The 72089-nt window shown below is 34.5% G+C and overlaps 5 protein-coding genes and 1 long non-coding RNA gene across 6 annotated transcripts; 4 read left to right on the plus strand and 2 right to left on the minus strand.

Moving 5' to 3' along the window:
• Window positions 1-3323: 3323 nt before the first annotated feature.
• LOC128984400 (uncharacterized) lies at window positions 3324-4723 on the minus strand. The gene is made up of 2 exons (XM_054403718.1): window positions 4709-4723; window positions 3324-4268 (listed from the first exon to the last, which is right to left on the minus strand). Exons 1-2 carry the CDS (start codon window positions 4721-4723, stop codon window positions 3324-3326), a joined length of 960 nt encoding a protein of 319 aa, XP_054259693.1.
• A 4119-nt stretch (window positions 4724-8842) lies between these two features.
• Window positions 8843-15872, plus strand: LOC128984402 (uncharacterized protein CG45076-like). Its single transcript, XM_054403719.1, has 2 exons — window positions 8843-8954; window positions 14371-15872. Exons 1-2 carry the CDS (start codon window positions 8843-8845, stop codon window positions 15870-15872), a joined length of 1614 nt encoding a protein of 537 aa, XP_054259694.1.
• A 3740-nt stretch (window positions 15873-19612) lies between these two features.
• On the plus strand, window positions 19613-21055 carry LOC128984403 (uncharacterized). Its single transcript, XM_054403720.1, has one exon. It carries the CDS (start codon window positions 19613-19615, stop codon window positions 21053-21055), a length of 1443 nt encoding a protein of 480 aa, XP_054259695.1.
• Window positions 21056-21127: 72 nt separating this feature from the next.
• Window positions 21128-23239, plus strand: LOC128984404 (ATP-dependent DNA helicase pif1-like). Its single transcript, XM_054403721.1, has one exon. The coding sequence runs from the start codon at window positions 21128-21130 to the stop codon at window positions 23237-23239; it is 2112 nt and encodes a 703-aa protein (XP_054259696.1).
• Window positions 23240-32160: 8921 nt separating this feature from the next.
• On the plus strand, window positions 32161-35507 carry LOC128984405 (uncharacterized). Its single transcript, XM_054403723.1, has 2 exons — window positions 32161-34768; window positions 35500-35507. The coding sequence occupies exons 1-2, from the start codon at window positions 32161-32163 to the stop codon at window positions 35505-35507; spliced, it is 2616 nt and encodes an 871-aa protein (XP_054259698.1).
• A 1496-nt stretch (window positions 35508-37003) lies between these two features.
• LOC128988062 (uncharacterized) lies at window positions 37004-42508 on the minus strand. Its single transcript, XR_008490330.1, has 4 exons — window positions 42397-42508; window positions 41735-41887; window positions 40070-40201; window positions 37004-37138 (listed from the first exon to the last, which is right to left on the minus strand). It is a non-coding gene; the product is annotated as an uncharacterized LOC128988062 (long non-coding RNA).
• Window positions 42509-72089: the final 29581 nt, after the last annotated feature.

The following is a 72089-nucleotide window of genomic DNA, read 5'->3' on the forward strand; positions in this document are numbered from 1 at the left end:
GATGGTGGAGAGGGGTAGCCATCTGAAACAAACAATAAATATAATTAGCTAACTATTTTTTGGTTTAGTAAGGTATCGGGAATTAACTGATTGAACCTAGGGATAAGGGTTTAAATTGTACCAGGGAGAATAATGTTCATACTAAATTAATTAGCTGTGACCCTCCCTATTAAGATCGTATTGAATCTATAACATAACCTCACTTTATGTATTGTGTAGGTCGCCATTTGCTTTCCTGCCAGCTGTATTGCCAAATTGATATCATCTCACTTTTTATAACTTTATAACTTCAAAGTTAAACAAGTTTATTAATTCACCACTGGAGCGCTAGTGTCGATGAAATATATTTTGAGCTATTTTATTGAATAAAATAAAAAGTCAGGTAAAAACGATTCTATAGTAAAGACAACCTTATTTAATCAATGATATTTACCAAAGAATTACCTGTGGATTACTATTAGACTGCAATTAGACTGTGGAATACTATTTGTATGAAACTAACTAATTTATACTGAGGATTTACTTAATGTTTTACTACAACAGACTACATTAATGTATTAAAAACACTGATCATACTTATTAATTGTGTTTTCACTACTACTTGTTACTAAAAAGATTACACTAATGTATTAAAATATGAGTACTGTATACATCTTTCACCATCATATTTGTTGAGTATATTCTACAATAAGTACATCTTACAACTGAGATCTGTGAGGTTTTTATCAGAGTGTGGTTTACTCTCTAAAGTATTATTTTATTGAATTATTTAACTTATAGTTACTTTTTAATGAATCAATAAACATTAGAACAATATATATTGAAAGCTGATTTTGTTCTTGAGTTAGTCCTATATGTAATCTAACCTGCTAATTAAACCTCTTAAAACCTAACACTATTGGGTTAATCTAAAATTCAATTGCTGTTAGGGCTATAAATGCTTAACCATGCCTCACTTAATGGGGGATAGTTTCAAACTCTATCCAATATAAAGCTAAAAGAGGTGTAAGAATATATCATTTCCACCATGGAAGGCATAGCTGAAGAACTACACAAACCCGCTAGAAAAAACTACACCAGACGTAATTTAACTCTTAAGGGGATAAATGACTTGTACCAGGCTGATATAGTAGAAATGCAGCCATATGCAAAGTTAAACAAGGGGTACCGCTATATTATGACAATCATCAACTGTTTTTCCAAGTTAGGTTTTGCTATACCTTTAAAGGATAAGTCAGGCCCTGTAGTTGCTAAAGCACTTGAACCTATATTAGCTAAATATAAAATGAAAAATGTTCAAACTGATCAAGGAAAAGAGTTTTTTAATATTCATATTAATAGGCTGATGAAAGGTTATAACATAAATTATTACCATACATTCTCAGAAATGAAGGCGTCAATATGTGAGAGATATAATAAATCTCTTAAGAATAAAATGTATTTGAGAATTTCTTAAACTTATTGAATGAATTAATGTACACTTACCACATACTTTCTGTACTTTTCATCTTTAAGTTTTTCCTCAAATTGTTGTAAGTCCTCCATACTTGCAAGAGGCAACAAATTTAAATCAAAATCATTATTTGGCGTAGCCTCCTCATCATCATCTTCAGTCACTGTTTGATTACGTTGTAGTTTACCCAGTGTCTGGAGTATGTTCTGCTGTGTATGAATCATGCCATGTTGTATGTGAAGAAATGCGTTCATTTTTATCTTTATGTCCATGAGTGATTTTTTCACATAGGCTTCAAACTCTAAAAAAGACCAAAAATATTAACAGTTTTTTAATTGTGAGATAAGAAAAAGAAGAGGCTGTGGGAAAAATTGGCATACATCACTAATAAGAATAAGAATAAGTATCTGTTGGCACAAACAACCGAATGAAAATAACGATCGATATATCCTTCACCTAACTAATCAAACGATAAGTTATATCGAATGAATCAATCGAATATTTTCATTCGGTTGTTTGTGCCAACAGATACGGAAGTCTACCCGCTAAGCCTAATGGAAACTTACAGAGGGTAGGCCTAGACCAAGCTAACTTAGTTCATATTTTTGTGTACCTTTAATATTTTCAATCAGTTATTAAATTGAACTAACTTAACTTAGCCTACTTGGGGTAGGTACGATCATCAGATTAACTTATAGGCTAAGTAGGCCTAGCCTAGGGATCGAAAGGAGAAAGTTTTTGTATATAGGCCTGATTGGTTATGAAATTTGAACCGTGAGAAAAGATGCTGTACTAGGCCTAGGCTACAATTCGTTTTAAATTGTAACCTAGTAAGTGAATTTTACAACGGAACATCTGGCCTAGGTTAAGTTATGCAGGTTTTTGAAAGATTTCTTCTAGTTTCTAATGTGTAAGTCATATTAGCCTAGTTGGAACTGATTGTATTAATTTCACACATAGGCCTAACTTATGTTTAAAAGTGTAACTTAAAAGCACGTACACACACATACTTTTAATGGGAAGGATTGAGAACCTACACAAATAAGTTAACTTGTAACGTAACCGATCAATTCCATTCTTGTGACATGGTCTATGCGATTTATTGTAATGTCGGCAATTTCTTTAGTGTGGTTTAGATTATGAGTAATAATTACTACCACCATAATTATAATTAAGTTAACTTATAATATGTTTAACTTTCCTAGTAATTGATACATAGCCTTACCTTACAGAACCTTCCGCCATTGCGCAGTCACTCCAGTCAGTACTTCAGGCTGAACAATCTGAGGCTCAGGGCTCAGGGCAGGGCAGGGATGCAGTCGCGAACCGCAGTGGCCATAGCCATAGCAAATTGTGCAGTACGCACGTACCCGCGGGACCGTTGTTATTTTTTGAACTTTTTAACACATGATTTACGAATAAAATAACGTTGTAGTTTGATCAAACAGACCGAGAAAAAATAAAAGTAGTCTAATGGGTCTAGCATAAAACATATTTTTAAAATTTAAAACCAATCAATATCCCTAGGACTTTTTCTGGATATCCACAATATAACATCGTGGATATCCTATAATGTGTATATGCGGAGGATAACGAATATATCCCGTGATATTTCAGGATATCCCAGTAATATCCTATATTTACCGGGATCTCCATAGGAGTTGTTGGACTAGTACAGGATATCCTGAGGATATTTTGTGCTGTGTGGGCTATATCATAAATGGTGGCCGGTTTCCCAACATTTCCAGGCGTAGTCATCCAGTTGTTCATGGATTCATGGAGTTGTTGAAATAAGCCTTAAAGGGTCCGAAAACCCCCCTATCAAGGGGCTGCATCTTGTGGCTGGTGTGTGGGTGGAACGTCATTAGTGTCACTTGTCCTTGGCTAACTGGATGATTGGTACAAAGATATGGCTCTCGTAGTTATCCATGAGAAGTATCGCCGGGTTTTCCTTGCTTGCACAGCTATGCTTGATGAAGTGCTTGAAAAATTCCATAAACAACTCTTCATTAGACCAACCAGAAGGGTTTGCTCCGCCTATTGTTCCAGGTGGTGCACCTTTTAACATGTAGTCTTTAAAATTTTTTCTAGGAAAAATAAGCATTGGAGGCATAAACTCTCCGCCAGCATTAACAGCAGCAATCATAGTAATATTAGTGTCTCTCTCTGCGTTAGTCATACCCCCAACTTGTTTTAATCCTTTCTTTGCTAACACCTTTGGTGGTACATGGACTGTGGAAATGCCCGTTTCGTCACAGTTCCATATAGTAAACGGGCCTATTCCAGGATTTTTATCAAGAGCTTTCTTGAAATTTTCAAAAACTAACATTACGTTGGCTTTGTTGAATGATGTGGAGCGAGCCAGACTTGTTGGTTCTGGTTTTCGTAAAGATAGATGGTTTCCATGTCTCTTACGGAAACCAATCAACCAGTCCTTCCCAGCCTTTTTATGGGTATCCCATGAGGAATCATACATTTTATTGTTTTGTTTTGCAAACTGATAGGCTAGAGATCTTACTTCACTTAAACTTAGTCCGTAGTGCAGGTGGGCTGCTTTGTCTATGTAATTTATTAGAAGGTTTTCTTCAGCATCAGTAAAAACCTTTTTAGTGTCATTGTTTTGCTTATATTCGTAACTTGGCAAACCTGATGCCCTGAAGCTTTTCAGTTGTTGAAGCAAGGTCGTCTTCAACAGTCCAAAATCTTTTGCAGCCTTGTAAACTGTAATTTCTTGTTTAAAAATCATGCCTATGGCCTTTTGGAGGTCCTCTTTGGAAGCTGGTTTTCGCTTCACCCCTGTTTTACTGCGAGGCATCTGGAAAAAACAAAACTGTTAAGAATTTAATTATGGGTGAAATTTTTATCAAATAATTGTGTAAAAACATAAAAATAACTTAGCCTTCTATAATGTTACACATTTATTTGTTACTCCACAATAATAATAATTAAAAACATAGTGTCATTAGTGGTTTATATCGACAGAGTAGGCTATCTTAAAATTTCAAATAAAGTAAACATAAGGCTAAGTTAACATAAGACATGTTTATGTTATTTAGCCATGGCAAATTTGTTTAGCAAAGGACAGCATTTGTTTCAAATTTGGCAAATTTGAAACAAGTTCCATGTAAAACCAACAACGATTCAACTTGACCATTTCAGACTTTGATGAAATTTAGCATAGATTTAACTTTTAAACAATGAACTTAACGTTTATGTAGACTAAGAAAAACCCCAGTTTTAATTCTTTATGTTCACCTGTTTTTGAACCATGGCCGTTTAAAGTTTTACAAAAAACACCCACAATCTTACGATGGGCTGTTACTAATACTGTAATTGCTGCGGCGGGGGTATTGTGTACATTAAAATAGATTGAGTTGACTAGTATGTATTTTGAGATGAATATAATTATTTAATATACAATAAATGGTGACGAGGAAGGGAAGTATTCTGTTTTTTTTTTCACTTTTTGATCAAGATCGTGAAGAAAAAGCTATGGGGTTTTCCCCGCCTTTAGGAAACTTATGGGAGATGGCTGCTCCCAATCTACAAGGAGATGGATGCTTCAGTTGATAGTATAAGAGGAATTGGATTATAGGTGTGTCATTTAGCTATGTACTTTTTAACATTGTTGAAGCTGTTATCACATTCTTGGGACTATTGAAACAGCAGCTGTCCTTAAAACCTTATTCATTGAATATATGAAATTTATACGGCCAGTCTTGGTATAAATTTGACGTAGTAATTTACCATGCTAATGAAAGATTGCAGTTGATTTCACATTTCTAGGGTTTTCTGCCTCGAGAATTGCTTTGACTTTTTTAAGTTTTCTCCGGCCCGTTTTCATCAAAAGTACAGCAGATGGTTCGGAACAAATAATACAGTAAATGGTAAAAAATTTATTAAATTAAATATTACAAAAACCTAAAACTATTATCATACTCTTTTGGGGTTAAAATTACAGGGATATGTTTCACTATTTTTTCTATTCTACCAAATACCTTTTCTAAAGGAAGGATTAAGTGCCCTGTAATAGGAAAAACTAGTTTAATCTTTTTTGACACCAGGTGGAGCGATGTTGTGGAGGAAATATGAACACATCTCAATCAGTAGCCACCTAGCCATTGGCGCATAGATGAATGGTATCACAACCTTCCAGGTCCAATAAACAAAGGAAGTAAAAAACAGATAATAATATTTCGTTAGATCCTTTATGGAATTAATTTTCGTTGTTGGTCTAAATGAACGTATTTTCTGCAGTAATTTAGTTTTTGGAAAGCCTAAAAAAACTGAAAAAATATGGAAGTATACAGTTGTCTGTTGTAATATGCTGTGCCATTTGATACTTTAGAAAGAATCATGGCAATCGAATGACAATATTCCTAACTCTTCCATTTTCTCTCTTTACTTATTGAAAAAGCCTAAGCTCTCAGCTCATGACTCTGTATTCAATCATACCTTGTGTTTGTTTTGTTGGACATGTCTGTCTCTGATTTCAACTACTGTTGATATTCCCTACATTTGGAACATGCATCTCAGGAGTTACAAATCTCGTGTTGCATTCCAGGTTGAATATATTCCTTAAATAAGAGTGTTTATCTTTCAAATGCTCAAGACTGTACTTTATATGCTCTAAAAAGTTTTGCTATGCTCAAGCTACCTGGCAAATATTGCCTTGTAATAGTTTTCCTCCCTACAGTAGTGTGTCTCGCTGCAGTTTTTCAGAGATTCGATGGAAAAGAAATTTATACAGCTTTTAAGTCCTAAGTGTGGGCAGAGGGAGATGTGACTGCACTCAAGGTCATTCAAATTGATTAAATGCAGTGACGTCACCGGGTGACATAGGGTGGAATCTAGTTGTCGTAGTTGTAGTTGAATAAGTCATAGTAGTAGCCGTGGTGAAATATTGACTTTCACACAAGCTTTTTAGGACATCAACTAAAAAACAGTTTATTGCCACCCTGGGCCCATAACCTATTTTGCAATGATGGCAGTAAAAAGCTACAACGGAGGACTTGAACAGAACATGAACCCTCCAAAATCTTTATATTTCGTCTTGATTGTCCTCGTTGCTGACATCCTCGCCTGCTCCGATAGTTTACGTTACAGCACAGTCATTCAAAAATACTATCTTTTCTCTTTTTCTTTTTGAACTCCTAACGTTCTCGAAGGAAATGTCAGAAAAATCTGTTTTTTCGTCCAGATGTTGGAAAATTCCGCTTAATTATCTTTTCTTTAAGTAAATTGATTGTAGCTTACCTGCGAAGCTCCTCCCAGTGTCCCTTCAGAGTTCTGGAGCTATTGGCTCGTAATGTGAGTAAGATAAAATAATAATACAATTTGAAAAGAGTGACATAATTCTTTTCTGGTTGTAGTCATAGATATCTTGTACTCTTTTGTAAAAAGTTGCTGCCCATGAAATAGTAACCAGGCTTTACCAAGGCTTTACGGTTCCGGAGTTTATTTGGAGGGTATCTTCAATCCGTAGTGTTTCAGAACTCTCTATAATCTTTTCAAGTTCCTACTTTTCCTTGACTTTTTCTTCCACAATTTTCGTATTACCTATTGCGAATTAGAATCAAAATAAAAATTATTTTTAAACTTTTCATCTTTAACAGATTGTATCGTTATTGTTAGTTGTAGTATTGTGCCCTTTCTTTTCTTTCCATTTCTTCATATAACTCCGGATTGTTTGGAATATTTATACGAATCCTCATAAAACATTTCATCCTTAATACTGCAAAAAATGTGTGCATTGAGTTTCCTTTTAACTCAGTAAAAATATCAAAAATATTGAAATATTAAATATTAAAAATATTGTTCTATAGAACCTCAGTCAACCAACTCATTGAGGAACTTGTGCCGAAAAGTCCTGTTTGAATATGAGCTAAGAAAAGCACAGGTTGAAAAAAACTGCACAAATATATGAACACACGTTTAGTGTTAAATATTACACAGGCTAGTGGATGCTAATTTAATTATGTTTTGAGCATTTAGTTGGTAGGTACCTACATAAATTGTTAAAGATAGAAAAACTGTGTAAAAAAAGATAAAAAAAGTGTAAACCACTTGGAAATGGTTTGGCTGTCGCCTTCCAAGTCATATCTGTAAAACCAAGCATGGTATTATTGCTGAAAGTTTCAATTGGAGGTTCATAAGGAACTTGCATTTTGATTGGACATGATTTTAGTTTTACTAGAGTTTATTACATCAGGGTTGAGTCCAACAGTTGTATAACCTCAACGACATAAATTGTTATTTCCCGCCAAACCTTGTATATAATTAGTTTGTTCGTTCGTCTGGGTGTTCATCCCACCATTCATTCTTTGTTTCCAAAACCCTCCTATACATAACAAGCCTGTCATATCAATGAATTGCTCGAAGGATCCAATTGGATCTTGGATTTTTCTCGTTTTTGGCATTTTCCTCCTGAGTTACAGTAGCTTCTTCGATCTTGCCCAGAGAGAAGGTTGTCAGTAGGTTGGTCCGCAAGTGGGTTTTCGACTCCACTAGGATGATTCCATTTTTTGAATACTTTTAAGTGTAACATGTAAGCGATAACCATGAACAAAAGATATTACTGGCATTATTACATGTTGTAATTTAAATATTGAATGAAACAGTTAGCATTGCACTCATAACAATCTTCACTATTCATCCACCCACTGCTTGATAGACCTATTCCATACTCCTCGGGTACAATATCGGCAATTGATCTTGGAAGTCTTTTGTAGGGATGGACAATAATAGGCGGGTTAGGTTAGGTTAATGTGCACATACCTCTAATATTCATTATTTGATGCAAGTATTTCTCTCTAATATTTCACAAATGACTTTCTCAGTTTTTGGACAAAGTCAGAATCCAGTCTCGTACCCATTAAAACTCGTTCTGCATCGTTGAATACAGTTACTAGTGTTTTTATGGTTTTTAGGATACCACTTTCTTACGCCCTCTCAGAAGAGCGATATCCTAAGTTTACAGTGAAAGAAGCTGTGTTTCTGACAAAGTCAAGAGCTAATGTTTCAGAAAACATTAGCTCTGGACTTTGTCAGAAACACAGCTTCTTTCACTGTAAACTTAGGATATCGCTTTATAAAAGCTCTAAATCTTCTAAGGAACGTACGCCCATTTGGAAACACATTTTCACGATTTGCTTTTTCCATAATTTTTCTACACACGCAAATGTTATCACTGTGCTCAGATAAACCTTTCCTGCAGCATGCACGGATGAACTCTTCTAAGAGAACCCCCTCAACTTTTGTAAGCACAGTTGGAGCTCCCATTTTTGTTTTGACAGGAACGTCTCCCTTTACATTTCTTACTAGAGATGTACGAGGTACATTAAATGTCTTAGGCTGCGTTTACATTGGAAGCACGCTTGGGCAAGTAAAATGGTAGCGCACGCTTGCGCAAGCGTGCCGTGCCCGACGTTGTGGTTATACTACGAGCAACCAAGCGCAAGTGCCCCTAGTCTCAACAGGACAGTACAGTCAAAATTGACATGTCAGACGATGAAAATATTGTGCTAGAGAATGGAGTTTTAAAGTTTTTATTATTATTAGACTCTGAACGAGTAAGGGGGGAATGGGTAAATTATTTTTTTATGGATCGAGAAGAAGGAAGGGAGTATGCCCGGGTTTTTGCTGATCTTCTGCAACAGTCAGATAAGTTTTATTAATATTTTAGAATGATGTCAGAAACATTTTACTACATTTTAGAGAGAATAACACCAAATATTGAAAAGCATTCCAACTTCAGGAAGTGTATCTCTCCCGAAGAAAAGCTGATGGTTACGTTAAGGTAATTGAAAGGGCATTATATGTACAGTATTATTGTAGTAGTTATTGCTAACAATTCAAATAAGCCTACGACTTGCGTAATTTAATCAAATATATTTACACTTGTGCTACCATTATTGTTAATGAATTATTTACCTTATCGGTAGGGTCTATTGTAGTACACAATGAAGGCAATTAAGTTTAGGAGAAAAGAATTTAATTTTGACAGATAATTGCATTGCAAGTCATAAAGTAATTGAAATTATTTTTCTTTATGATAAGAAAATGTGAAAAATACATACTTTATGTGAAAAATACATGAATTACAATCATTAATTAGGCGATGGGAACCCCTGGTTGTAGCCTGAAACTAATTAATCCTATATAATTGGTCTTCTTGCACGAACAGCATCAATCAACACCTCCGTATCCATGCTGAACAACTATAAACACTTTACCAACAGACACAAACGATGCTACTGTGTCGGTGAACCACAACAAACTGAGGCACGCTTGCTTGTAGAAACAAATATTTTTGTTTCGTGATTTGAGAAGCGCAAGCTTGTCCCAGCGTGCGCTTGCTAGTGGCGAGCACTGTAACCACCACTGGTCAAGTCACCACCGGTTTCCAGTAATCTGCTACAATTTTGTTTCAAAGGGCAAGCTTGGCCAAGCGTGCGCCACCATTTTACTTGCCCAAGCGTGCCTCCAATGTAAACGCAGCCTTAGCTGCTAGCTTCTTACTAATCTCCCCATCTGCCTCTACAGCTCTTTCCTTATCACTTTGATCATACTGCAGCAGTACGTGATTTCGTTTATTTAAGCATTTCAGAAAAGAATTTAGTTTTAAAATAAAAGACTAAAATAAACAATAGCCATATTTAAAAAGTGAATTTAATGGAAAAACCTCATTTACTGACATTTTATATGTTTTAAGGATTTTGAAGACTGAATTATCAATTTAACTCATACAAAAAATTGTAGTGTCCACTCTTTACATCCGTAGGCTGAACAACCTTGACAATTTGTGATATAATTACCTACATTTCATCATTAAGGAAACACAAAACCATTGCCAGCTGTCTTCATATTTTCCTTAAAATAATTGACACTTAGTTTAATCTCGGTGATGTACCCATTTATCACTTTTGCATAAAACTGCTTTACTGCTTGTTTTTTGGTCCCCTCATCAAATAACAATTCAACAATTGCAAATATATCTGGTTTACCATCTCTTTCACGTTCACTATGGTCCTCTTGGCCTTCTTGTAGACATTCTTAGGTTCGGGTTCTTCAAAATTGTCGTTAGGAAGTCACTTAAAACAAGTTCAGCATCTGAATCCAGCAGTGAGTATAATTCATCATTGTCAATAGAATCAGAACTGTCCTTTCTGGCTCTTTTTTAAACACGGACTTTATTTGAAGCTTGATTTGATACTCTTGCTTGGTGGTTTTACTTGGTGCTTGGCTGTTACTCTGCAGGGTCATTAATTGAGTTGTCTTCCATCATATAATCCGGTTGTACACCTACAACTACTTATCAAGTTTTTTGCAATGTTTTCTTCACCCATATCATCAATACACTTCTTCAATAGTCTTGGAAAACTATCCTTAGGTATTGCACTACGACTCTTCTTTCCATTCACTTAATGTTTGGCACCACTTTATTTTAAGTGGCCTAAAAACCACATCAAGAGGATGAGTAAAATGAGTACTATTTGGTGGCAGAGGCACATGCTTAATGTTGTTCATCTAGCATTCGTTAATAATATCTAGTGAATAATATGCTAGTTAATAATTACTAGCATTCGTTAATAATATCTAGTGAAACGTGGCTTGCTAGTTTGTCTCCTATTATTACCTTAACAGCATATTTTCATACTTTTTGAAGTATGGAATGGCTTTTTTGGAGCCAGTCCTCAAAAGTTTTAAGCGTGAACCACCCACTCTTTGACTTATTATAAACAGATCCCCTAGGACCATTCTTAATCCACTAGTCGTAGAGATTCACTGCCCTCCCTGAAAATATTACAGATGTACTTGCCTTTGAAGAATCAACGATTTGCTCAGGATGACGTGTACCTCTTCTAACTATAACTTTTTTCTTCTCGGACCATCTGTCATATTTTTCTCGTCATAGTGAACTATCTTAGAACCTGGTTCTTAAAGTATTTTGGAAAGTATTTTTCTAGGAAGGTTTTCACACTAATGTGTTTTCCCCTCATATTGCCAGCACCGTCCATACTTTGGCCCAACATGCCATCAGGATCAAGACCAACACTTTCCAAACACTTAACTACTTCCCTGGAATGACCTCCCGTAGTGTCTCCAGTTGTGAAAACTTGCACTACTGTAGACGTTTAATGGGTTTTACGTCATTCTTCTTGTTTCCGTGAATATCCACTTGCTCTACATGGCAAACCAAAAGTGTGAAGCATTGGGTCATAATGAACCAAGATGCGATCAGATACAATTTCTTCCTTTATATCTTGGAAGCTATTTTCACATTCTTTAGACCATTTAAAAGGGACGTTTTTTCTTGGTAGGTTGTATAATGGATTGGCTAGCGTAGATAAGTTTGGGAAAAACCTTCCGTAAAAAGATACCATGCCCAAGAAGGACTTAACTTCCTTAACTGTAGTGGGGGGTTGAAAGTTAAGCACGGCTTGAACCTTTTCTTGAGTTTTTGAAATACCAGAAGCATTGATTTTGTGGCCTAAGTATGTCACCTCCTCTTGAAAAAACTTGCACTTAATATTAAGATGTAACCCGCAAGATTTGAGCTTTTCTAGTACTTGACGTAAAACATTTAAATGTTCTTCATCCATCTTAGCCTTGAGAATTATGTCATCATGGACTACAGTACAATTTTGGATGCCGGCAAGCACACTCTCAATGTATTTTTGCCAAGTGGGTGGGGCCGCACTTACACCATACATATTCAATTCAAACTTCTTTATTCATTATTTTGTACAATATATTCATCGAATAGTGTCAGGTTGTACAACAACTCAAACTAGCCTAAGTGACAATCTCATCCACTCTATGCAGGAGACTGAAAAAGTGTTTATGTATTCATTATGACTGTGATGGGTGGAAAAAATCTTCAAAAGAATACGGAGCTATTTTAATAAGATATTCTTTTAATCTTTTTTTTAAATTTGTTGTTATTACTTTCTTTTTTAATTTCTTTTGGAATTGTATTTAAATATCTTTGACCGATGTAGGAAGGTTTCTTTTCAAAACATTTTGTTTGATGTTTATATGTTATTATTGAGTCTTTATGTCGAGTATTGTATTTATGAAGGGTTGAAATATAATCTGAAGGACGAGAATCAGCTTTCTTAATTCCCATTAAAATGCAGTCAAAAATATACTGTCCGTAGACTGTCAAAATATTGAGTTCAACGAAGTGTTTTTTCACAGAGGCATCACGCTGTAGTTTTAGCATTATTCTAATTGCATATTCTTGTTTTTTTAATATATTTTCAAGATTAATTTTTTAAGTTGCTCCAAATAAACAAATCCCAAAAGCAATATGGGAATGTATGTATGCAAAATAGATTTTACGCATTGTTTCAATATTACAATAAAAAGACATTTTCCTCAAAGCAAATATTCCAGAACTAATTTTTGGTAAAATTTTGTCCACATGGTTATTCCAATCTAGATGCTGATCAATAGTTAAGCCAAGAAACTGAGCATTTGGTTTTGTTATAATATGCTGATAATTCAAATATATCACTGGTTTTCTCTTATTTCTGTTTTGTTTTGTTTTAAAATTAATACAATTAGTTTTTCCTACATTCAAAAATAAATTATTATCCTTGAGAAATTTATTGATGTTTTCTAATTCTAGTTTACAATTTACTTCAGCTTCTTCCAAAGTCTCTGATGATAATTTCAAGTTTGAATCATCGGCATATAAATTAATTTTGAATTAGGTTGGAATAACAAGGCATTTTCCATGTTTTTCATATAACATAAAAATAACAGAGGACCTAATATTGAACCTTGTGGGACGGCTTTGTGGGTACATTATTTGAGTTATTAATTTTCTTCTCAAAATGTTCCCTTTTTGATTTTACTAACATATGCTTGAGGTTACATTTCAATTTTTTACATAATTTTGATAACTAATTCCTAGTTCTTCTAATTTCTCTTGTTAATTGAACAATTTGATTATTTGTACTTCTGATGTCTTTAGTAGCCCAATTTTTATTATTGTTTTAGCGAATTTCCCATATAGGGAATAAGCTATTACCGTAGTACTCATGGTAAGACCTGGACGATAAGATTAGAACCCCACCTTTATTTGTATTTTGCCTGGAGTGGAAAGCATTAATTTGATAGTTTTTTTATGTTTATTCTTGACATCTCATTGTTTTTAAAATCGTGTTCTGTTAAAATTATTATGTGTGGACAAATTTCATCAATTGTAATTTCTAAGATATCAATTCTAGAGCTCAAATGTTGAATGTTTTGGTGGAAGACTTTAATCTTATTTATTTTATTTTTTGTTGTTGAAACTACTTTTTTAATACTAAAAAAGGTGAGGCAGAAGGGTCACTAGCATGATTCAGATTTACACATATACTTTCAGTAACATTTAAGGGTGAATCTATACTATTATAAAAAAGAGGTGGTTGCTGTATGTGTGTATGGGAAAAGTAAACTCGAAAAATACTGAACCAACTGGGTTGAAATTTCACTCAGAGGTAGATCTTGAACCTGGGAAACATATAAGCCTATTCACTTCCTTAAAATCCCCTCGGGCTACGCCCCGTGTACGTCCTTAGCTTCCATGTTTACATTTTATAAGGATGTAAACAATCAAATACTGAATTGTAAAAATTTGTAAGCAGCTGTAGATATTGCAATTTGACAGTAGCCTAATAGCAGTCAGACTTAGGTATTTTTGGTCTATTTGTGTATCAGATGTTTTTTATTGTCTTACTTTATTTGTATTTACAAGCATTGATGAAACTGATGTTATAATTTCAAAACATTAAAAATATTCAATAGTGAGTGTTCATTCAGTTTGTATTTGAATAACTTTATTTGAGCTGAAATCAAATGTGCTTGAAAGTATTGATTAAATGCCAAATAGAAAAAGTAACCTCTCCCAAAAATAAAAAAAGCCAGAGTAAGTGCCCAGTTGCGTGATGAAGAAACCCCGGCTCAGCGCGAGGCTCGTCTAGCTGCAAATGCGGAGAGAGCGGCTGCTTCACGTGCTGAAGAAACACCGGCTCAGCGTGAGGCTCGTCTAGCTGCAAATGCGGAGAGAGCGGCTGCTTCACGTGCTGAAGAAACCCCGGCTCAGCGTGAGGCGCGTCTAGCTGCAAATACGGAGAGAGCGGCTGCTTCACGTGCTGAAGAAACCCCGGCTCAGCGTGAGGCGCGTCTAGCTGCAAATGTGGAGAGAGCGGCTGCTTCACGTGCTGAAGAAACACCGGCTCAGCGTGAGGCTCGTCTAGCTGCAAATGCGGAGAGAGCGGCTGCTTCACGTGCTGAAGAAACCCCGGCTCAGCGTGAGGCGCGTCTAGCTGCAAAGGCGGAGAGAGCGGCTGCTTCACGTGCTGAAGAAACACCGGCTCAGCGTGAGGCTCGTCTAGCTGCAAATGCGGAGAGAGCGGCTGCTTCACGTGCTGAAGAAACCCCGGCTCAGCGTGAGGCTCGTCTAGCTGCAAATGCGGAGAGAGCGGCTGCTTCACGTGCTGAAGAAACACCGGCTCAGCGTGAGGCTCGTCTAGCTGCAAATGCGGAGAGAGCGGCTGCTTCACGTGCTGAAGAAACCCCGGCTCAGCGTGAGGCGCGTCTAGCTGCAAATACGGAGAGAGCGGCTGCTTCACGTGCTGAAGAAACCCCGGCTCAGCGTGAGGCGCGTCTAGCTGCAAATACGGAGAGAGCGGCTGCTTCACGTGCTGAAGAAACCCCGGCTCAGCGTGAGGCGCGTCTAGCTGCAAATGTGGAGAGAGCGGCTGCTTCACGTACTGAAGAAACCCCGGCTCAGCGTGAGGCGCGTCTAGCTGCAAATGCGGAGAGAGCGACTGCTTCACGTGCTGAAGAAACCCCGGCTCAGCGTGAGGCGCGTCTAGCTGCAAAGGCGGAGAGAGCGACTGCTTCACGTGCTGAAGAAACCCCGGCTCAGCGTGAGGCGCGTCTAGCTGCAAATGCGGAGAGAGCGGCTGCTTCACGTGCTGAAGAAACCCCGGCTCAGCGTGAGGCGCGTCTAGCTGCAAATGTGGAGAGAGCGGCTGCTTCACGTGCTGAAGAAACCCCGGCTCAGCGTGAGGCGCGTCTAGCTGCAAATGTGGAGAGAGCGGCTGCTTCACGTGCTGAAGAAACCCCGGCTCAGCGTGAGGCGCGTCTAGCTGCAAATGCGGAGAGAGTGGCTGCTTCACGTGCTGAAGAAACCCCGGCTCAGCGTGAGGCGCGTCTATCTGCAAATACGGAGAGAGCGGCTGCTTCACGTGCTGAGGAAACTCCTGATCAGCGCGAGGCCCGTCTAACTAATGACAATGAAAGACGTTTTAACCAAAGATTAAGCCATACACCACAAGATCGTGAAAATCTTTTAAGACAAAGAAGGGATGAAAGAGCGAATTTCATGCGTATGACATGGGATCAGTTAGGGGTATAGCTTTTAACTACGATCCAATTATGCCTTATAACAATCATGGACTTTTAATGATTGGTGGCATGACCAACATTTGCAGGCATTGTGGTGCGTTTAGGTGGAAAAGTGAAAGCCCTGGGATCTGTTGCTCTATGGGAAAAGTAAAACTTCCAGTGCTTGAAGAGCCCCCTGAGCCACTAAAATCCCTTCTTGCTGGGGAATCCCCCACTTCTAGAGAGTTTTTAAAGAAAGTGCGTCAATACAACACATGTTATCAAATGACATCGTTTGGAACAAGTGGTCAGGTTATTTCCCATAATTATCCTACCACATTTACTGTGCAAGGACAAATATACCACCGTATTGGTTCAATTTTACCGACAGAAAATGTGAGCACAGTTTCCTTCAGGTATATTTTATGGGCGACAATAATCAAGAATTATCTACACCTTTTCCAGTTTTATTTGAGAAACAGTTATGTTTAATTGAGAACATATCAATTGTATTTGAGATTAGTTAAATGTATTTGAGAAAACATCAATTAAATTTGAGAACAGTCAGTTGTATTTGAGAAGACATCAAATGAATTTGAGAGCAGTGAATTCTATTTAAGAAATTGTTAAATGTATTTGAGAACTTGTGATTTGATAATGAGAAACTCAAAATTCAGCTGATGGATATTTCTCCTAAATACAATTGAAGAAGTTGCCAATTTCTACAATATTAAAATAATAAAATGTAATATTAATACCCTCGCTGCAGCAAACCTGCCTACTATGCAAATTTCCATTTGCCTGGTTTGATTTTCAATTAATCTATTAAATTAACATTTGTGTTTAACGAGTACCTAGGTTTACTGATATAGGGAAACTAATAAAGTGTGTTTTTTTTTATTAAAATATTAATAGCTTAGTAAAAAATAAAAAGAATCTGCTAAGTTTGGTCAAAATATATCCATAAACAAGCCAAATACAACATTTTACAATATTCTCCATAAGTACAATGCTAGAAAAACATTGGGGACAAAATGAAAAAGTAAATTGGTCCCGGGCCTAGGTCTTACCATGAGACCCACAGTAATAGCTACTTCCCTATAGGGAAATTCACTAAAAGCACTAAAAACAATGATTGTGATATGAAATTAACCATTTTCTGGTATTATAGGCTACAGGGACGAATCTTGCAAGGTCATGCATTCATAAAAGGATTCCAGATTTTGGACAGTGACTGTTTGTCATACAATGATTAAATGGTTTTTTCCACTAAACCAACCCCAAGCAATATTATTAATATATTTATTGATTTTTGAATACAGAATATATCATATCAAAGGTTTGAATCTCACAATAATAAATAAAAACATGGCATGTCATATTATAGATAATTTCAAAGCTCTCCTGTATTAAATACTTTTCAAAATAGGGGCAATTTCTTTGGAATATTTTGTACCTTTTAAATACCTGCATTTTTCTAAAAAAATACATATAATAATACTCTTTCACATTCCTCGTGAGATAAGCAGCTTTATTTTGATAAACCCAATAGGCCCCTAACTGTTTAATACTACAATAATTTCTGAAAAAAAAAAAATATTTTTTTTTTAATATTTATTTAGGCCTACTTAGAAAAAACTCAAATATTAAAAAAAAATTTAAATGTATTAATTTGAGAACTTATGATAGTGAGAAACAAAAATTCAACATAACACATCCTCAACATTATAAATACTCTCTGTACATTAACATAAATAAATAGTTCTTATAATTCGTCATATCACAGTATTTACAGTAGGCATGCATTAACAATTTATACACCCTAAATTATGTAGGTATACTTTAAGTATAAATTAGTACGCACTGAGGATAGGTCACAATTAAAAAAGGTCACTATTAAAAAAGGTCACTATTAAAAAAGGTCACAACAAACAAGCCATAAAACGGAGGCTCAATTTAAACTCTGCAAATCTTCTTTTAAATCAATTTAAGAAACCTCCCAACCTTTTTTACTTCCCTACTTCCATGTCTTCCATTGCTAAGGCTGCAGGATGAAAGGTCGTAGTGTGTTGGACAGCTAGTGCACAATCACCGTCAACAATAGTGTTTTTTGCTTGATCAATCACATTTTCTAAGTAGGCGAGCCTTTGCTCTCCAACGCCGGGTGGTTGAACTTGTGGAACTCTAAGGTTTGCTTTTACGAAAGCCTTCACCTTCGACCATATGGTTTCCACGGGATTCAGCATTGGTGAATAAGGAGCTAACCTCAAGTAGCGTTGCTGGAGTCCCGTCATGAACTGCTTCTAGCCGGCTGTGGCACGGAGCATTGTCGACAACAACTACCAGGTCCTCAAGCCGATTGCCAATGTCTTGCCATCTTTGCATTAAGGTTTCTTCAACCCATTCATTTGCTGATTCGTTAGTGAATGACCCTCTTCTTCGATCCATAGCAAATAAGCCTGCAGCCGAAATCGCACAAATTAAATGGACATTAGGTCCTTTGCTTGCTGGTAGCTTTTGAACTGCTCTGTTTCCAGCTTTAGCTCGTCCTCTTTTGCGTCTACAGAACATATTGAAATTGGTCTCATCGATCCAAACAATTTGCTTCCCTTGTTGAATAAGTTTGTTTAAAGTGCGAACATAGTCGGCTCGTCTAGCCTTGTTGTGGATTGAGTTCATTGTAACCGGTTCTTTATGGACCTGCTTAAAAGTCATTACCCTACCTTCAAGGTAGTTTCCAATTGTTAAAATGGAAACAATTTTTTGAAAATAATTCTAAACCTTACTTTGAATTTGTTTTAATGTAAGACCACAATCGTTCTCTGTCCAGGTTTAAATCTCATCTATTTCTTCATCTATTAACACTTTCGGCTTCTTTTCCCCCTTGGGTAGAGGTGCATTATCTCCCGACCTGACCCACCGGTATGCTGTTTTGTAGGGGACATTTAATTGAGAGCTTAACGCTACCCAATCTTCACCTCTGTTGGCAGTTGAGACAATTCTTAGCCGGTCTTGGTTTGAATGTTTTTGGTATAATTTTCTAACTATGTGTTCCACCATATCAATATCTTGACGGCAAATAGGACATTGTTCTGCATTGAACACCTGCAATTCACGCTGGTTTTCCAAACAAATCTGATGTAGCAAATGTCTACAGGGCAAAATTCTTATTACGGGTTTTCTCAACATGCTGGATTGGCAAATACCACAGTTGTTTTTGAGCTCCATGTCTAATATTTAACAAATTTACACTACACTTGTACTTCAGAAAATGTCAGTTGGTCACTTTCATTTCAAATTAAGAAAAGGTTATTTGCATTATCGAAAAGTATTAAAAAAGTATCATTTAAGTCTTCCAACACAACAACAAAACCTCACACTGCAAGTAAACAAATAACATTGTAGTAACCATAGCAATTAACAAAGCACAGCTGATTTTAATTTGGATAATTTTCTCAAATAATACAATTGACAACTTCTCAAATTCAAATCACCCTTTCTGAAATGAAATTAAACTTTTTTCTCAAATACAATTGATTATTCTCAACTACATTTGTTGTTTGATCAAATTCAACTGACTAATCTAATTTACATTTGATATTTTCTCAAATACAAGTAATTAATCTCAAATACAATTAATAACTTCTCAAATAAATGTGGAAAAGGTGTAGACGTTGTGACAACATCCAAGGTTTAAATCGGAATACAGTGAACACTTTACAACAGATGCTTCATGAAAACAACCAACTCATCCGTACATTTAAGTTAGCAATGGATCAGTGGCCAGCAGATGAACTAAAGGTGATCATTCGTGCCGACCGTCGGCCCCCTGGAGAGCATGAAAGACGCTTCAATGCACCCACAACTAATGAAATAGCTGCTGTCATTGTTGGCAATGAGTTTGAAACACGTGACATTGTTCTTCGACGGCGCGACGAGACTCTGGTTAGGGTGGCGGAAACACACAGGTTTTACGATGCTCTGCAGTATCCTTTGATATTCTGGAAAGGCCAAGAAGGATACCATTTTTGCATTCCACCAAATAATCCGGCCAACAATCAACCTGTTTACAACAAAAAGATAACTTCCCTCCAGTTTTATTGTTTTCATCTTATGGTTAGGAATGGTAGCTTCTCCATTCATCTGTACAAACAACTGTTGAATCAATTCGTTGTCGACATGTTCGTTAAAATTGAGTCAGAAAGACTTCATTTCATTAAAAAAAATCAAGGAAAACTTAGGGCAGAAAACTACATCCATCTCCAAGACGCAATTGCTGTTGACGGTACTACGAACCCTAACAACCTTGGTCAAGTAGTCATTCTGCCATCAACGTTTACCGGCAGTCCACGTTATATGCACGAACATGCTCAGGATGCGTTGGCCTATGTAAGACATTATGGGAGACCAGATTTGTTCATCACAATGACCTGCAATCCTAAATGGGAAGAGATTACCTCAGAATTGTTTCCAGGACAAAAAGCAACAGGCAGACACGATGTAGTTGCTCGAGTTTTTCGACAAAAAATCATAAAGTTTATTGCCGTTATCACCAAAGGTGAAATATTTGGTTCTGTAAGGTGCTGGATGTACACTGTGGAGTGGCAGAAACGCGGTTTACCTCACATTCACGTTCTGATTTGGCTGTCCGAACAAATCCAACCCAACAAAATTGATGACATCATAAAAGCAGAAATTCCTGACAACACTGTCGATCCCCTTCTATACGACATTGTTATAAAGAACATGGTGCATGGTCCATGTTGTAACCTCAATCCTAACTCCCCATGCATGAAACATGGAAAGTGTACAAAAGGGTATCCAAAATCTCCTATTAAAGAGACTCAGACTAACGAGAATGGTTATCCACTGTACAGAAGACGCAGCCCTGATGACGGTGGCAGAATTGCTCATATCAACATGACAGCCACTGGTAACAATCCTGTACAAATTGATAACACATGGATTGTTCCTTACAGCCCACTACTAAGCAAGTTATTTAATGCTCACATAAATGTCGAAATTTGTAGTTCAGTTAAATCGATAAAGTATATATGCAAATACATTAACAAAGGCAGTGATCAAGCAGTATTTGTACTTCAAGGCGAAGTGAACCAACATAACCGCCTTGACGAGGTTGAGATGTATCAGTCGGGTCGGTATGTCAGCAGTAATGAAGCTTTCTGGAGGATATTTAGTTTTCACCTTCACTAGAGGTACCCAACAGTGACACACTTAAGTGTTCATCTAGAAAATGGCCAACGTGTTTACTTCACTGACCGAAACATGCACGAAATAATCCAAAACCCTCCAAACTCTACTTTAACTGCTTTCTTCAAGCTATGTCAAAATGATCCATTTGCCAAAACACTCTTATATTGTGAAGTGCCTCACTACTACACATGGAATGCCACTAGAAAAGAGTTCCGGCGTCGACTATTGGGCGTTCCTGTTGAAAACAATCCAGGTATAAAGTACAGCGATGCTCTGGGTCGTGTTTACAACATCCACCCTAACAACCTTGAATGCTTTTGTTTGCGAATGCTTTTGCACAAGGTGCGTGGTCCGACATCCTTCCAAGACCTGAGGACCGTTGAAAATGTCATATATGCAACTTATAAGGAAGCCTGTCAATCTCTCGGTCTTTTAGAAGACGAAAATCACTGGGATTCCACAATGCAGGAAGCTGCCTTAGTTAAGTCAGCGCCACTCATACGCCAATTGTTTGCCATTCTCATTAGTTCATGTGGGCTTCTAAACCCTTTACATTTATGGGAAAAGTATAAGAGTGGCATGTCTGAAGACATACTCCACAGACACAGAGTTGCAGTTCCTCAATTGGAGGTAAATGACCTAATCATTAACGAAGCTCTCAAAGATCTTCAACAGAGAATTTTGTCTATTTGTGGAAAGGATCTTAGCGCTTTCGGTTTACCAAGACCTCATTTAAATTTGGAAGCCAACACAGAAGTACTCCGTGAAAGGTCTTATAACCCTGATGAGCTTGCACAGTATGTCCAAGAAATGACACCGAAGCTACTTCCTGAACAACGAAATGTCGTAGACATAGTTCTTACAAAAATAATCAACCAGGAAAGTGCAGTTTTTTTTCTGGACGCTCCTGGTGGTACTGGGAAGACGTTTGTTATGAAACTTTTGCTCGCACATATTCGGAAAGAAAACGATATTGCTATGGCGGTTGCATCTTCAGGTATTGCCGCCACTCTTTTACCGGGAGGTAGGACAGCACATTCCGTTTTTAAACTTCCCTTAAACTTGACAAGCACAGAAAGTGCCACATGCAATATCAGCAAGGACTCGGAGCGGGCAGCTTTACTTCGTCAGTGCAAACTTCTGGTCTGGGACGAGTGCACAATGTCCCACAAGCGAGCTCTAGAGGCTTTAAATCGATTATTGCAGGATGTCAGGGGGAACAGTCTATTGATGGGTGGCTTGGTAGTGCTCTTAGCCGGAGACTTCAGACAAACTTTACCAGTCGTACAAAAAGGGACTCCTGCAGATGAGATCAACGCATGCCTCAAAACTTTTATCCTTTGGAGTCATGTTACCAAACTACACCTAACCCAGAACATGAGAGTGCACCTATTTAACGACGTTGACTCAGGACAGTTTGCTCATGATCTTTTGACAATAGGCGAAGGAAGAGTACCTTCAGATGTTCATCAGATGATCAACCTACCTAACAAGTTTTGCAATTTTGTTTCTTCTACTGAGGACCTTATTTCATCAGTGTTTCCAAACATTGCAGTTAATTACAGTTCAAGTGACTGGCTATGCGAAAGAGCTATACTTTGTCCAAAAAATGACGCGGTTAACAGAATAAATAACAAAATCCTTACATCTCTACCTGGTGAAACCACCACTTTTAACTCAATAGACACAATTATGGATGAAGAACAAGCTGTAAATTATCCAAAGGAGTTCCTCAATTCTTTGGAACTTTCTGGAGTTCCACCCCATGAACTTTGTCTTAAAGTTGGTGTGCCTGTCATGCTAATGCGAAATTTAGATGCACCGAAGTTGTGCAATGGAACAAGGTTAGTTATAAAAAGCATCAGACGCAACATTGTTCAGGCCACAATAATTACAGGCTACGCTAAAGGCGAAGATGTCATTATTCCTAGAATCCCGATCATACCTACAGACCTACCATTCAATTTTAAAAGGCTTCAGTTCCCAATAAGAGTAGCTTTTGCTATGTCAATTAATAAATCTCAAGGGCAAACAATGAAGGTGGCGGGACTTCATTTGGAAAACCAGTGCTTTAGTCACGGTCAGTTGTATGTGGCGTGCTCCCGTGTCTCCAGTGGTAAAAACCTTTTCATTTTAACATCACTAGAAAAAGTCACAAACATTGTATACAAAAACGTGCTCTAAGATAAGCATTTGACTGAAAATATTATTTTAATAAAGATAAAACTATTGGTAAAGGTTTACTTTTTTGTTTATTATTTTATCTAAAAGTTGGTTTATATTTTTTTGTTTGTCTAAAATTTATGAGATAGTTTTAAGTATCAATGATGATTTTTTTATACTAAGGGTACAACGTTCTTCCACACTTAATTTTCACCCCGTTGCGAAGCACGGGTATAGCAGCTAGTTATTTATATTACTCACAGAGCTTGATGTAATCACATTATTGCCCTTATTCACATCACACACAAATTTCACTGGCAATGATTCAATCAGCTGAGGGTTGAGGGGAGCCGCTGAGATAGGTGATTCAGGTGGATGTGGTTGGCTACTCGTCTAAGACATAAGCCATAAGCCTAAGACAGCGGTACAATCCCTTGTGTGTATTGATAGTTAGGATTTTCGAAGTTTGCTCAGACAGAGGCATATGTAGAAAGGCGGAAAGAATATCCAGCGTAGCGAAATGTAAGCCCCCACTGAGTTTAGAAAAAACATCTTCGTATCTAGGTAGAGGATGTTGTGGTACTTCAATTTGTTTATTTACGGTACCAGAATAATCTGCGCAAATGCGGATAGTTTCGTTAGGTTTAACAACAGGGACAATCGGTGTAGCCCATTCTGAGGTGTCGACAGGTTGTATGATCCCTTCACGCTCCAAACGAGCAAGTTCTAACTCTACTTGGTTCTGTAAAGTTAAAGGTACTACACGAGCTTTGGAAAAGCATGGCACAGCATTTGGTTTCGATTTCAGATCGCACACAAAATTGTTTATGGTACCTACATTCTTGTCAGAGACTTCTTTATATTTGGTGAGTAGCTTGGTTAGGTTAGGTTTGATCCATACATTTAAATTCCTTGTAGAGACTTCAAGAGATTTTATAGGCCTACTAGGTTTGATGCTGCTCCAATCAAGATGGAATTGAAATAACCAATCTCTTGCCAAAGATGGATGAACGGTTTTCAGAAACTATGTATAGCTTAAGCAATTTCTTTTGATTATTAACTTCTACTTCTACTGTGGCCTCACCTATGGGCACTATAATATTATTGTTGTAACTATTAAATTGGACGTTGGTAGGTTGTATGCTGCGGGACGTCACAGACTGAAAATTGTCCAAACTAACTACTGAGGCTGCACTTCCGGTATCTAACTCAAAAGACAAGGGAACTCCATCGATAAGTACATCGAGTAAGATTGGAGGCCTTGCATCTGAGTGACTTGGTATAAAGGCAAAGTTTCTTCCACACAAAGGTGGTGGAGCTCTTGGGGCTTTTGTTTATTTTGAATAGGCTTACTTGGGCTTGACTTACTTGTAGTTAGTTGCATTTTCACACAAACACAAATCAAGTTTTTTGAAAAACATTCTGGAGCCTTGTTGCCCATTTTTGCACACCTCATGCATTTGACGTTAGACTGACCTGTATTAGGCACACAAGACCTCGGTTGATTGTTGTTCTGCTTCTGCCCGCTTCTATTTTAATTATAGCTGGGCTTACCTCCTCTCTTGTTGAAGTCCAGTTGTAACTTATCTACTTGCTTTGACAAAAAAACAGGTTTATGTAAAATTTCACTAGCCCCCAACGTAGCACGCTCCAGAGCTAAGGCTATTTCAACAGTTTTGGTAAAATCTGGATCATCCTCCTCAAATAACCTGTCTAGCATTCCCTTGGACTGTAATCCGCTAACAAACACATCTCTAAGCATAGTGCTTGAGTACTGGCATGGTACCACCAACTTTCTAAGTTCAGCTACGTACTGACTAATGGTTTCCCCTTCTAATTGTTTACTGTTAAGGAATTCATACCTACTTGGGATGATTTAAGGCTTCGGATTTAAGTGAGCCCTCAAAAGTTCAGTTAGCTCAGTAAACGATTTTTCTTTGTATGTAGTTGGGTGAAGCAAGTTTTTTTTAACAGAGAATTCAACTTAGGGCTAAGCACTGTAATTAGTGTATTAACCTTCTTGGAATCTGGAACATTTTGTAGATTAAGAAAACAAGTGAGCCTATCTAAGTAATCGTCAAAAGGCTCAGCCTCCTCATTGAGTTTTAGAAAGTATAGATGTCAGGTTTTTCTGAATTTCAGTGCTTTGTTTTAGCAATTCTTCAATATTAGTAGCCATTTTTTACCTGACTGTAGATATTTAGGCTTCTCATCAGCTATTTGTAAAGGCAAAACCCTTGAAAAACGAAAATCGAGCATGTGTGCCCCATACCAAAGTCAACGCTCTAACCTTCACAATATAACTCATCACGAAGGTCAAAACCTGTCTTTGGCAGTACCGGTACCTACCTAAAGTTAACTTCAGATAAATCACACTTTCAAATTGAAAAAAATTATTTTACATAGGCCTATACAAGTCCGGAAACCAGCATCCAGGGCACCCTATTAGCCTACAATAGCAAGGCAGCTGCAGCATTCTATGAAACAAGTTGGTTGCTGCAAAATCACTACCTAAACCAAATTTTTAAACATACACTATAAACCTGCATGGCCATTTATTATAAATGGAAGCCTTTTGTACAAAACACTACATAAGTTATGTAGATATATATTAGACCTTGGAACCAAGTAATCAATACTACAATCAAAATAATGTCAAAATTTAAAACCTAAAGTAAAAAATAAAAGCACCAAAAAATGTTGAATTTTATGCATTAGATTAAAGCTTACCGGTACACTTAAAATTCCACCCAATACCTAACTTTGGTTAAAAGAAATGAAAGCCCTATAGAGAGAAGAGGGAAGGGATATTATTAATTAGGTAAGGTACAAGTTAATTGGAGTTTGGGTTCACCAAGTTTGCTATTTGATGACACACTAATAAATTGTTGGTCAATAATTGCGTTGGAAAATTACATCGATAAAATGTAAATTTGTCCTATTTAAATGAACAATTTGCAAAGCCAACAACAGATTAGGTGTGTATGAAACAAGGATATAACCTCAATACATGATATTAAGGTAAAATGAAATCATTGGTTAAATTCATCAATGAAAATTTTAAGCAAAATTTACCTTCATCCAAAGTAGACAACTTATGTGTACGTTTCACTTGACTTGTTTCTTGTTTATGTGTTGTAGGCCTAGGACTACTTGAACAATCATTATGGTGGATTTTGGAATGATTTCTGGTGGAAACAAATGTTGGGGGTGGAAGTAGAGGACCGTTCGGCGAATCTAATTTTGAGATGTCTGAAATCTTTCTTTTTTTTGGTGAATTTGATGGAGAAAACGAGGTTTTTGGAAACCGTTTCCTTGTAGCTCTTTCCGCTTCACTTTCTCCACAACTATCAAGTTCTGACTCTTTTTGAGCTTTGATGCATTTTCGTCTTGCCTGAGCAAAGGTTTCTGAAATATATACAATGGCTAATTTATTATCGGTAGACGTATATAAAAGTTTAAATAGCTTTATATCACTTAATTAACCTTTTATTAAGATCCAAGCAACCTATATCTCCTGAACTACTGTAGTACAGTGAAAAAATCACATTTACCCCCCAATATTTCCTGAACCGTTCATAGTAGATAGGTATTGTATAATATCATTTTGTTCGAAATTTAATGTAGATTATTTTTGTAATTCATTGTATTTTAAGTAAAACTCACCGTTTTTTAGGTATTTGAAAAAAAAGTAAAAAAGTCCTATTTTCACCCCATTTTCATCCCCTCCCCCCCCAAATCCGACACTCAAATCAGTGTAACTTTTTTAAATATTGAGGGATGTGTATTCAACAATTTGGCTGGTTTGAAACTTTTTTTTTTGATGTCCCGGTTTAGGTCTAATTGCACCGCACTACTAGGTTAACAATATATACTAAGTTAACGGTATCTAAAAAACGTCTCCGTAGCAAGGTTTGTTTTCCAAAAAAATCCCTTAACACTTAGCTTGAGGTGGTTAACTTTAGTAGGCTAGGCTACCGTAGGCTAGCTCATAAACAAACATCCACCTTAAAAAGAATGGACAGTGCATATGCCCCTGAGATTTACAACTGTTTTTTAAGTGAACCTAAAAAACCTCACATCAATAAAGGCCTGTAGCCAAAACTTGATAAGCTAGCCCATGCAATAAGCTTTCAAATGCCTAGTGCCATAACTTAATAAAATAAAAATAGGCTAGTAAGTTAGGCCCTTAAAAAGTTTATAGTACTCGCAGGTTAGTAAGGTTAAGTTAGGCCTAGGCCTATGTAAAAGGACGGCCTAGGGTTGTTTTTCAAGTCAAGTCTAAGGAATACACTAACTTAGCCTAAGTAGCCTATCAAATCTCACCATAGTTTTCACCAAGAATACGAATGCTGTATTTTGTTGTCCCATCAAGTTCACTAATGTCCACTTCCCTCGCAATTAGGTCAGTCAGCTTGAGGACTTTGGGAGGTGGCCACAAACACATGAGATTGTCCTCATGTTTAATTATCCAGTTTCGAGGCACTGCCTCCACCTCCTCACTTGTCAAAAATTCAACAACCGCCCACGGCATTTTGGCGTGGGCCAAAGAGGCTACCAATTTGATAATTAAAGTCAATAATTCTTACCAGTGAGGTGAGGTAACAGTCAACTTAGTCTCGAGTCTTAGTCTAGCAGCAGAATTGATTGGAACATTTGAACTAATAAACTAAACTTGAACTTTATAAAGTGTGTGGAATACTGCACTAAAATGGAACCAAACTGAACTAAAGTAAAAAGAAAAAAGAGAAAGTGAAGTGAAGCAGCCCAAGCAGTCAAGCTAGCAGTGAGAATGAGAATGAATAAGCAAGGTCGATTGCAAATGGCGGTCACCGGTCGGCGTCGGCGGTCACTCACACTGTCCTCAAGACGGGATAAAATTTACCCAGCAACCTCTGCAAATGTCATTTAGTTAAGCATTTATCAAACGTTTAATGATCATCCAAGATAAAATAAGAATTAGATATTTAACAAACAAAATTAAACCTCTATTTAACGTTTGCCCAATATCTAACTCAAACATTAATTTAGGTTTAAGGTTTGGATGTTTAATAAACGTTTAATAATATCCAAAAACATCGATGGATGTTTTAAACCATATTTGAATGTTTGATGGATATTTTGTGCTATTAGGGATGTACTGGGTGTAAAATGTAGGTTAGACTTTAGTCTAAAATATGTAATCAAACTAATTAAAACTTTCAATAAAACTTTTAAACTAAATAATCACTCCCGGACTGCGCCACTTTAAAATATTAAAAACGTAAATTAATATTAAGGGTTTTCCGATTATTGTGGATTGTAAAAGTTTCTACATACGCTTTTACATAATATAATTATATTATGTAAAAGCGTATGTAGAAACTTTTACACTACTACTAGTAGTGAGGCCAGCGACTTGGCAGAAATTTGACCTTGAGATGATCTAGGTGTACTCTCAGCTGATCAGCTGATTAGTTGACATTAGTTGACCACGTGCAGTAGGTGTTTATATTAAATAATGGATAAAAAGTGTTGGCCTGACCGGGTTTCGAACCCCGGTCTTTTTGTTGGTAGTTGGAGTCGTTACCATATGAGCCACAACAGTAGTTATGGGTATAGTGGTAAATGACACCTTATACAGGGTACCTATACCCTTGTACCTATATACAGGGTGTGTATTGGAGATTTGATTTAACATGGAGGTTCACGGGTTCGAATCTAACCTATGTTAGAGGTTTCGAATCTAAACTGAGGTCTATGGGTTTAATGCTAACCTATCATTGGAGGTTCACGGGTTCGAATCTAACCTATGTTAGAGGTTCACGGGTTCGAATCTAACTAATCGTAACTGAGGTTTACTGGTTCAATCCTAACCTATGCTAGAGGTTTATGGGTTCGAATCTAACCAACCACTAATGGTAACTGAGGTCTATGGGTTCAATCCTATCCTAGTAGGTCTGGAAAAAAACACATTATATAGTGTATAATGCTTAAACCTTACTGTTGATCATAATGGTAAATGTTGGAGGTTATTTTATAGTGTATAATAAATATAAATCAGCTGAAAGAGGGCTTAAGTGGAATTTTACCGTTGATCATAAAAGAATGTTAAATGTGTAGTAGTATTGGAGGTTATGTTGATATTATAATTTGTATATGTGTATCTCTGTAACCTACATATACAGGGTGTGTAAGTATTGGTTGGAGGTCTGTGGGTTTGATTCTAGCCTATACTAGAGGTTTAATGCTAACTAATATATCATTGGAGGTTATTTTATATAGTGTATAATAAATATAAAAACAGCTGAAAGAAGGCTAAACTTTACCACTGAGTATAAAAATGGTTTTTGTAAAGGCTATTAAATATCATATGTCAAACTTACATCTAATCTATGCTAAACGAGTTACTTTAGGTTGTTTTTTGTATAGTGTTGTATTGTAGTGGGTGTTTTAGAGGTTTAATCCTTACCAATCACCAATCATTTCCGGTAGGGGTGTTTTTTTTGTTGGTATAGTTAACTGTTTGTATATAAGTTCTAAAGGTTTGATCTCTTGTATGTGTAACATAACCCCACTTTTTACCTAAACCACTTTGTTAATTCACCACTGGAGTGCCAGTGTCGATGGTATAATTATAATAATGATTAACTTGATATAAGATTCATCATAACAGATTACTCTGAGTTGAGGTATTAGTTTATAAATTCTCTACTAGGTTGCAGCACTAGTGCTACCAACTACTGTTAGCCACTTATGTGACTTTGTATATGTAACATAACCTCACTTTTTACTTATTAATTTATTACTAACAGTATGTTACTCTAAGTTGAGGTATTAGTTTACAAATTATCTACCAGATTACAGCACCAATGATGCCAACTACTGATTATATTGTATATGTAATATAACCTCACTTTTTACTTAATAATTTAGCATTAAGTGTTGACAATATGTTATTTTGAGTTGATGGTATTAGTTTACAAATTATCTACCAGGTTACAGCACTAGTGCTACCAACTACTGTTAGCCACTTATGTGACTTTGTATATGTAACATAACCTCACTTTTTACTTAATAATTTATTACTAACAGTATGTTACTCTAAGTTGAGGTATTAGTTTACAAATTCTCTACTAGGTTACAGCACTAGTGTCTAGCCAACTACAGGTTAGGTGCTCTTGTAACATAACCTCACTTCTGTCTTATATGCTTTCCCGCCAATTTTTCTATTGCCTCCCCCTATTAGATTATGTAATTTTAAAACTTGTTGGATATTTAGTTGAAAGAATAATAAAAACAACTGTGAAAGCTAAATATGAATTTATTTATATATACAAACTTATATTATTTCTATTTATATTATATACATTTTTTGATATTTCTACAACTAAATACTTAGTGCTAGTAGAGGAGGAGGAGAGGGGCAGCCATCTGAAACAAATAATAAACATAATTAGTATATAATAATTATATAGTATATAATATTAAATATAATGTCGACATCCTGTGTGGTATTGCATCATCTAAAATAGCAACTATCATTTCCTGTGTACCAAATCACAACCGGATAACCACCTTTGATAACCACTTTTGTGGTATTGCATCATCTAAAACAACAGCTATCACTTCCTCTTGTGTACCACGTCACCTTTGATAACCACATTTGTGGTCATTCTTGTCCCTATATAAACCCTTATCGCAACCCTGCCATTATTGCATCACTTTGCTCCCAGTGCTTCAAGATGACGGATGTAAGTAACTCTGCTCCAGTAGATTCCAATGAATCTGTTGATAATAATGAACCTGTAAATGTTGTAGAAGATTCTGTTGAAGTAATTGTCCCTGTAAATATTCTAGATAAACATGAAAATTATGTAAAGAGATTTCGCATTCATGGAATTAATACTGTTTTTAAGTTTTCTAACCCCCCACCAGAAACTAGTGAGATTGACTGGCTAAGACAAGGGTTTGGTCAAATTGTAAATGAAATGAAAGAAGTTTGTCAGGAGGGCGACCAATTGGGATTTACTTTGCGTTCACTTAACCTAAAAAGTAAAGAGCCAGGGTTTGTTGCTTTTCGCCCTGCAAATGAAGTAAACGAGGATGTCTTATGGCAAATTTTTGGGGGAATTGTGCAATCAAACGCTGAATCAATCAAGTCCACGGACACGTTTCAAGTTGAATGTACCCGAGTTAATCTCCCTGTAGGTTCAGGGTGCCGCAAAAGACCAGGCTTGTACAACACTTTTGATGAAGAATGTAAAGCTAGGAAAGGGATTGTTGTAATTAATAATAAAGATAACCTGTGTCTTCCTCGTGCTATTGTAGTGGCTATAGCTAATATAACTAAAGATCCTGAATACAAAGCTGTGAGACAAGATGATGGAAAAAGACAGACAATTAGGGCTCGAGAACTTGTACGTAGAGCTAGAGTTGTAATGCCTGAGGGTGGTGCAGGTATTTCTGAGCTTGAAAAATTCCAACATCTGCTTAAAGACTATAAAATCACTGTGTACAACTACAACGCTAAAGGTCGGGATGTGTATTTTGAGGGAAATGTAGAGAACCCCAAGTTTAAAATTAACTTGTTGTTTCATAATGGACATTACAATGTAATTACTAGCCTGACTGCTGCTTTTGTATGTAACTATTTCTGTGATGGTTGTCATGTCCCGTATGATCATAAAGGTGAGCACCGCTGTTCAAACATTTGTCCCTGTTGTCAGACTATCTCACCTCCTTGTGTAGAGGTGTATGGGGGAATCTTGTGTCCTAAATGCAATCTAACTGCAAACCAACGCTGTTTCATTGCGCATCAGGTTGATAGGTGTAAACATGTAAAGAAATGTCTTGATTGCGGGAAACTAGTTTTGCTTAAGGGACGATCAACCCCACATAAGTGTGGGGAAGTATTTTGTAAACCTTGTGGAGCATTTAAAGATCCTAACCATAAATGTTATATGAAACCTAATGAGGGTAAACCTAAATCTAAAGATTATGCTTTTATTTTCTTTGACTTGGAAACCCGTCAGGATGAGCCTCTGCCCTCTGACCCTGAAAGTAAAGTGCATAAAGTAAACTTGTGTGTGTCCCAGCAATTTTGTTATCAGTGTATTGAGGGGAAATTCTGTATAGCATGTAAAAATCGTACACGAGTGTTTGACTCTGACCCTATCAATCAGTTTATGAACTATGTCATGTCAGTGAGGAAACAGTTTAAAAAAATCTGTGTAATTGCACACAATGGGCAGGGGTTTGACTTTCAATTTTTGTTAAAGTACTTGTTGGAAGAAACAAAATTCACACCGGAACTTGTAATGCGGGGAACTAAAATCATTCTAATGGAAATTGATAATGTGAGGTTTGTTGACTCCCTTAGCTACTTCCCTATGGCTCTGTCTGCTCTGCCTAAAGCCTTTGACCTACCTCCAGAGAAAAAGAAAGGCTACTTTCCCCACCTGTTCAATACTCTGGCAAATCAAGACTATGTAGGCCCTATGCCGGACAAAAAGTACTACTGTCCCGAATCTATGTTTGAGAAATCCCACAATGACTTTGAAAAATGGTACAGCGACCAGGTCATTAGTAACTATGAGTTCAACTTTAAAAATGAGATCCTAGCCTATTGTATTTCAGATGTTGATATCTTAGCCCAAGCCTGTCTAAAGTTTCGTTCAATTTTTCTAAAAGAGTGTAATGTTGACCCGTTTCTCGAGGCTGTTACCATTGCGAGTGCTTGTAATCTAGCTTTCCGCCGTAATTTCCTGAAACCCAATACTATCGGACTTATCCCTAAGAACGGCTATCGATTAGTAGACAATCAATCAAATATAGCGCTCCAATGGCTTTCTTGGGTCGAGGAAACCAACGGGATTAGGATTGACCACGCAGGTCGAGGTAAAGAAGTCAGAGTCAATGGAATGAAAGTAGATGGTTTTGATGGCAGGAACATCTACGAATTTAATGGTTGTTATTTCCACGGATGTGTTAAATGCTTTCCTTACAACCGTCACGCTCCTTTAAAAGAGGATCCTTCTGATAGCCTACATCTTCGCTATGAGCGAACCAAGGCTAAAAATGCAAAGTTTACAGAACACGCACTAGTAGAGATGTGGGAATGCGAATTTCGTAAACAAAAAAAAGATCAGCAGCTTAAACATCTGGATAGTTTGCCTATCTTAAACAATCGCCCACTTGATCCAAGGCAGGCTTTTTTTGGAGGTAGGACGGGCAACGCAAAATCGTATCACAAATGTGTTGAGGGGGAAACTATACAGTATGTTGATGTTTGTTCCCTATACCCTTATGTTTGTAAGTATGGGAAGTACCCCATAGGCCACCCAACCATCTATGTAGGAGACAGGGAGTGTCGTGAAAGAGGTATGGGTGTAGAGGGTTTGTTAAAATGTAAAGTATTGCCGCCTCGTGATCTCTACCACCCTGTACTCCCTACAAAAATGAATGATAAATTGATGTTTGTGTTGTGTAGAACGTGTGGGGAAATGATGTATCAGGGAGAGTGTAATCATGACAGTGATAATAGGGCATTAGTTGGGACATGGACAATGGATGAAATCAGAAAGGCAGTAGAGAAAGGGTATATTGTATTGGATATGTATGAGTTGTGGGAGTATCAGGTAGCGACTTATGAAAATGGGGGTTTGTTCACCGATTTTATCAATAAATTTCTTAAGATGAAACAGGAAGCTTCGGGCTATCCGGAATGGTGTAAGACTGAGGAGGACAAAAATAAGTATATTGCAGAGTATTTGGGACACGAGGGAATTAAGTTGGAGAAAGAAAAGATTGTTAAGAATGGAGGTTTGAGATCTTTGGCAAAATTATTGCTAAACAGTTTTTGGGGAAAATTTGGACAGAGGGAAAATCAAACTAAGGCTACTATTGTTAGAGACTCGAAAACATTATTTCAAATGCTCTCTAGCCCCGAAATTAAAGTAAACAGAATTCAGATTGTTAATGATGAGGTTGTTGTAGTTTCATGGGAATATTTAACAGAGGTAGGTGAACCTCTTGGTAACATAAACGTTTGTATTGCGGCCTACACTACCTCGCAGGCAAGACTCAAGCTCTATGAACACCTTGAGGCCCTAGGAGCTCAAGTATTATATTATGATACTGACAGTGCTGTTTACATATATGGAAACGGTCTTTATAGGGTGTCTACAGGAGATTACCTCGGTGAAATGACTGACGAATTAGTAGAGTATGGACCCGGCTCATACATTACTGAGTTTGTCTCTGGGGGGCCTAAAACTTACGCGTACCTTGTCTGGTCAACCAATCAACAAAAATTGATCCCAATATGTAAAATCAAGGGCCTCACCCTTAACTTTAAAACATCAAAAGTTGTAAATTTTGAAAAATTAAAAGAGATGGTTCTGAGTGAAGCAAAACAGACTGTTGAAATTGAAGAAAGTAGAATCAGAAGGACTAGAGACAGAGACATCGTCACCATCGCTGAGAGCAAAGTGTTTAAAATAAGTGGTCCTAAAAGGAGGTATGAAGGTCAATATGAAGAAAAGTTCAAAGGGCCACATAAAGTGTATTGTAAATGTAAACTTCTTTGTAAATAATTTTGTAATTTTCACTGTATATTAATGTATATAGCTCTCCTAGTAAAAAAAAACAAGTCTATAGATATATACTTATGTAACCTGACCAAGGTGTGAGTGTGTGTACATTGAGTAGTTCAGATTTAGAAGAACCTGTGCTATGCCTTGTACTTGTGTGAATGTGTGTACACTGAGGGGTTCAGATTGGATAGAACCTGTGCCCCTCTTTGTATTTGTGTGAATGTTATTGGTCACTGGCGAGGCCAACTAAACCGCCCGCAAACCATGAGTGAAAGTCACTGGCGAGGCCAACTAAACCGCCCGCAAACTTTGAATGTTAACTTTGGTAGGGTTATATAACTAAATCTATAGACTTGACAAAAAAAAGCTTTATAAATAAAGGAGAGGACGTTTTACGACATCAACCAATATAATATTATATAATATTATAAACTGGTATATAATATTATAAACTGGATAGGTTGTATAACGTTTAACTTGGCCTCACTTAATGAGGGGATAGTCTCAAACCCTATCCAATATAAAGCTAAAAGATGTGTATATATAATTTTTATAAGGAAAAACTATACTAGATATAAATTATTTGTCAGGCGGAAAGGGTTATCTAAATAAAAACACACATCCGCTTAAATCTGTGCAATCAGTAACGATGAGGATAGTACAACAGGATGTATGGTTTCTTGTAACGGACTTTGATATCTTTAGTGGCATAGGGTCAGATAAGAATTATAAAAATGGCCAATTATTATCATGTTTTATCCGGTCTATTATCCGTGGTAAAACCAATGTCGAATATGATTTTGTGTAATCTTTACAAAAAAATCTTGAGATATATAAATTATAGAGAATTTATTGGGGAATTAAAAATATAATACTATTGTATAAAATATTTATAAGCAAATCTCGGTGATTTATTTTACTAACAAAATACCTATTTTGGGTTAGCATATAAGGTGTATTGCAGTTATACTCAAGTTATGCATTAATGAAGGACAAAAGTTAATTTGTAATTTAGTTGGAATATTACTATTTAACCTAAAAAGATATCACAATTTTGAAAATCTAATTGTTAACAATCCTACTTATTGTTTATATTATATATTTTTGTCTTTGCTGAAGCTGTTTTTATAAATACAAAGATAAATACCTTATACCTTATTAGAGAATTTTATAATTTTTAATGTATAGATTTAACAGCTAACTTTAAATACTCATAAAATATGTATATATTTGAGGCTATATATTATTGTGTTAAACTTTAGCTTAATCTATTTAGTTGTTTAAGAGTAATATATATAATCACACAAACTTTTAAATTTATAATATAGATAAGAAATTGATTTTTTAGTAGGATATTATAATTATAGTTTCAATATAAATAAAGTAAAATGATATATATCTTGATCCCTATTATAGTCTATATTTATTATTATGTAAAAAAAACATCTTTAAGGAAAGATATTGTTAAAACTATTGTAGCTGTTTGACAATTTGTATAACAATTGTGTTTTAAAATACTTAGTTTAATTGTTAATAAGTTTTTATCATTTAAATTAGTAAAAGTTGTATAAAAATTTTGGTTTTAGCAAAATTTCTATATAGGAAATAAGCTAATATATTATAATAAGACCTAGAACCAATTTTATTTTGATAACCCTAGAGGCTACCAACATAGCTGAACCAAGAGTTTTATAAAGTAAAACAGGTTTTTAACCTAAAAATAATTTAGTAGATTAAAACATTATTGTGTGCCAAATAGTTACTTCTATGTTATTTTTATGGAGAAAATTGTAAACTGTTATAGTTTGCTTATATCATTTTATACAATTAAAGTTAAAAATACTTTTACTACTCTCTGCTGTAGCAACCCTAAGCGTTTGTTAAATTTAATGATATTTAAATTAGAGATAAATATTTTTAGTAAAAATATAAGTTAAAATTTGCTTAGTTTTAACTGGACAAATAACTTAGTCGGGGGTGGGTTAATTAGTTAAGTGTATGTTTTTATGTAAAAATATATGTGTAGGGATTTAGTGGACCCTAAAATAAAAGTGGATACCTAAAAATATTTGTGATATTTAAACTTTAGACATTATATATGTTTTTATATGGTTATATAAAATAATGATCCTACTATAAACTTAAACCTGTGTCACCTAAGTGAAAATATATTTAATAAATTTACCAATTTTCTTCTAAATCGGCCTCGATCCCTTCATCTTCTTCTATTTCTTCTTCCTCCTCTTCTCTCTCCTCTTCCAGTTCGTGGCTGCATTCTGCCACATATTCTTTATACTGTCCATAATAGACAGTTAGGATCTCCTCTGCTGTCATATCGCTGCATCTATAAATCATATAAAAGAGTATTAGAATCAGTATAAAGTTAAAAACCCTTGAAAAATAAATTTTAAAAACTAAGTTTAAAGATACATACTGGCAACAAAGGGGAAGCCATTCTCCCCAGTGTTCTTCAATAGAGCAACAAAAGACGTAGCGGCGACAGCTCCAGCACACACCATTAGGCATCTTGTTAGAAAATGATGATAGTAACAGATAATATTGCTTTGGAGAGGAGGGGAAATAGTGACAGATAATACTGTCTTAGGAAGGAGGTGGAAAATGTGGTTAACTCAGATGTTCCCTCCCTCTAATCATATATATATAAGCTGTAGCTGCTATATGGATTATTGTTATGTTAGTTTTCATCATAGCTAATATGGTGTTATTATTCTTCATACTACTTGTATTGAGACTACTAATCAGCTCTGAAGCAGTTGATGAAAATCTGCCCCCAAATGGTCAAGTAAGTAGTACTATATAATTATACAACTTTAGATAAATAATTAAAAGTAGCTTTGTGTTTTTTAATATATTTATTATAAAATAATTATTTATTTTTAATTAGGAAAAGCTCTTTGTTAGTGTTTTTTATCAATGAATATGTTTTTATAGGATAGGGCAACAATAGAAGGAGATACAAGAGATGAAAGAGAACGATCAATTTTGGAAACTGTAAGTAAACTATTATTCATCTTTATTTATATTTGTTGTATACACATTTACTATAATGTTTTATTATTTAACCTAAAAAGATATCACAAATTTAAAAACCTAACTGTAAACAATTTTACTAGTTCTCATTGTATATTTTTGTCTATGCTGAAGCTGTTTTATAAATATAATAGACTGTACCCTATTGGTAATTTTAATGTATATCATAGAACCAACTTTTACCAACAGCTGACTTTAAATATTCATAAAATTTTGCCTATATGTTAATTAGGGCTGTGAGCTAAATTATAGTTTAATTTGATAGTTAATTCATAACTTTTGTATAAATATATATTTGTTATTACAGTGGGGTGGTGGTTTGGAGACCTTTTTGGATCAATATCCCTACAATGCTGACTTGGAACATTACTTCATTAATGTGCATGGGGATGTCCTTTCCTTTGTCACATTAGACTATGATAATCTAGACCTAATACCACCTATACCTACGGGCTTCTGGACAATTTCTGAGGTATGTAGGTCTCTATGTAGTTTAAGTACCTCTAATAGTAGTAGAAGTAGTTTGTCTAATTCTTTATTTTTAATCTATATATGTATGGTTTTTTAGGAATATGCTCAAAATAGGATTCGAGATATGTGGTCGATAAGTAACCCTCCCGAACAAACTGGAGTCCATATCATAGAGTCATCACAAGAATATCCTAATCTTGTCTGGACTTTACTTCGATTAATGGTAGGTTTTATTTAAAAATATATAATCACTAGCTGTGTAATATAAAACTTTTATAGTATTTAGTTAAAACCTTATAAAACAGTTGGTTTATGTATTTTTAGATATGCTAACTATTATATATAACTTAATTTATGTTGTTTGTTTTAAACCAATATAATAATCAATAAAAGGATTAATTATCTGTATCTACTAGTTAACCCTAATATATCCTATCACATGAGATGCACTTTAACAAAATTAAACCACCAGTGGTGACAAATAAAACATAATAGGCCTACTTTTATTTTTACTATCAGTTTTATCTATCAATTATATACTAAATCTTGACTAAAAATGCTTATTTAAAAATATAATTTCCCACCTATATACAACACTATTTCAAAGTCTTTTTCCTAGTTATCAGAAATCAAAAAACCAAAAGATAAAAAGTTTATAATTTTATCCGATATACAGACAAAACTCTAATTTTATTTATATAGATAATGTGTCTCTTTTAAAAAGTATTTTTTATTAATCATAATATGTTTTTTATAGAGAAATGGTGCATCTATAACTCTTAATGAAGAACGTCAACTGCTTGCAAGACCTAATGTTCGGCAAGCACCTATATCAAAAAGGATTGTCCTTAACTCACACTTAAGAGATATGTTAAGAGAGGCTGAATCTTCTGTTCTTGTTGTAAGTAGAAGCTTTATATAGATAAACTTCTACTTATCTAAGTGTTTAATTCAACTTATTAGGTTTTTAATTCTACTTATGTTTTCAGCCATTTGTTGCTATGGAGACAGATAGTTTTTTTCAAAACGATCTTGGCCATCTTCTCATTTTAGAAGCTAACCCGCTTTTACCGCCTCGCTCCCCGCCACATGTATTAAGCAACTTTTATCCAATTACCTGGGTAAGCTATATAACTTGAATATATATAATTAGATTTTTACAATATATCAAGATTAAGTATTTTTGTCACCTCTCATATCTTAAACTTTACTCTAAATCAAATATATTTTACTAAACCTTTTATTTAGACAGATTTTACACAGTAATCAATTACACAAGAGCTTTAAGAATTTGTTTTTAGTTTTGATGACTATAGTGAGGTGATTAAGTTAACTCTTTAAAAGTTATTAGTATTTATAATTTAAGCAACAAACATATTTATAATCTATATAAATAATATGTTGCAAACTAGTCTTATACTCTTAGGCTCTGCTCTAGCTGTTTTAAAAGTTTCTAGATTATTGTTTATATTTTAATCAGCTATATAATTTAATTATTTGTTTTTTTAGCAAACGGCGCAACAACTAATACATGAAATACAAATACAAGGAGCAGGTCCCTCTAATTGTATAGTTATCATACATGAAAACATTGATGGATATAATTGGCAATTGATCAGAATGTATACACTTTAAGACAACCCTATTTGGGCTTGGCAAACAACAACAAGGCGTTTTACAGCTAATACAAACTGGATACACATAAATGATCACATCTATAACTATTTAGTAACTCCTATACAAAACAACTCACCAGCTAGTTCACCATCAAGCCCAAATTCAAGCATCATAGATTCACCACCTTCAAGCCCTGGATCTGTAGTTCCACCAAGTCAGAGTTCAAGAGATTCCTTCTTTCAAGATGATCGTGATATTCTAAGATCGGCTGTAAGTATATTTATAGATTAGAATTAGTTAGAGTTTGTTAAACAAGATTTTAAATTCTACTTATTTTAATAGCTTTTTTTCTATTACAAACCAATCACAAAGTTCTACATTTCAAACAAGTTCTATTTATCTCAACTATACTATATATATATATATACTTGATCATAGTTTGTGATTTAATTTTTATTTATAAGAGAGCCTTATAATTTCAGAAAGCTACAACATATAATGTTAAGCATGATTAAACACACAGGTGTATATATTTAGACTACACAGATATTCCTAACCAACAAAATGTTTTGACAAAAAATTCTTTTAGAGTTATATAATATTACTAGTTCAAATAGGGTAATAATATTATTTTCTTCTATTTACAGAGTAGACAAAATGAACAAAGAAGAGCTATAAATAATGTAAGTTATAGTTTTCCTTATATAATACATATCTTAGATATTAAATAATCCTAGGTATGTAACAGAGTTTTATGATAAAAAATATTAAAACTTTAATTTTAGTTTAAGGTTGTAATTTTAAAAAAGTCTAGCAACCAACAGATGAGTTGATTTCAATAATAGTTAAACTAACAGTTAGTTATTATTATTCTATTTTTAATAAGCTTTATTTTTACAGATATCTGAGAGTTCTTCACCACCACCCACTAGACGTAGGCGGCTAAATACAGAACGAGTGCTTTTACCCCGTGGAGACCCAGTAAGAAATATTTTAAAAGAAGTATTTAAAAAGTCCAAAAATATACAAGCAAAAACAATACAACAAATATTTACCAGGATTATATTATAACAATTTTATGTTTCAGATTAACAGATCAAATAACTTTGGCCTTTGGTTCGTACACACAAGAGGGATAGTTCTTCACATTTTTTCGGTAAAATACATTTTAAATATTTTTAAAACAATATTAAAATATAATTTATATTATATATGTTTATACTGTATATCATTATTTAGCTAAGATTGTGTTTCAGGAAGAAGTTATAGCTAGACTTGCTATACCCACCAACTTCCGGCAAGTAGACCAAGATTATGCTGAGAGGTGTGTAAGCGAGCTTTATACAACAGCTTTGCAGGAGCTGTTAGTTGAGGATTATTATATAACTTCAAGGATTAATGATGTTACCTGTGTTCTACGAATTCTTATGGTGAGTTATATAGAGACAAAAAGATTTTTATAGTTTAAGAGAATCTTATACCTATTTACATTTTAAACTATTTGTTTCAGAGAGATGGTGTGTTTTATGAGAGGGACCTAACAAACATCCCTTCAGCTTCAATCCCTATTTCTGGATTTCCACATGAAGAAATTACAAATATGATAATACTGGAACCTTCAAGTTTTCTACGAATGTTTTCATCAGAACATGTAGGTAGCATTACCTAAACAATTTAATATTATTTTAATAACACCCCGCCTATTACTAATACTAATTTTATTTTCAACAGCTCTCACCAACAATAGTTTCTGTTGTTAGACCCTCATTAGTAGTACCTCCTATTACACCTCAGTCAATACCTTCAACTTCAGCTGTAGCCCAGGCATCCTCAACCGATGGAATTTGGCTATCTGTAGATAGGTCGTCGTCTAATACACGAGCTAATGTTGCAATGCGGCGAGCAATGACTGCTGAATTAGCTGGACCATCCCAACCTTCCAGACGAGTACAACCTGTAGTAAGTATTTTAACATTACAAGACATATAAGTGTAATACTAATAGCCTGTAAGAACAAACTCAAAATCAATTTAATTAACTCGACATTTTTTTATTTTTACTGATGTAGTTAGATAATTACCAAAGAAGTTAGATAATTATCAACCACCTTCAAGTCAAACCTACTATATTTAGTAGCTTTTAATGATAAAGTTAAGCCCTCTTTTAGCTGTTTTTAACATCAGATAGATAAATTATCGTTTGTTCCACATTTATTATAAACATCCAATACTACTACATATTTAATATTCTTTTATGCTCAACAGTAAGGTTCTGTTTAATAAAACATACATGTAGAAACAAGTACAAATTATTATAGTATTTTAACAAAATCAATTTAATTAACTCGACATTTTTTTTTTTTACTGATGTAATCAAGTAATTACTACCTAAGCTATTACTAATACTTATTTTGTTTTCAATAGCCATCTTCCGATATAGGTAATATCGTTAGACCTACAATACCTTCAACTTCAGCTATATCCCAGACACCTTCAACAGTGAATACCCCAGCTGGTGTTGCTAGACAGCAGACAGCAACAGCTGATGAATTAGCTGGACCATCCCAACCTTCCAGACGAGTACAACCTGTAGTAAGTATTTTAACATTACAAGACATATAAGTGTAATACTGATAGCCTGTAAGAACAAACTCAAAATCAAATCATTCAACTCAACATACTTTTTATTTTTGCTGATATAGTTAAGTATTACTTCAATGGTTTTAACTCTACTAAACATATTAGCTTTCTAAGCTTGCTTTAGTTACTAATGATAAATTTCTTATATATACAACAAATAAAAGTGTTGAGATACAATTACAGCTATTAGATTTTTTCTGTTATTATTTATCTCTTTTTTAAAGATTTAAAAATAAAACACCACATTTATCAAACTTATTAATCTTTATAGCTATTAATCTAATAAACTGTTACACTTAAATAGAGTTGCATTAGTTAACTAATCACAAAGTTACTTCAACACATATATTTTTAGTTCTAATAAGTTTTAAATTCCAACAGTGGGCTACACCTGGTTTATAAAACCATATTATTTTCCACTTATTGGGACTTGATATAGTACTTAAACAAATATTTCACCTATACAAATCTATAGAAAGAATATTAGTTAAACACTACATTATTAATTCTACAAATGTTTATATAAATCTGTAGTATATGTTTTTATAACTGAGGTTTATTCAGTTATTTTTATTCCTTCAACAATAAATTTAAATTAGAAGAGAAAGCTACCCCAGTTTTATATGATACAGATTAACTAGTAAATGAGTGATCCAAATATAATATTACCTTGATGATAAATCAACTATATATTGAAGTAAATAAAAATCAGCTTAATATATATGTTTCTATTTTCAGAATTCTACTTCAACTATACCTGAAACACGTGAATGTCGCAGCTGCCGGCAGAGCGCTCGCCTTGAAACCTTTCGCAGGAGGTTACTTCAAAGGGTAGGTATCCTTTAAAGAGAAATTAAGTATAAATAAATTAATATGTTTACACTAAACTTTCCACACAAAATTTAACTATTGTTTACCTCAAACTTGAGAGATTTATTATATACTACTGTAATAAATTTTACTAACCAGCTGATTTATGGTTTATACTATTTTATATAAATAGATAAAAACATTAATTCTTGTATAATATCTTTCAGGCTATGAATAACCCGGAATTTACCCTACCTGCAGCTGCAGCTGGTAGGATTGCTACGCTACGAACCGAACTCCTAGCTGTAGCTAGCTTAGCCGGAAATACATTAGAGGGTTATTCAAATGCTTGTGGACTACAGCCAGCAGTTATATCAGCTCTATGGGAGGACCTCCGTAACACGTTAGAAGGTGTATTGAGGCAGACTACCGGCCAAATAGACACTATGATATCAGAACGAGTTCCACGACCATCAAATCCCCCAATTAATTCGGTAACGTGTCAAATTTGCCTAGAGAATGCCCCCACAGTTGCTTTACAACCATGTGGGCATACCCTGTGCCCTAATTGCGCGCACAGGGTATATAGATGTCCCTTTTGCAGAAAATTTATAGCCGATAGGCTAAATATATATTTCTCTGAGTAAAATCTACTGTTTTTATTTAACCTCAAAAACCCTTTATTGTTAATACATTTGTATTATAATACAAATTTCAAAATAGTAATAGTTTTAATAAATAGTTACTTCTAACACTTACCCATAATAGAAGCTGTAACATTGATCTCACATTGAACTACACAAGTGTTGAACTACACAAACAAGCTACACTGTAGAGGTCGCTCCAATGTCATATAATCAGTTGTTACTAATTAACAAAGCATTGGTTTGAGGTCACGTAATCAACCAAGATAGTAAGAATCACTGCTACATTAAAGAAAGCTTTGACAACTTAGACTAAAACATTTATACAAGATGTACATATAGTACAAGTAATACATAGTAAATCTTATATATTTTTACATTTATTACTGCATCAACACTAGTACTCTAGTATAATAGACCTGTTTCACTTGTGGTTACATACATAAATTCATATAATCCGCTAAGGATCAAACCTATGAACCTCTCACTATACAAAAAACAACCTAAAGTAACTCGTTTAGCATAGATTAGATGTAAGTTTGACATATGATATTTAATAGCCTTTACAAAGACCATTTTTATACTCAGTGGTAAAGTTTAGCCTTCTTTCAGCTGTTTTTATATTTATTATACACTATATAAAATAACCTCCAATGATATATTAGTTAGCATTAAACCTCTAGTATAGGCTAGAATCGAACCCACAGACCTCCAACCAATACTTACACACCCTGTATATGTAGGTTACAGAGATACACATATACAAATTATAATATCAACATAACCTCCAATACTACTACACATTTAACATTCTTTTATGATCAACGGTAAAATTCCACTTAAGCCCTCTTTCAGCTGATTTATATTTATTATACACTATAAAATAACCTCCAACATTTACCAATTATGATCAACAGTAAGGTTTAAGCATTATACACTATATAAAATGTTTTTTTTACAAATCCTACTAGGATAGGATTGAACCCGTGAACCTCTAAACTAGATCACGTGATCAGCTGAAATAAACAGTTGTGATTGGTTAGGATTGAACCCATAAACCTCTAGCATAGGTTAGGATTGAACCAGTAAACCTCAGTTACCATTAGTTAGATTTGAACCCGTGAACCTCTAACATAGGTTAGATTCGAACCCGTGAACCTCCAATGATAGGTTAGCATTAAACCCATAGACCTCAGTTTAGATTCGAAACCTCTAACATAGGTTAGATTCGAACCCGTGAACCTCCAATGATAGGTTAGCATTAAACCCATAGACCTCAGTTTAGATTCGAAACCTCTAACATAGGTTAGATTCGAACCCGTGAACCTCCATGTTAAAATCAAATCTCCAATACACACCCTGTATATAGGTACAAGGGTATAGGTACCCTGTATAAGGTGTCATTTACCACTATACCCATAACTACTGTTGTGGCTCATATGGTAACGACTCCAACTACCAACAAAAAGACCAGGGTTCGAAACCCGGTCAGGCCAACACTTTTTATCCATTATTTAATATAAACACCTACTGCACGTGGTCAACTAATGTCAACTAATCAGCTGTAGTTAAACCAGCTGAGAGTACACCTAGATCATCTCAAGGTCAAATTTCTGCCAAGTCGCTGGCCTGACTACTACTACTCACTTTCATTGCCGGATAGAGAAGACCAAATCCTCATAGGTAGGCTTAATCTATGTTCATCTTGCTTTATCGTATACACTATTTACATATATACATGACAATATACTTTCTTCTCTTCTTCCTCCTCTTCTAGCTTCCCTTTGAGATTTCTTTTGGTTTGTCTGGCTTTTTTCTCAATTTCCTCTGTACTTTTATCGGCTTTTTGGCGCCTAACCTCGTCGAGTATCTTGAGACCGAGAACGGAGTTAGCACCAGCATCACTGAACAGTTCTTGGAGAACCTTCACCCTACCTAGGTATCCTGTATTGTAGGTTATCACAGAATCCCACACTCCAGCTTTTAAAGTCTCCAGTCACACAAAAGTCTTGTTTTGGAAGCCGAGACCATACAACATTATTGAAAGATTCATTCGGGTTTTGTGTTTTCTCATGAAGGCATTTTCTCAGCAGGTTCTTTTAAAGGTCAATATTTTCAGGTTTTATGCATTTCATGACTGCTTGTGGGATGCTTTTGGTGTGCCTGTATGGTCTTTTGGTAATCAACTACCTTTGAAAACCATACCAAAAATCTTTCCCCGGCGGACAAAGGCCGTGTTCTGGGTTTTCGTCAGTTTATAATCTGTGATAGTACGTAACCCAAACAGATATGTACATATTTTCTATATTATCAGTGTTTCGCCTTATGGCTAGACCATACATATGTTTGCAGTTCATCAATTGCATTTAATGTAAGCTGATTTTTACCGGTTAGTCGTTTTCCGTATCTTATGCACACCAACTAGCTCCATCCCTCTACTTGATCCCGAATAATTTCATATGCAGACTTGTTCATTTTTCCCTCACAAGTAACATTTAGGGCAATATTTTCTTAGGTATTCCACATCCATCACCTTGCCAGTGACCATGTTAGTGACAGAAACAATGCCATTTTTTTAATATATGCCCGCGTTATTTCCGGCTTCGATCAAAAGCCGCAGTAATATTTCTATCCCCATCATCGTCTGGTCTCAAGAGCAGATGCAATCTGCATGGATTCTATAGCAACTTTCTTTGTGGTTTGAGCCAGAGGTTTGTTTTGGATCTGAAACCTTTTTGGGGACCTCGGTCATTTCATAACTGCACACATGGCTTCAGCAGCTGTTTGGCCCTCGCCGATTGTCCGCATTCCGTAGGCTAGCCTAACATTGACCTCTTGGGCTAACATAGGCCTAGACCTCCCCTCAATATCAATATTTGTAGTTCTACTTGTATTAAAATTGCTACGATACCCATAAGTACTGCAGGACATCTATCTTCTATCTATATATTAATAGGCAAGCATGTTTCTTTAAAACCTTTTTTCTCAGCTCGTGTGCATCGTAGGGAAAATCTACGCATACCGTTGGAAAGCTATTTTCCTGTAGGTGTGCAAAATCCCTTTATAAATTTAAATAGGCTCAAAGATAAGCACAAAAAATAAGTTTAAAAGTTGTAAAAAAATAACATGGATCTTATGCGTTGCTATGCTGGTTACGAAATAACAACGAAATATAAACAGAAAATCAAAACAAATGGAGGAAACTCCAATCACATGTTTTATTTACAGTGTGGGGTGAAAATAGTTAAGTGAGTACATTACATATTTTTGGTCGAGTTTCGACCACTGGACGACCACTAGTTACTTATTTAATACGCAAGCACGATTTTTGTGACAATTACTCCTCCGAAACTACTGAACCGATTGACATGTTTTTGGTGTCATTGGAAAGAGCGTAACGTGAAGTTGTGCAGGAAACCTTCTTTTTAAGGAAATAATTAGAGAGTGAGGCCCTGGGGCCCTTTAAAGTTTCGTATTTCTCCATAAGGATAACAAGGGAGATAATTTTTATTTACAGAAACATATGTTTGTTACTTGAAAATAGTCAAAGTCTACTACATAATAATTGCTGTGTATTATGACTGTTAATGTATACTACATTTCAATCAAGGATTGTGTGCCTTAAACTTTGCTCATAATGGATCTCACTACTTTATTTTCATGCTGGGAATAGTAAAATTTAATTGAGAATAAGTTTCCATATTTAGAAAACTTTACTATAATAATTGATGGATTTAAAATCACAAATCTTTGACAATATTAATTCATTAGAAACGAAACAGCTGATCGAGAAATCAAACAAATCATCTAATTCATGTAGATAATGTTGTTACACAAATATAGTTTTTTTTTTACCAATAACTTGATTCTTTTACCAATAACTTGATTCTTTTTTAGTAGTGGGTGTATTTTGAGTTTGCAGTTATGAAAGCACCAATACTTTTATATAATTTTCTTTATAAACTAACAGTTTTAATGAATTACTACATGAACTTGACAAGTTAGGTAATTAATTGTCAGTATGCCAAGGGAAAGAAAAGTGGGTCCTCGAAAACAGACGAAGGCGGAGATACTCATCTAGAAAATCCAACTGAGTTTTTAAATATAGAGGTCAGCGGATTGCCAAGACACAGACAGACTAATAAAAGTGGGCAGTGGTTTAATTGATGAGGAATATTAATCCATCAAAAAGGGCCTCATTAATGGCACAAGGCTTCATGTGATCAGAACGGTTAACAACTTAATAGAATGCAAAGTCCTAACTGGAACAAATGAGTGGGGACATATTTAGATTTAGAGGGAAAAAATTACCCATCTGAAACAAACTTACCTTCTAAAATGGAAAAAGATGCTAATTTATATTATCTTAAGCATTTGCAGCACAAGCACTTTGAGCAGCGCTGTTCTTACCCATGGTTCTTACCCAGACCAATTTCAGTCATGAGCAACTATATTATATGTTGTTTTAAGGCTACATCTTTTAATAGGATACGCATATTCATTACGGAAAATTCTGACCAGGGCAATATTCCTGAAGGTAACTGACTAAAATCGTAGTATTCATAAAAGTGTTTTTGTGATAAAAATATTGTTTTTTAGTGTTTGTTTATAAAAGTTCAAGCAGCATTTTATGACCCTCGAAATATGCTACATAGGCCTATTGGTTTCATATGATCAAATGTTTTGTTAAATGTGTTTTTAAAAATAACTACCAGTACCCTATAACATACGTGAACTTAAACACTTATTAATTTACAATACACATTATACACATTATTATTATTTACAATACACATACAGCTAGAAAATAGCTGGACTTCTTCCCTTCTAATTCTTTATTATTAGCCTACCGTATTTAATTTTCGACGTCGAGTCAATTTAAAACACAATGAATTTGTTTTCTAAATTCATATGTTATTTTGCGGGGCATTGAGCCGCACAGGTTCACTAGTTTCTAACTTAAATGCTAACCCTTTGCGAAGTTCAGTGAATTCGAATATAGGATTCAAAATCAATTTAGACGAATGGAAATTCGCTTAGTTGACAGGTTTGTTGCGGTGGAGGTATTTTTCTGCGTTGGTTGTTTGATGGATTCTTATTTTTACGCTTAAACCTTGTTCGTCAAATTTCTTTCATCTTCGTCTTAATTAATATTATAATCTTCCTAATATTATAAATGTGAAAGTTTGTTTTTTTGTTTGTTTGAAGTTCATTTGAAGTTCAATCACGCATAAACCACTAGGCGGATGGGGCTAAATTTGGCATGTTGATAGCTCAAATTCCCGAATAACATTCTTATCTCAAAAATCCTTTCGGGCTCCGACCCAGTGGCTCTGCAGTTCCCCATGTTAACCTTATGAGTATTCATATTTAAAGGGAATTAAAGAATTTAGTCAGCTGTTTCAACTAAAAAAGTTGGTTCTATGATATACAAAAGCATTAAAAAGTTATAAGATTTACCAACATGGCAGCACTATTATTTTTTTTTGCATTTATGTAAACAGCTAATTTGAACTAAGCAGCAACAAAAAACTGTTATACGCAATGAGAACCGTTAAAGTAGGATTGTTTACAGTTATTTTTATATAATGAATAATTTGTGATTTTTTGAGAATTTTTAATACTTTTTTATTGTTTAGGTTAAGTGTTCGAAAATTATGTTTATGGTCGATATGAGTAGTGGCAATAAGCTGGTATGACGCCACTGGAGACGTTTTAGAGGCTATACGGGGGCACCTTTTTTTACAAAAAAAATTGGGGATCAATTTTTGGCCACTTTTTCAAAAATCCTGATCTATGCCCACATATCCCTATAAATATTATTATTCTCCATAAATATATTCGATATCAAGCTAATAAAGCTATTTCTTTTATTTATTGAAACTTACGAGTGTAAATGTAAGGTAGTGGCAATATGATGATCCTATGACACTTCAAAAACTTTTTGGCCCAGAACTTTTAAAATTTTCGGCGGAAAAAATTTCCAAAGCCCCAGGAGCTTTTTTGGCCACTTTTTTTAAAGACCCAGCTCTCGACCTATACACCCCTATATAAATTTTCTACTTTTTTAATACTGAAAGACATGTCTGGAATATGTTTTTTTTGCCACTTTTTTTAAGACCCGGCTCTCGTCCAATATAAGCCCATACAAATGTTCAAGTCCATTGTACAACTTCATTAACATTTCAAATCCATATGCATTCACATGTATATTTTCAAAATCGAGCAAGGTTTGTATGCGAATTTGGGCGCGCTCCCGCTCCCGACCCAAGGTCAGGCTCCTGCTTCTTGCCTCTAGTGGTGGGGCTGTGAAATGCCGCTCCCATAGGTCTTGCTTCTTGTTCCAGTGGTACCTCTAGATCGAGTGCTGGATCTGTTGAAATAATTTCTAAAATTTTAAAATTTAAAAAAATTTGAAAATCTCAAAAAGTCTATATATAGAGGTGGCATCAGCCCAAGACCTCATTCCTAAACATGAAGTCGTCATGTCAACACTGCTCCGTGTCGCTCTCCACCAAAAGCAACCTGATTCGCCACTATAAGGTAATGCATCAAATGAATGTGAAACTGTGCAAGGTTTGTGATTTAATCTGTGATAGCCACATGGCCTTAAAGTCACATTACAAAGTCACATTTTTGTAAGAAAAATATTGTAGGTCATTTTAGAAGACACGTCAATTCTTGCAATAATTGATGATAAATGATTAAATTTGTTGGTGAATCGATTAGAGCTGACCTTGAAAATACTTTTAAGTCTTGTCCTCCGCCAATAAAATGGACTTTAGTTAGGAGAATTAAATTTATAAAACATTCAATGGATAAAAGTGGAAAATTAGAAGAATGTATAGAGGAATTAAGAAGTCTTACTACCTTAACTATTGAGAAGAGATTTAAAGCCTCAAATTAAAAATGCACTTTTAAAGATTGACACTTCGATTCATAAATATCAAGCCCAAGGTAGTGGATGGATATATGACCATACTAAATATTGGCAGCTGCATGTTTACAAGTATAAGCCCCTAACTCCAAAGTCATATATTCCAACACCAGAAAGTATTAAATTGACAAAAGCAGTTCTAAATATAAGAAATTTTGACAATAAATGCTTTCTTTGGTCAATTTTCGCATATTTATATCCAAGAAACTCTAATGAACATGCTAACAGAGTCTCTAACTATACACCCTATGAAACACAGTTGAATATGGCAAACATAAAATATCCCGTAAAAATATCTGATATAGATAAATTCGAAAAACAAAATAATATAAGTGTTAATGTATTTGGAGTTGAAGACTATAAATGTGTATATCCATTAAAAACAACCAAACTAAAAAGTAGTAATAGTCATGTAGATTTGGTATTATTACAAGAAGGTCGTAAATCACATTATTGTTTAATTCGTGATTTTAATATGTTAATGTTCCACTCTACAAAAGATAACCGTAAGAAGCATTTTGCAAGTTGTGTTTACAACATTTTTTTACCAACGATAAATTAGAACGTCATATAACATATTGTAAGAACTTTGATGCGCAAAGAGTGGAAATGCCTAAACAAGATATATTACAATTTAAAAATTTTAAATATCAAATTAAAGCCCCATATGTAATTTATGCTGATTTTTAATGCTTTATAAACTCCAATATACATATTCCATCGGGTTTTGCATTTGTCGTAGTAAAACATTCAAAAATTATTTCTGAAGAGTTGTACAGTGGCACAAATGTTATGGATGTGTTTTTGAAAGATTATTTCAGACTTATGATTACATTAAAAATCAAATGGCAATATATATTTCCCTAGTAATGACTCCTGAGCAAGAGGTATCTTTCCAAAATTCAACACACTGTCACATTTGTGAAAAGCCCCTATATTTTGATAGGGTACGTGATCATTGTCATTCAAATGGCCACTACCGTGGAGCTGCTCACAATGATTGCAATTTAAATTATAAAGCAACAAAAAAAAATACCAGTATTTTTCCATAATTTTAAAAAATATGATGGTCACATAATAATGCAACACTTGGGAAAGTTTAATAAACGTAAATTAAATTGCATAGCTAAAGATATGGAAAAATATATATCATTCTCTGTCGATTATTTAGTATTTTTAGATTCATACAACTTTCTGTCCCTTCCATTACATAAATTGGCTTCCAATTTAAACACATTTAGATTCATACAAAATCCACTACTACAACGTAAAGGTGTATATCCCTATGAATATATGACGGGACCAGATAAGTTTGTAGTCTCTACCCTCAATTGAAGCATTTTACAGTACTCTAACTAAAGAACATATCTTTCCCAATGAATATGAACATGCTAAAAATGTCTGGACCCATTTTAATATAAATAATTTACAAGAATATCATGATTTATATCTTAAAACAGACGCATTGCTACTGGCTGACGTCTTTGAGACATTTAGAGACCTGTGTTTAAAAGATTACAAACTTGACCCTGTACACATGTATTCACTCCCTGGACTAAAATGGGAGGCCTGTCTTAGAATGACTGGTATAAAATTACAATTATTTCAAGATATTGACATGCATTTGTTCTTAGAAAGTGCGATTAGAGGAGGAGTCAGTATGATTTCCACACGTTATACTTAAGCCAATAATAGATATATGGGTGAACACTATGACCCCAATCAAGAGAGTGTCTATTTAATATATTTAAACTGTAACTCACTATACTCTACAGCAATGTGCGAGCCACAATGAGATAGACTACAAAATATACAAAAATAATCAAAATGATGAGTTTGGATACATTTTAGAAGCTGATTTAAGATATGATAAAAGCTTACATGATTTACATAATGACTATCCATTAGCACCAGAGAAAATGAATGGCAAATTAATACCTAATTTAAATGACAAAGCTAAATATATTTTACATTATAAAGCATTACAAAAATATGAGGAATTGGGTTTGATTGTTACAAAATACCACAGAATTTTAAAATTTAGACAGTCAAAATGGCTTGCGCCCTGCATTAATTTTAATATTGAAAAACGAAAATGGGCTAAAAACGATTTCGAAAAAGACTTTTACAAATTGTTAAATAATAGTCTCTTTGGTCGAACAATTATGAATCAACGAAAGTTTCGTAATATATATCTCAAGGATGAGTCACTATTAACATAATATGTCAATAATCCAAGGTTTGATTGTAGCAAAAAGTTTGATAACAATTTACATGCAATACATTTGAATAAATTAGTTGTAAAGTTTAATAAACCTATATATTTAGGCATGACCATTTTGGATATTAGTAAAGTAATAATGTATGATTTCCACTATAATTATATGTCAAAATTTAAGAATACAAGATTTCTAATGACAGATACAGATTCTTTAATGTATGCTATAGTTACAGAGGACTTTTACAAGGAAATAGAATGTGACTTACACTATTTTGATACCTCTGGATATAGTAAAGACCATTTCTTATACTCTGATAAAAATAAAAAAGTTACTGGCAAATTTAAAGACGAATTAGATGGTCATATTATGTATAAATATTGTGGTTTAAGACCAAAGTTATACTCTTATGTTCCTCTAAAATGGTTATATGAAGAAGACAAGCAAGCTTTAGAGGTCAAAAAAGCTAAGGGAGCTGATGGTGCCACTGTCCCATATAGCACAAAGATATATATCAAACAACCAATAGATATCTTAAACAAATATCTAAGATATCTCATGAATGTATATATCTTAGACCTAGATATATATTGAATATCTACTATACGTTCAAATGTCACTCAAATATACATCTAGTAGATGTTTACATTAGATATCTATATCTATATACTATTATAAAGAAGAGGTGGTGTCTGTGTGTGTGTTTGTATGAGCTAATCTCAAAAACTACTGGTCGGATCGGGCTGAAATTTGGCATGATGATAGCTCACATTCCTGATTAACATATAGGCATATTTTTATCCCAAAAAATCCTTCGGGGCTCCGCCCCAGTGGCTCTGGAGTTTCCCATGTTAACCTTATGAGAAATGGAATTAATGAATCTTAACAGCTGTTTCAATTAAACAAGTTGGTTATGTTCTATGATGTTCAATAGCATTAAAAGTTACAAGGATTACCAACAGGGTGCAGCACTAGCACTATTATTTCTTTTACATTTATGACAACAGCAAAAGGTGAGTGAGCGTAGCGAATGAACTCCAACCTGGAGGCGAGTGAGCGTAGCGAACGAGCTAACCTGAAGGCAAGTGAGCGTAGCGAACGAGCTAACCTGAAGGAAAGTGAGCGCAGCGAACGAGCTCCAACCTAAAGGTGAGTGAGCGTAGCGAACGAACTTCAAAAAGAACCGAAATTTCTTAAACCATGTCCTCACTCATAACTGCTATAAGCATTTGATACTTATATGCCAACCCCGTACGAAGGACGGGTACTCTGCTAGTACTTAAAATATCCACAAGACATCTTAAGATATCTATAAACAATGTCTAATAGATGTATAATAGATGTATAATCAATGTTTGTTTTTTTTTATTTTGGTATATTTATTAGATATCTAGATTCTGTATTTAGATATTTGTTATACATTTGTTAAACGTCTAGTGAATGTATATGTAACAAATTTAAGGCCTCCATTCTTGGCTTTGTTATACACAGTTCAAATGTATAAAATAATAAATATATTAATTACAAATAAATTACTCCAATGCACTTACCTCTGCAGGAGGATCTTTCTCAGCCACCACAATAGATACATACCCTCGACCACAATATTTGTTTTTCTTATTAGGAAACCATATCTACTATAAGCTTTTTTTTTAAAATTGTGCACATCTGTAGGTTTGCTGCTGCGGGGGTATTTTTCTTTAATAGTAGCAAAAGAAATAAGTAGATCTTTACTACCACTCAAGTTTCAAATAGAAATAATTTAACTGTTATTGTTCACTAAATTTACATTCATGCTTGTAAATATTTTTAGTACATTTAAATAGTTCACAATGCGGCCTCAAACAAAAGAGCTATTGATGAAGATGTGGCTAACAAAAGCAAGTTTCGGCTTTTTGATGGGTAGCAACCAGCCAGACAATAACTTCTATGAGCATCGTGCTATGTCTGTATTAAGATACAGACATATAATATATACTTATATATAGTATAAGTAAGACATATAATATAAATATTAATAAACATCACAAGGAATAATTCAAACCAACAAATTCTTTGGTTACTATGTATTTCAAATAATGAACACACATTCAGATCTAAAATAAACATATAAAGTATTTTAAAGGCAAGTTTAACCTTATTTTAAACAATAAATCCTTGACAAACACATAAAACTGTTATCTTAATGTATTTATGTTTTGAAATACTATACAAACCAAACATGATAAATATTCAATTAACAGTTGAAGAGGTGCAAATTAACCTTAATATAAATGTAATGGGGCATATAATTAAAAATTATAAACAAGTAAAAAAATGGGTTAAGACTGAACAGGCGCTAATTTGTATGTTTAAGTAATAATATTTTTAACTTCTTTATTGTATACAGGGTGTCACAAAAAAGTGTGATGGGCTATACAGGACCTAATTCTACATACAAAAAAAAGTCAAAAATGAAGAATACAATTTTTTGGATTTCGGCTTATTTTAGCCGTAATCCGCCATTTTGTTTTTTGGGGAAAATATTTATTATTTCAAAAACCCATTTGAGATATAATATATCTTTACGAAACTTGGCAAAATTGTTTACACAATAGTAAGTAATATTTATAAAAAAGATTATTATTTTAACTTTCAAAATTTCAAAATGGCGGCCGTTTGAATTTTTTAATGCCAAATTTCATGAAAACCGGTACCTAAATCAAAATTTCGCAAGACACAAAAGTTTTAGTCTTTATTATGACAGATCCAACAAAACAAAAATGAATAATATCGGTTCATAAATAAAGAAGCTGTGTTTACTTTAGTAATTTAGACTGAAATTACTTAATACGTTACATAAATTATTACATTAATTTAATACATTTTAATATTAATAATTTCAGTCTAAATTACTAAAATGAACACAGCTTCTTTATTTATGAACCGATTTTATTCATTTTTGTTTTGTTGGATCTGTCATAATAAATACTAAAACTTTTGTGTCTTGCAAAATTTTGATTTAGGTACCGGTTTTCATGAAATTTGGCATTACAAAATTCAAACGTCCGCCATTTTGAAATTTGGAAAGTTAAAATAATAATTTTTTTATGAATGCTACTTACTCTTGTGTAAACAATTTTGCAAAGTTTCGTAAAACAGGGTGGCTAGTGAAATCACATTGAAAAATTCCCTGACTTTCCTTGACAATTCCATGATTTTTTTAACTTTCCCTGATCGACAAATTCAAAATTATGTTTGTTTACATGAAAAAATACATAAAATCATTAGATATAGGATAGCTTATATTCAAACTTAGCAACTTGCCTTAATAAAATTAAACTGAATTTGATAAGATGTTATGCAGTTCATAACAAAATTTAATTTGTACAAAAACACAAAATTTATTTGTACAGACAAATTTCTTAGTTTTCACCCACACGGCATACGTACTCTCACCAGATCGACCTTTCCTAACAATTATTTCAATTATTTTTAACATTTTACAATTTTCCCTGATTTATGACAAAATTCCCTGACTTTTCCATGACTTTTCCAGATATTTAATATTCCCTGACATTTCCAGGTTTTCCAGGTCACTAGCCACCCTGTAAAAAATATCTCAAAGGGATTTTGAAATAATAAATATTTTCTCCAAAAAACAAAATGGCGGATTACGGCTAAACTAAGCCGAAATCCAAAAAATTGTATTCTTCATTTTTCACTTATTTTAGCATGTAGAATTAGATCCTGTATAGCCCATCACACTTTTTTGTGACACCCTTAAGTAGGTAAGTATGGTATTCAATAGTGTGTAAATGTTGTGTACCTGGAAAGATTACACCAGGGCATTTATTATTTACTATAGGAAAATAAAAATTTGATCGGCTACTACAATGCTATTGGGTAGATTAATGAAAATTTGGTACCTTTACATTTACATTAAAACAAATTAGCTACTGTTCATTACAACATTACACTAAGTTACCAGCACATTTTTTTGCTTCATGTAAAAATGGGTAAATTACGTATCCATCTTTAAACGGGAACTTAACACATTTCATCAAAATTTCTTTAACATTCCATGATGTTAAAATTCCTAAATGTTTACCAAAATATATACCTAAATTAGAAGATTGAAGTGGTTTGACATAAAAGTCTGACAACATCGAGAAGGGCTTACCAACAATTTCTATAACACTATCGGTTTCAATGACATTGTAAATTACAACAACACTTCCATCTACCATTTTACAACAATTGTTACCATCATCTGTGCTTAGGATAAAGTTTGAGAAATGTATCTGTCTGAATTGTGAACATGGTACTTCATTAACAATCGGCCCCTCACTGTGATTTTTTTTCAAACATGGATAATTTACATTTTTTTTGTTTGTGACTAAAGTGTTTGACATCATTTCATAGTACCTGCGGGCAAACTGTTGAAGTGGTTTGTCAGACTTTCTTAGCGAAAACTTTTTAATGCTACTCATGTAATTTTCAAATGCAAAAGCACTGCAATTATCTAGAGGTCCATATTGTAAAACATCATCTTTAATATGTGTCAAGGCATGGATGTTGTGAGATATAAATTGTTTTCCATAAAGCACTGCAAAACTAGAAACAAAATGCTTTAACAACGCATCAGAAAAATCCAGGTAAATATTGTAATATGCATTACTTAACATAATAGATATTGCAACATTAAGTGTAAGAAAATTCAAGTACACATCATCATTCAGTACTTCTTTCAACACAACAGGGCCTGAGTAGAGGAGAAATTGTCTCAACTCTGTAGCCTTCCACCGTAAGGATTCAGAAAGAGAACGTGGTTTTCGGCAAAATTCTACAGGAATATGAGGTCTTACACTCAATAATTTTCAGAAATAGTTTGGACCCCAAAATTTGCCAATCTTTGTTTACCCTTTTTACAAAACAACCACATGAAAAGGGGTTTTTTAACAACCCCGAGACAAACTAAGTGCATATAATCTAATGGTATATTTTTTATAATATCAAAATTAGATAATTTTAGAAGATCTGTATTCCCCATGTGGTATTGCATTTGTGATTGGTTAGTAAAACTAAAATGTGTTCTAGCTGGACAGTCAATTTTATTAAAATATACTCTTCTCTCTTTAGATTTTCCTTTTTGCACACAACGGGAACAAGAATAGTAGCCAGTATGGCCTTTTGTCTTTAAAACAAAAGATTTTGCGGGCGCATCACATACAATACCAATTATTTTAATTTGAACTAGGTTATTTCTTACATCTTTAAATCCATTTTGAATCAAATTTTCAGCTTCATTGACAAAATCTTTAAGGTAATCATTTGAACAAAGAGGTTTTTCGTGACCATGATAGATACCTATTGGATAGACTTTGGAGGCTACAGATGATGAGTTACATTTTAAAGTGCACAGTATTGGCCAAACCTGACTGGAAGAACTTTTGGATAGAGGTAAACCATCAATTCCTACAAGAACTTCAACTGAATGTGGTTGTAAATCATTTATACTATTCAAATATGATTCCAAAGCAAAACCTAGACCAAAATGATGGTACTGTCCTGGTTCAACTGATCTAACTATTGTTGTTCTAGGGGTTTTTAATAAAGTCCTACTGTCTTTAGGCAAACGGGAGTAGTCTCGTTCACTTCTTTGAATTTCTAGCAAAGCGTTGATTGCGTTTTGATTTATATTGAAATTACTAGCCCAATTAGCTAATTTGGTAATGTATTCAAGACTACAAGGTTCAGAAGTATTGTGTGTATCATCTAAATTTGAATCATTAAGAGGATCATTCTCATCTGAGCTACTGCAAAACTTTTCATTTACGTCTGGGATTTCGTTTGGACCTACATTACTTTTGGATGATCCATCATCATCTGAATCAGTTAATGATTGGTCGCTATTGTTAGTGCTTGAAAAAATTGGATCTGAAATATTTTCATAATTGCCACTTGGTCCAGAACAAGAAGAAATTTCAAGATTACTGTCTAACTGACAAGGATGAGAAGAAGTAGTACATCCTGCAGTGCTGTTTGCTTTATGTCGTACCAAACGATAAAAATGTCTGCGGGAAACATGACGGAAATGTTTGTATGTTGTCTTAGGCATTGATAGTAGTAAGTTAAACAGCCTACAAACAGGCCTTAGTGTTTGTTAGAATCAGGTGTTAAAAATTAGTAAGGTAACAAAAATAGTAAGAAAGATCAGTTTTCTTTTAAAATGAAGAGTTACCAGGATTGGAGTTGAAAGCCTCCAGACGAACTTTCCTGAAAAAAAGTAATAGGTCAAAAGGCTGGATTCTTGACAAATAAACAAATATACAACTGTTTACGGATATATTTATTGGTGGTTAAATGACAAAAAATTAAGTCCTACATTGTGTGTTGGAAAGGTCAGCTGTTCATTAGTACATGGTTCACACTTTTATTTGGGTAATTATATCCCTGACAAAGAAATGTTTTTCCCTGACTCTGCCGAAATAGTTAATTTCCCCGAGAGTCGCGACAGGGAAGGCAGACTTTTTTCTAATGTTTGTTATTTATGTGCACAACAGTGCCTTGCGTTTATGACAATCAAAATTATTTCATGACTTGTAAAAATAGAAAGCATTTTCCCTGAAATTTCGGAAAGTGTGAACCATGTTCTAAATATACTGACTGAACGCCTTACTTTCAAAATGGGTGTGAATGCTACAATCAATAGATAGTTTTCATTTGTAGGGGATATCCTATAATTTCAAACAAATGAATACAGATTTTTATTTTTAGGCTAGGTACTACTAGTTTTTCCTAAATTTTACTGTTTTTACGATAAGGAGCTCAAAGGGGAAAATTTACTTTATAGGCCTAATACAAATTATTGACAAAATAATTTCTCACTTGAATAGAACATTCAGACAGTATGGAAATAAATGAACAATCCTAAACTACTCAGAATATAAGTTATTAATTCAAACCGACTAAAATTTTTTGGAAACATTGCAAGGGGTTCTGATGTTTGAGAAATCGTACAAATAAACTTACTCTTTGGACTGTATTCTTCCTTTAGCTTGGCGTAGCCAATCTTGTATTTCAGTTTCAATTTGTTTTTCTGTAGCACATTCAGTATCCTTGTTTTTTTTTCACTGCATCTGATCAAAAGAAAATTTATCAATTCACTTTGTATCATTTAGGTGTACAAAATAACATTCTTTACCAACCAATATTACAAATGTTATTAAAATTTTGAAAAATTAAGTATGATTGATAAACAGTATTGAAGATATAACACATGACTGTATTGAACAGAATCATCTTAACAGTTTCTCAAAATTGTACACATACACAGTTTATTTTATATATTTCATTCTCTTCATGATACATGACTGAAATTGAGTTTACCAATTGGTGATTTACCAACATTTTTGTGGCAGTTGACGGCAGTTATTAATCTATCAATACCACAGAGGTAATAATGGCAGGAGCTATTGTGGTATCTCCTCCTCCACAAGATTTGATAGGCCACAAGTTGAGTGTTACACACTGGTGCTTATGTATTGATTGTTCTAGATATAATACATTTTTGATATTATTTTACTTACCATGTATAACAGAGTTCATTCGGAGACTTTGGAAGACCTGCTTCTTCTTGAAGCCAAAATAGCTATAATTTTGGGCCAAGTTGTTGCTAAAGATCCTTCGGAGCAACCTCCTAGTAGTTTCTTTGACGGTCTTGCCGCCAACTCTTGCCAAATCTCTGACCTAAAACAAAAATGTTTTATTCATTAGAGCTGTAGGTCAGACTTAATTTTAAAGGATGACCAAGAACCACAAGATTTGTTTATATTCTTCTTCAATCTAAGCTCAAATACAATGGGGACATTTGGGACAACCCCGAGCTAAAGAAATAAACCACAAAATTATTACTAGAGAGTTTGTTTTAAGCTTATCACTTCCTGGTAACAAGGTTTTTTATCATATTATTGCTTATGGTGTTTATTTATTATTGTTATTGTATTTATTATTATTTATTATGTATTTATTATTGTAATTATTATTGCTTAAGGAGTCTATTTACCACGTGACTTCGAAGAAGCCAATGAGGACAGTGCGGTGTTGCCAAATCTAATAATAACAGCTGATTTGAAAATATTGTTTAGTATTTTAATAAGTGCCGTCAACGGGCGATATGGCAACGTCGCACTAGCCTTGTCTTGTGATTGGCTGCCGCCAACTGCAAACTTTCGTGGTCCCGACTTTAAGTGTAAACTTAATCAAGTTTTTAACTACAATGCTTTTCAACTGTTACAGATATTATCAAATTAATATACAGCATGTGTAAATAGTTTCTGCCATTGACTGTAAGAACACAAATAAGTATTGAAATATTCCAAAATTCATGGGTAATTTCATATTAAATATATAATATTTGTGAAAATTTTCTACAAGTAGGATTAATAGTAAACCTACCAGCTTCACGTGAGTCTCCTTGTTGCAGAGTAACTTTTCAATCTCTTTTAGTTCATCATCAGTAGATATAGGAAATGAGGAAATGAAATCGATTGGAGAGCAATCTAATGCTTCACCAATGTCATCGGCATTTTGTCTTCCTCTTAAGTTTGGTGCACTTTCTAGGATGTCAACAATGTGTTCCAGCATCAATTTCATGTGAGAAAGAGATGTGTCTACTTTCCTCTTCCATTCTGCGAAAAAAAAAACAAAAACTAAACAATCATGCCTATTAAAAATTACTTTTTCTATGAGGATTCTAACTGAAACTGGATTAGGTTCAAGTGGGAAATTTTAAATAAGTAGGTAGTGAAAGTAAAGTGGGTTGTTGGGTGGGGCATTTTGTGACTTGTTCTTTTCACTTAAAACTATTTAAATATTTATTAACAATAAAAGTAAACAAAGTAATATACAAGTGGTAAATAGAAGTATTTTACACTGGAAGATACTAGTCTAGTGAAGCAACCACAAAACAACAGCGCTCTGCGGAGTTAGGTATGGTTATTAATTCACAATCAAACATTGTTATTATATTTATCACAAACAAACCTAACCATAATCGGCAGAGGCTGTATGACGGCAGTTTTTATGTTATTAAAGTGTGTGGTCACTTACTAGGTACAAGTACCGCACTAGACATTCCCTGACCACTGTCAAATTCCTCCAGATTTTCCATATATTCCCTGACAAGTAAAAAGCCTCATATGTTAATTTTATAAATGAAACCTATTTAAATCTATCTGGCTTGTTACAATTGACACTGTCGAGAAAACTAGAAAAAAAGTCAATAACGACAAACCTTGGTCTTGATCCTTCTTACTAGCTGATTCAACGGGCGTATGTTTTGATAGCCTTTTGTCAGTATGTCTCTGAGAAATATTTTCTAAGTTCCCACAGGTTTTCTTCGCTGCTGTTAACTCTTGATCCTTTTCCCTCTCTCTTTTCCCGTTCGTTTTAGGTAAAACTGTCAATAGATCAGTTACAGAGGAAATCGAGTTTTTTAATTCAGGAAGGGGCAACAAAAGCCCACACCTTGATGAATTGTCAGAGTCGTCACTGCTTAGGCCTACTTCAATTCTCGCACATTTATTGTTAGGCTCTTCTGAATCGCAACAATTGTAAAAGATGTTTTCGGCCGGTTTCTTTTTTTTTCTTCCGCTCCACTTCCAAGGTCCGAATATAATTCAGAGAGTTTACACTTTTCTCTGGCTTTTGCCAATGACTCTGTAACAAGTTTATACATACAATACATACAAGTTTATACAAGTTTGTCCATGGTAATCACCTATCATAAAAAGGTCATTAAAAGGCTAGCCTATGAATGAGCCCAAAATGGTCCGCAAGGGACTACTAGATGACCTAGGCAATGGCAATCCATCCGTATTAATAACAAGTTCAATTTTATTTAATGCGCCACAATTATACCGAGATTGAATTGCATTTTACTAAACCATTTTCCAAACCCGCTTGCCAATAAAACCCTGGCTTGACTTCTTATCTTATGACGGTTCTTCTAGGAGTGCCCAAGAGTGTACGGCCATCAGAGGACATTCAACATAACCTTTTTATATTTATTTTTAAACTTTAAGAGGACCTGAAAGGGCAGACTGAGTTATATTGTGTTGTAAGGTACTAATCCTGGCCAGCAGCGCTTCATAACAGCTACAACAGAAAACAATCTTAAGCTAAATGGTAAAAAAGAACAACAACTACTGTTGTGCAAGGCTGGAAGGGTCTTTTGTATAGGAAATGGTCCTTTAATTTTTTTTTTTAAGTAGTACAATGTATAGACTGGAAAATAAAAACAGCCATAAGAAATATGTTTCTGACTGTGCAACTAATTGATAAATTAAGCACGTTTTGTCTAATAAACTATTTTAAGGCTTAATTTTATGTCTCAAATTGAATAAAAAACATTTAACTGCATTACATGCAATAACAGGTGTTGGTTGAGATGGCTTGTCCCTCCAAGTAAGTTACATATAGAATTAAGTCGGTAGCTTACCCATCAGAACCTGGTTAACCCCAAGGTTGTGGAAGGGTTTTTTTTTCGATTTGATGGTCCTTCCGGGTTTGACCTTTCCAGGTGTAAGTCATGGCCAGTTCTAAAGTCATTATTTTTGACATGGCCCATGTAACCGTCCTTGATTCACAAGATTTTTCAGCTGAAGCTGATAAGTGTGCAACCTGAAACAGTTAGACCTAGTTGGAACATATATACAAAAGAGTTGAAGTTGTTATCGAATTTCAAAAATCTTGTCCCAAGGTAGTAACATAAGAATTTTTTCTTAAAACTTGTGAATTTTCTATTATAAGCCACAATCCTATAACACACTTTTTGATAAAGAACAAATGTAAATATTCTAATACGCTCATAGAAGAAAAAGGCAAACTTTCTTTGAGACAATGTTTGAAATAATCTTTTGGTATTCAGTATCAATTTCTGGGCCTCTGGGTTAGACCTGGTAATGAAAACCTACTTTTGTGCAACAATTAGCATCCTAAAACTATGACACCAGTTCCAATAACAGAGATTGTTCTACTTGGACTGAGAACAGAAATCGAACAGGCAAAATTAAGTTCAAAGTAATAACAAATTACTTAAAATGAAAATTAATCAGTAATACTTACACAGGATTGAAAAAAATCTGAAGATTTTAGCTTCTCCTCCAAAGCCAATACGTCATTATTTGACTTCATTGGAAAGTACTTCCACATACTCTCCTCCTCAACCATTTGGCTGCTTCCACTTTCCATGTTACATATATTTTTACAGCTTAGCTCTAGGTACTTTCGGATTTTTTTTGCATCTTCTTTAAAATTGTCTTTTTTTTCAAGTTTTCCTACAACATTTTAATATCACTAGGTGAAACCCGTCGAAATCGACGGTTACTTTCAAGGCTTACGTTAATTCATCTAACTGCGAAAAATTGGGTTAAATATACATATTTTGAGCATTTAGCATTGTTTAAAGGGTAATAAGTGAAAAAATAATGATCTTTAATTGCGCTAGTTGCCAAATTTGGTTAATCATTCAATGATTAAAATATTTCCCATACCGTACGTCAATCAAACTCATCGGAATTGTTTAGTATGTTATATGATATCTCTTCCTTTGAAAGAACCTTTAAATAGTATTAAAATCGTATTGGTGGATCTTTTGTAGTTAAACACTTCTGTGATTTCATCAGTGTAATATGATTTTATTTGAAAAGAAAATATTTTTTGGCAAGACATATTCTAACTTCAAAGGGAGGTATATCGTATATCCGTTACAGTGTAAGTTTGATTTTTCTTTCGTCACGTCGCGTCAGTTCATATCGTACTTCTGTGCCAATGAATGAACCCTCTAGCATAGTTTTGAGAAATTGATTGTTGATATACTATTACAGCTGGAATTCCTTGACATGGGGGATGTCAGTTAGTTGTCTCAGCCTTATCAATAACATAAAGTTGTCAAAATAATCTCTCTACGGAATGTTAGGTGTAGTGGAATACTTGAAGTGAAGTTGGCTTTTTGAACTGTTAGGGGCCTCCTCATTTATATGGCCTTGGCCGCTTCATTGGCAAAAAATAATGCAAATGACATAGCAATGGGACATTTCCAAAAAGCAAAAAAAAAAAAACTGTAAATTGGCTTTTACGTATATATTGGCGTTTACGTATATATTGGCGTTTACATGTTGGTAATCAACGTATCTTATAAAGGAATATGTGATTTAGTTTAAAAGGAATATGACCTTTCTGTCATGACAGTAGCTGCTCGTTTCTCTTTGTACCATCTTTTACAGCCATAATATAGTGTTATTTTCAATAAGGTTACCAATCCATTGCGCCAAAGTCCGTAATATAGGCAGGTGCAAATAATTTCAAGGTTTCTTTGTCTGGATTTTATTAGACACGATAAGAGCAGATATTTCTACAAAAATATTTTATATGTGTAGAATAATATGATAAAATGTAGGCAAAAGTAGTGAAAAAGGCAGACACCAAACCCGTAAAATATATATAAGATATTTCAATAAGAAATAATTTAAGAATTGCTGTGATAAAAGGATTTTCCACTGATTTCGTAATGGAACGTTATATTGCAAAACATGACATGATAAAGAGGAATATTAATTTTAAAATCAGAAAATAACATTGCAAATACTTATTTGGTAGAATCAGAATTCAGTAACTTCCAATGAATGTGTTGTTTCAAATACAATTAAAAAATGAACAGCTGTTTCATTAAAAAGTATTATTCACATGGCCAAAATGTAAACAACTCTGTGGAAGGATCTTTAATGGCTTCTGGGGCAGAGTCCTAAGGGATTTTGCTTAGTTTTTCTTTTGATAACTCATCTACAGACCAAGACATTTTTTTAGACACCTCTTCCAAGTTTCTACGCCCAGCCGTTCTCTCAAATTAGTGAGGACAAAGTTTCCAATTAAATATTTAGATTCCCCCATGTTAATCTTATGGGAGAAACTCCAACTTTGATGGCCTGTGGGGCAAAGCCCGAGGATTTTAATTACAGGAATTGTTGAAAGGGGGCGTCTACACAAAAAATACTTTATTTTGACACGTCGTTTGTAAAAATCCGTCCATTATTAACGGAGGAGTTGTGTTTTGTAGAAATCGCCTTCACGTATCTATAATATTAAAACGAAACAGTGTTTTTTTATTTCACGATTCTGAATCAACCACTCGACGGATTTACATGATTTTTGTGTTGAAAGAAAGATAATTTTGAGAACTAGGGAATGTCGAAGCCATAATTTTAGTTTAGGGTCCCAGTTTCTTAGAAATTAAGTTTTAATTTTTAAAAAGTCTAGCAGCCGACGCTAAGATTCTAAACTAGCTTTTGGCATATAATAATTTGCTTAACATAACAGCTGTAAACATTCCGCTTTTGTGTCACAAATTCAGCATTTGGATAAAAATGTAAAGCCATACTTAGGGTTGACTTATTTATACTATGTGTAATGCCTATCATTGATACATTCAATTCTTCTGTAAGAGGATGACAGATGAATTAAATATACATAGTAAAATACTAGGATGTTCAAATTATTTTTTAAAGCAATCTTTGTAATCTTCGATTTTTTTTAGAGCAATATAATTTGTTTGAACTATCAGCTGGTTAAATATAAACTATGAAACTATGAGGTTATTTTATTTTTGTCATTAATTATAGGAAATAAGTAAGATTAGTAGAGATAATTAGACCACAGTTTAAACCACAATTTAACCAAAATTAATTAAACCACAGTAAAATTCGAGGCTCTGTACACGAGTCTTAATAAAAAAGGATAAATACAAATAATTTTACTGCTCCACTTTTCAAGGAAAGATTAGAAAAATAACAAAGTTTATATGTCTTCAATTCTTCATGGTAGCTTTTTGTTTACAATTAATGTTTGTCTGCTTTAACTTTGTTTGGATTAGGCCCGGAAATATTGATGTCAAAAAAAAGATCAAGAATAATCAGAAATCGTGATTTTAAATTACCACCACAACCTCAGCCGCGTTTTATACAAAGATAAACAGATGGATGGCATAGATTGAACACAACATCAACATTGACCTAGGATACTGCAATTTCACAAACCATCTTTTTATGAAATCGTGTTCAGCTGTGGTTACGTTTGGGGGCGCCTATATCAGCGCCCCCAAACGTGAAAATATCACTTTTATTTCAACTATGAATATATTGTAAATTAAAGTAACTAATATGGGAAATTACGATGTACTTTTATTCAATGAGGGTGGAGGGTGGGTATTTATTAAGGATAGAACTGATAACGGTATGGATAATAAACATTGACAATTACGTCATTAGCTTTACTAGCGTAGCATGTTAACTTTTTATATTCCCGCTACATGTGACCAGTTCTTTTTTTCAAATGAATATTATTTGAACCAAACAGCTGTTGCAAAACAAACTGTTATTGTTTTTACTTTTCTTTGTTTACGCTTATTTATTTAGCAATTAATGCAGTGAAATTGATATAAAGGATAGGTGTGACGATGTTAGGACACCAAAGTTAAATTATGTGTACTGTGAATTTTATTGGATACTATCGTTTTATTTTAGGTCGTTTCTATTCAGACCTACTGGAAAATGTGTATTGTAGTTGTTTTGTGGTGATAATAATTATGGAAGAGGGAGGTATGCTATGGAAGGTGGTATCGTTGACCAAGTCTATACACTTCTCAATTGACTATTACTCTCTCTACTGTGTACTGTAGGCTACTTATAATCAGTGTGCGTCTGTGCGAATCGGCTGCAAATCTCACTTCAACGCTTTTCACATCGTAAAAATTGCAGAATTGCTGTTTTACTGTAAAGTTATCGGATTTAAAATGCATATCGTATAGGCCTAAGATGGAATAAAAACAGATTTGCTCACAGAACATTTGTTTACAAGATGATTTTTCACATTAAAACTGCAAGAAACTTCGTCTTTATATGTGTAAACTAGCTGATCTGAATTGTACACGGTTTAACCGACTACTGAATTCCCGTACGTAGGACGGGCTAACACCTCGTTTAGTTTTAAAATAAAAGACTAAAATAAACAATAGCCATATTTAAAAAGTGAATTTAATGGAAAAACCTCATTTACCGACATTTTATATGTTTTAAGGATTTTGAAGACTGAACTATCAATTTAACTCTTATGATTGCCCCAGAAGTTTGAGAACTTAAGACTGGTTTATGATTTTCAGATAGCTTATACTGTATACCTAGATGCAAGCATGCGGGTTAGCTATTTATTAAGTTACACAGAGCCGCCTAACCGCATAAAATTTCATACTTAGTTTAAGTATGTAGCTGAAATGATTGTTTTATATTTAAAGTAGCCTAATAATATTTAGGCCTACCTATGTTAGTTTAAAATATCATTTAACAAAGTCTAACTCATCCAACAACTATTGGTCAAGGATGGAGACCTCAAGTAGACTGATATAAATAAGTAGGCCTATACCCTACATCAAATTATAAACAAACTTAAGTGAGCCTACGGCACCTCACTTTTGAAACAGACCCTAAAAACTGTACCAAATAAAAAAAATAATAAAGAATATGCCATCAGAATATGTACTTAAGTAGGGCCTAAGTTACAACAACTTTGGTAAAACAATTTTGCAATTTCCAGACTTTTAGATTTTCCGGTAAAAATAAGTGATTAGGCCTAAGTTAGATTATGAACAGTTAACTTATTAACTTATTACTAGGCCTAACGCAGTGACTTTACGACAATTCCAAATTTCTTGTTAGCATATAATAAATAGTAAACTAAGTTACGTATATAACTTGCATAACTTCAGTTGAATATGGCGTTGGAGGTTGCCTGCCGGAGGCCGTGAGGAGGTTACCTCTAAGTAAGGCAAATAAGTTAGGCATAACCTATAAAATAGAAAAATGGTTTTCAGTAATTTATTTATAAACGTAGCTCACGTTCCCGATTTATGTATATGTCGCAGTACAATTATCAAATCAGCCATTTTGTAAACAGCCTAGGCTTTTTATAAAACGCCGCCTTATTGTAGAAAATCTTTACTTTTTTACAATTTGGCCAAAAATTTTAGGATTTTTGTAAAAAGGCGTGTCCATTTAGAATGATTGTGATTTGTGTCTTTTTCCAACAAAAAGGCTGAAACAAAACCAGCTATTTTACAAAAATACTGTTAACAGTGGTCTTTTTATTGAAAAGAAAACAAAATGCATACTAAGTTACTTTAACTAAAAAAAAGGTAAGGAAAACTAAAAATACAGTTTTTGAACAAGGTTAATGGTTTTTAATATTACAAACAACAAATTGCACACTTTTAGCTAGTCAAACCTTCATCAAAATTGATGATAATGAAAATACAGTAATTAACTCTTTGACCTAGTTTACATTTCAGAAATGTACAGAAATGCATTTTCACTTCCTACTTACTTGGCCTTTTTATTGAAAAGAAAACAATGCATACTAATTTATTTTTAACTTAAAAGAAATGTAAGGGAAACTAAAAATACAGTTTTTGAACAACGTTAAGGATTTTTAGTATTACAAACAACAAATTGTACATGTTTTGCACATTGCACGTTTAACTAATAAAATAATTAACTTATTGACTTAGTCTACATTTCAGAAGTGAACAGAAATTAATTTTCACTTACTACTTACTGTAGTTACTTATTGGCACAAGTTAAACTTGAGTGACACTTGGAATTGCACTTCATTGAACTTTTATAACATACACATCTTTTTGTGCAACACTGATTTTTTGATGGCTTGCAAACACACTTCATGAAGCCTTGTCCTCCAAAAGGTGACTGCGCCGAGACAACCTCTCTTAAAGATACCACTTTTTCTGGAATCTGTGCCGCAAACTTGGCAGATGATAACTGTATTTCGCCTCTTGGGAACCAATTTTTAATTATTCCTGCTGCAGTCCCAACACTGTATACTCCATTTCTTGCGTCAATTATTTTCCCTGCAATATTTCTGGTGTCGAGAGGTCCTCTGTCAACTTTAGGAACAGCCAAGGTTATGGAACTACCAATAGCAAGTGTAGGAAATTTCTTATTTGAGTTTTCTAACATTTTTTCGGCTGCACGCTTGGTGCTTTTGTGTGCCATGCCCCTCTCGAAAGAAATATTGGATTCTGTTACGCAGTTTAAACACAAAGACCGTTCTTCTGTGTTGTCAGCTTCTATTTCCATTTGGTGGTCGCAATAACTACATTTCCGATAATTCTGCTCTGTAGATGTAGTTGGTGAATTGTAGTTATCAATGGAATCCCTTTTAGTGGAGGATGGAGTGGCTGCAGAATTGACTTCATCGACTTCAACTTCACAGCGAAAAACTTCCTCCAGGTCCTCCTCCGTAGATATTTTTTCTAATAATCCTTTAGAAATCCCTGAGCTGGACAATCCCACTTTAGGATCACATCCAAAGAGAGCTCGGTAGGGCGATCTTCCGATGGTTCGATGGAAAGATGAGTTCTTCTGCCACTGTACAAAATAACATCCAATACTCCATCTAGTGCTCTTATTGTCTTCCATCCAGGCTCGGAGCATGTTTTCTACGTCCTGGTTACTCCTCTCAACACTACCTTGAGACTGAGGATAACGTGGTCGACCATGTACTATTTTACACTCAGGCCACATTGAAGTCAGTTCTTGTATTATAGCAGCTACAAACTCGCGACCGTTGTCACTCTGAAGTATGTGAGGTGCCCCAAACTCAAGAAATATTTTTAGGAGCTCGGAGGCCACTTCCACTGCCCGTTTAGAATGAAGAGGTCTCAAGTGTAAAAACTTTGTAGCATTGTCCTGGTAGTTCATAAGCCACTTATACTGACCATCAGCAGCAGTTTGCAAATCAATCAAATCTACTTGTCCTCTAACATTAAAGTCCTTAGACACAATAGGCCGTGAAACTAAACCTTTACGAGGTTGAGACCTTTTCTTCAAACAAACTTTACATAAAGATACAAAAATTTCAACAACTGGTTTCGGTATCACACAGCTTTTCTTCAGGGCATAAATCATTTTGTCCCGCCCTCCATGACCACAAGAAGCATGGACCTCTTTGAGCTTTTCGTAGTAATCTTCGAGGGGAAGTATGTATCTTATAGGGTCTTCTGGAGCCTGTCTTTTGAAAGTTAAATGTTCCTCTTGTCCAGTAATCAAAACATCGTACTTAATGCAAAAGTGGTATTGTGAAGGAGTTTTCCGCTTACCAGCTCGTTCTGCTACTTGACCATGTTTAACATCATTTATAACCTCACTCACTCTCTGCTTAGTCCAAGGTTTTTTCAGTGACTCTTCTCTTCCCTGATAAAACTGATTAACTTTAACGAAAAACTCTTCTTTATCACTATCTTGCGCACTTTCAACAGTAACATTTTCAATTGTTTCATTTAACATTATGACATTATTACCTCCGACCGGCGCGAGTAAACAAACCAGGTACAATGTTATTTTCATTGTGATTTAGCCTCCGGATAACCAATATTTCAATAAAGTGGTTTAAATACCTGCATAAAAGTTATCCACAATGTTGCTCACGGCAACCGGTTTCAATCCACAATAGGGATCTTCATCAGGCCGATCAGGATGTCAAAACATTTTCTCTCTTCTTGCGAAGGTCGTCAAAAGGCGTAAAAAACATGCACATATAGTCACAAACACAAAACACGGACATTTAACATTGAAGACACGGCCGAAATTATTGCTACGACTCATCCCCGGCGAAGGTATAGTCTAGACTGCCGGTGGTCAGTGGAATCCAGTCGTACAACCCTTATCAGCTGTTTCATTGGGGTCTACCCACCCCCTCCATCCACACCCTTCAATACCTTGATTGCAGTGTCATAAATATAATTAGATGAAAATGACAGCTTGTCGTTCAGGACGTTCTGATGATCCGATTTTACATAGAA

This window comes from Macrosteles quadrilineatus, unplaced genomic scaffold (genome assembly GCF_028750875.1).
Source record: "Macrosteles quadrilineatus isolate MER2022 unplaced genomic scaffold, UCM_ALF_1.0 Scaffold_2__2_contigs__length_208266976, whole genome shotgun sequence".
Lineage (NCBI taxonomy): Eukaryota > Metazoa > Arthropoda > Insecta > Hemiptera > Cicadellidae > Macrosteles > Macrosteles quadrilineatus.

Coding starts and splice junctions, on each gene's coding strand:
- LOC128984402 (XM_054403719.1), top strand. CDS start 8,843: ATGGTAGCGCACGCTTGCGCAAGCGTGCCGTGCCCGACGTTGTGGTTA. Junction 8,955..14,370: donor AGTACAGTCAAAATTGACAT/GTCAGACGATGA, acceptor AAATAAAAAAAG/CCAGAGTAAGTGCCCAGTTG.
- LOC128984403 (XM_054403720.1), top strand. CDS start 19,613: ATGGATCAGTGGCCAGCAGATGAACTAAAGGTGATCATTCGTGCCGAC.
- LOC128984404 (XM_054403721.1), top strand. CDS start 21,128: ATGCACGAAATAATCCAAAACCCTCCAAACTCTACTTTAACTGCTTTC.
- LOC128984405 (XM_054403723.1), top strand. CDS start 32,161: ATGAAACCTAATGAGGGTAAACCTAAATCTAAAGATTATGCTTTTATT.